The sequence below is a fragment of the Psammomys obesus genome, unplaced genomic scaffold (genome assembly GCF_907164565.1).
Source record: "Psammomys obesus unplaced genomic scaffold, mPsaObe1.curated_primary_1811, whole genome shotgun sequence".
NCBI lineage: Eukaryota > Metazoa > Chordata > Mammalia > Rodentia > Muridae > Psammomys > Psammomys obesus.
In genome coordinates, this window is record NW_026586550.1 from 4,112,484 (window position 1) to 4,184,572 (window position 72,089).

Here is a 72,089-nt window from a genome sequence, read left to right on the forward strand (position 1 = left end):
AAAACACTTGAAGAAATGTTCAACATCCTTAGCTATTAGGGAAATGCAAACCAAAACGACCCTGAGATTTCACCTTACACCTATCAGAATGGCTATGATCAAAAACTCAAGTGACAACACACGCTGGAGAGGATGTGAAGAAAGGGAACCCTCCTCCATTGCTGGTGGCAATGTAAACTTGTACAACCACTTTGGAAAGCAATCTGGTGCTTTCTCAGAAAATTAGGAATAGTGCTTCCTCAAGATCCAGCCATACCACTCCTAGGCATATATCCAAAAGATGCTCAACTATACAACAAGGACATTTGCTCGACCATGTTCATAGCAGCTTTATTTGTAATAGCCAGAATTTGGAAACAACCCAGATGTCCCTCCACTAAGCAATGGATTCAGAAATTGTGGTATATTTACACAATGGAATACTACTCAGCAATTAAAAACAAGGAAATCATGAAATTTGCATGCAAATGGTGGAAACTGGAAAAGATCATCCTGGGTGAGGTATTCCAGAAGCAGAAAGACACATAAGGTATATACTCACTTATAAATGGATATTACACATATAATATAGGATAATCATACTAAAAATCTGTACACCTAAAGAAGCTAATCAAGAAGGAGGAGCCTGGGTAAGATGATCAATCCTCATTCAGAAAGGCAAACAGGATGGACATCAGAAGAGAGAGAAAACAGGGAACAAGACAGGAGCCTACCACAGAGGCCTCTGAAAGACTCTACCCTGCAGGGTATCAAAGCAGAGGCTGAGACTCATAGCCAAACTTTGGATAGAGTGCAGGGAATCTTATGAAAGAAGAGGGAGATAGAAAGACCTGGAGGTGACAGGAGCTCCATAATGAGAGCAACAGAACAAAAAAAAAAATCTGGTCACAGGGATCTTTTCTGAGACTGATACTCCAACCAAGGACTACTCATGGAGATAACCTAGAACCTCTGCACAGATGTAGCCCATGGCAGCCCAGTGTCCAAGTGGGTTCCCTAGTAATGGGAACAGGGACAGTCACTGACATGAACTCAGTGGCCTGCTCTTTGATAATTTCCCCCTGGTTGGGGAGCAGCTTTACTAGGCCACAGAGGAAGACAATGCAGCCAGTCCTGATGAGACCTGATAGACTAGGGTCAAATGGAAGGGAGGAGGACCTCCCCTATCAGTGGACTGGGGGAGGGGCATGGGTGGAGAAGACAGAGGGAGAGTGGGCTTGGGAGGGGACGAGGGAGGGGGCTACAGTTGGGACACAAAGTGAATAAACTGTAATTAATAAAAGAAATAAACAAATTTTAAAAATAAAAAAAAATAGAGTCCCTGATCCCAAGGGAAAACTTGTTAGCCATTTTAATTTCTCTGTTTTATGGACTCTGTTGCCTCTGACCTCGGGAACAATTAAATTGACCAGATATACTGCGCAAAAATTGTGCATCTGTCTGCCACTGTCTTCTGGAAATGCTCAATGGCCTGACCAAGAGTATGGCACAAGCTTTATCTTCCTTCCACTTATTCTGTGTTAGTTACAGCTTTTACTGGTCCTATCACTCTGGGGATAACTATGGTTTCGTCAGGAAGATGCCACCTATGCTGGCTAGTTTTCTGTCCACTTCACACAAGCTAGAGTCAGTGGAAAGGAGGGAGTCTCAATTGGGACATTGCCTCCATAAGATCAGGGTGTAGGCAATCCTGCAGGGCATTTTTAAAATTTGCGATTGATGTACATGAGCCTAGCCCATTGTGGGTCAGACCTAGAAACTTGCTCATAGGCATGCCCACACAGCTGCATCTTAGGAACTGTCAACTTTACAATCAATACAATAAATACAACAGCTTATGGCTCAGGAGGTAAAGCATCACACATGTAATATCTCCATCACAACCAATGAAACCCAGCTCCAACCGAGATGTAAAGTTTGACTGGTCTCCTGAACAGGTAGAATAAGACATGGTTTCCCTGAGACCATATGCAGATGTATTTATGTATAAATGGAAAGAATCTTGTTAACAAAATAAATGGGAAAAGATTGGGAGATAAGAAGTCCTTAGTGTGTCTGTTTGAGTGGGTCCTAGTGAGGAGAGACTGTAAACGGATCTAAAGGATTATTGTATTACATTGGGATAGGTGGTATTGTAGGGGAAGAAAATTGTGGTTATATACCTACAGGTTTATTTCTCCATTGGTGTTGGCCGCCTCCTTCTAAGGTTCTGACTTCTACAAGGTGACTTACGAAGGAGGACCATGCTCATCTTGCTATGCTCTGGAACATGGGCCATTCATCACCCTATGGGAAAGTAAAAAGGGCATAGGGAACTCAGGGGCCCTCCCTTTGGTCTGGAGCATAGTTTACTCCTTATCTGTGGACCAATGACCAGGAAAGTCACATGCTTCAGCTTAGTACAGTGTTGATGGACAGTTTTCCTATCTGCGGGACTGTGTCTGGGACTCAGCAGACATAGGATGTGGCCTGCCATTGAGTTAGTTCCATGGGGACACAAGCAGTGTTCCCTTAGGATTTGGCAGACAAGACAACACCATTGTAGGTCGAAGCTCTGGCTGAGAAAGGGTCTAGGCTAGTGGTTCAACCTTCCTAAGGCTGTGACTCTTTAGTATAGTTCCTCATGTTGGGGTGACCCCAACCATGAAATTATTTTTGTTGCTACTTCATAACTTCAATTTTGTAACTTTTATGAATATCTGTGCAATATAAATATCTGTGTTTTGTGATGGTCTTAGATGACCGCTGTGAAAAGGTCCTTCCCCTTGAGAACTGCTGGTCTAGATGCTAACTCTCTTTCCTTTTGCATGTCAAAACTTAATTTTGCTCTGTACATTGTAAATATTTAGTTATAACTTGAGCCTCCATTTGGAGTCAGGAAGACACAGTCTTGATCAGACTGCAACTACATGATGCTACCCTACAGGCTCACCTCTCAGAATTTCCACACCCGCTGCTGGAATGAAAATGAAGGTTCGCTTATTTCATGTAGGTGTCAGGAGAGCTGCACTTCATAAACACACGGGAGCACTTACCATGCTAAGTGCCAAGTCATCACCACCCTCTTGTTTTGAATTTAAATGTACATACATATGCATAAATCAGAAATGTGCAATAACTCACTTCACAAATTGAGTGTACTTTGAGAAGCCAGCATCTAGCTTAAGACAGAATATTTCTGGCATCCTAGAAGCCCCAGAGACCCCGTCTGGACACTATTGCCAACCCCTCCCAAAAGAGAAGCATTATCTTCAAACACCATAAATTAGTTAGCTTACCTTAAAATTTTATATAAATATAATCTACTGTGTATCCCTTTTATTTTTTTTTCACTCAGCCTCATGTTTATAACACCTGTAGCATCTTGTACTGTCTGCGCTCTGTCTCATGCTTTGTGCCCACACTATTTTCCCTGTAATATAATAAAGATAAGACTCTATGATGGTTAGTATAAACTCTGGTGCTGTCTCCATCTGTCTAAGTTTTTAACAAAGTGAAAATTGCAAATCTTCAGAGGACCACAGCTAGAAGCCCAAGTGACCATCCACTTGCTGAACTAATATCCTTGGCTATGAGATCTTGTACACAGATGCTATGGTTTGGATCTGTCCCCAGAATTTAACAAAGTTGTCCTCAGTACAACATGTAGAGGGTGGGACCTTTAAGAGGTGATTATATCACAAAGCCTATGCCTATATGAACAGATTACATCACTTCACAGAAGAGGATTGCTTATCATGAAGTGGATTCCTGGAGAAAAATAGGATGAATTTAGCTAACCCCACTTTTCATGTGCTTGTGGGCATTTGCACTTACTTCACTCTCCCTCTGTCTTCTGCCATGGAGAGACACAGTGATTTGCATACTCACCCTGTGCAATGATGCAACAATCTCCAGAATATAGGAAACAAATCTTTATAAATTATTGCATATCAGGTATTCTGTAACAGTAACACAATATGAACTGAAATAACAGGAAACCCAACCCCCAAGGACACCACCTTCGCTTCGTTCTTGGTGACTCCTTATTCCAAAAGGAAAACTGCCCGAAGGGGACTGTTTCAAAGCTGTGTCTCTCTTCTTAGCAAGACAGGAAGTGTTCCTCTCCAAAAGCCATGGGATAAATAATAGATAAAACCATTGCATTTGAATAGCTCAACTCATGGGATCTCAGAATATTTTACTGAGGCATTAAAAGAAGTTCTCTTCTCCATATCCTTTGGAGGGGAGTAGGGTGCAAAATACATCTCTGCTCTATCCTTTTCTGTTTGTGGAAAAGTGAGACCCAGGGATGCCCCAGGGTGCTTTGATTCATACTTAAAAGTTTAAACAAAAGCAAAGACTGAGTGGAGACCTATTCGATTTTCATTGGCTTTGTATCTTGCATCTCATCCATCCAACTCTGCCTCATAGTCAAAGGGAAAACGGCCCGCGGCTTTCATAGTTCCGGGAGCCAATGTCTAGCTCAATTGCCTTCAGAATCTCCCAGAGCCGACTCCTCCATGGCTGTGTGTGGGTGCAAATGCAGTTATATTGATTTTTAAGATAACAATGCAATGAAGGCCGTGATTTTAGAGACAAATGTCCTTCAAATAACACTGTCTATCTTTTGTTCTGCTAGCCTTCCATGTTGCACCCTTGAAAAAAGTTATTTAAAAGAGAAAAGCCTATCCTATTGTGGTTGGGATGAGAAATGGCTCCTACAGGCTCATGTAGACAAACACTTAGCCCCCAGCTGGTGGTTCTGCTTTATCGTGGAACCCTTAGGAAGTGTTGCCTTGTTGGAGAAAGTGGGTCACTGGGTCTGGTTGAGAGCTGGATCCCATTTCCTGTCCAGTGTCTGCTTCCCCACTGTGGATGCAATGAGAGCAGTTTGCCTCACATTCATGCCACTCTGCTTTCCCTGTCACGTTGCCCACCATAGTTTTTCAAACTATGAGCCAAATCAAATCCTTCCTTCTTTAAATTGCTTCTTGTCAGGTATTTGGCCACAGCAATGAGAAAAGTAACTAACACATCCTCCTTCCCCACATTGCTTCCAGGTGGCCTGTTCTCTTGCTGAGCAAGTTTTTGGGAAAGTTCTGTGACAAGTCAAAATTTTTCTCATTAATTTCCATCCATTTTCCTTAATGCTTCTCCCCTAGAGCCACCCAGATCTGTTCCAACTCACAGAGCAGGTCCTTAACTTTGAAAATAGCAATGTGGTATCCCAGCTTACTCGGTGGATTCCTGCTTTTGATGAGGGATGAATCCTTTCTTCTCAAAGTTGTACATTCCTAGTTTATAAAATATTTATTATGGAAAATAGTCTTTTTAGCTTTACTAAAAAGCTTTGTTAATAATGTTCTTGTTTAATGTCCTACATTGAAATATGTTATTAAGTTATGAAAATTAGAAGATTAGGGTTTTAATGGCACTTACAACAAACCAGTGGATTTAAAAAAAGTTCATATAATTGTACTGTGTGATAACATGTCTATATTGCATAATTTATCATAATTATAGAATCAGAAAGTTCAATGTAAAGCACATGTCTTAAAAGAAAATTTGATATGAATTTATGATCATATGAAATACTGACTTTTTAATATATCTCAGAAAGCAGCAACCATGAAGAAAATGTCTGATAAATTCAATTATATTTGTGTATTGTATATATGAAAATATCATCAAAAAATAAAGAGGCAAAGGATGAATTAAAAAGCATTTTTGTAATATTTGTACCAGAGAATAAATACACTAACCATACAAAGAGCTCTTAAAATTAATTTTTAAATAAAAGATGAATCATTGTAGTAGAAAAGGCAAGGGAAATAAACAGGTTGTTCCAGAAGAAATTTAATATCGGGTGTGTATAAAAAAATATCCTGCTCCTTAAGTAATGAAAGATATTCTCATTAAAACAAAATAATGTTATTCATCAATAAAGCTTTTAAAAGTACAAATATCCTCTTCTAACTGAAGGCAGAGAGACTGTTGCTATGAGCATGATCATCAGATTCTGCTATGTTGAAGGGAGACTGGAGCGGCTTTTCTGGAGAAATATTAGGTAATATTGAAAACAATGACTCAAGAACTTAAACAGGACTGTGTGCCATTTGATACAGCAATTCTATTTCTGAGTAATTCTCTTAAGTGAATAATGATTATTAATATTGTGCATATATACATACTGTGTGTCTATATACATATGCACACAAGTTTGAAAGTATTATTTCAACATTAAAAATATACTTGTAATTGCAAAATTAACTAAGTAAAATAGGGCATGCACTCCACTATATTTATATATTGTTTTAATATATTTTTACTTGTAACATCGTGATAATATAACATGACACAATATATATATAACAGGTAAATTAAAAGGTGAATTATATTGAAGTGAAAGGCCAAACTAATATACCCTTCTGCCTACAAGTGAAATGAATTTTCTTGTGCAATTCCTGAAGAAGGCCCTCCTAACTCTGGAGACTATAGATAGATCAGCATCCTGAAAATATTTTTTTGTGGGGAAATCTGGAGCCTTACTTTAACGAGATTGTCAATATGATAGATGCTGTATTGCATTTTAAAGCACATATTATTAAAGTATAAATTATAGTAAATTATAATATGCTATTTAATTAGAACTAGGACAGCCCATTATAAGAGGTCAAGTTCTATAGATATCAGTGATTTTCTTCTGTTGCTCAGTTCATAGAGTGTATAGGAGTCATTAAAGCCCCTCTATCCTATATTACAGAAATTTGACTCTTGTGGACCAAGTGCAAATGCTGACATTGTTACTGCTGCTTACTGTGGTGAACATGTGATTCTTGGATTAGCATCCAGGAGTTTGTGCCTTCTGCTACCACCCATGAAATTATGGCAGTCTAGCTTGTTACCTTGAAATAAGAAGGAATGTTATACCATTCTTGATTATTGATAACCACCTCCTCATTATTATTAGAAACAGAATCCAAATGGCTGTTTAAAAACTAGACACCAGATTAGTAGTCCCTTATGTTCTGGTAACCCCTCTTTCCCACTGCTCCCTATAGGCAAGTTCCATTTATTCCATTTCAGTTTCATCTCATACCTTAAGCCTTCCTCTATAGTTGTTATAGTGAGAATGTCTGTCCTTTTCAAAATTCACATTAAGATTTAGCTGCCACTGTAATGGGGTAAAGGGAGAGCCATACAAGGTGATTGAGCCGTGTGGGCTCTTTTCCATGAATAAGATTACTGCCATCATAAAAGAGTGGGATCCAACCAAGGACTATTCATGGAGATAACCTAGAACCCCTGCACAGATGTAGCCCATGGCAGTTCAGTTTCCAAGTGGGTTACATAGCAATGGGAAGAGGGACTGCCTCTGACATAATCTGATTGGCCTGCTCTTTGATCACCTCCCCTTGAGGGGGGGAGGAGTCTTACCAGGCCACAGAAGATGACAATGCAGCCACTTCTGATGAGAACTGATAGTCTAAGATCAGAAAGAAGGAGAGAAAGACCTCCCCTATCAGTGGACTTTGGGGAGGGGCATGATGCAGAAAAAGAAGGAAGGGTGGGATCGGGAGGGGAGGAGGGAGGGGCTTATGGGGGGTACAAAATGAATAAAGTGTAATTAATAATAATAATAAAATATTAAAAAAAGAGTGGTTTTCCCCCTTAGTCTCTTGTCTTTCTGTCTTCCACCATTAAACGGGGCAGGAAGAAGATCTGGACTTGGTGCTAGCCTTGATCCTGGATTTCTTAGACTCCAGAATTATGATGCAACCACTATCTATTCTCAATAGATTACCCAATCTTCAGTGTTTGTGATAACAGCATACGTAGACCATAGTCCTGTGTGGTCCCATACCTCACCTTGGAAAAAGTAGTTGTCTCTTTCCCTGTAGCTTATTTAAGAAGGACTAAACAGAGACTTTCCATGCTCAGTAACAATGACTTCAAAATCTACACATCCAGGAGAGGTAGATGTTAGATGAGGATGTGTTGGGGTCACAGCTAATTATTGATACCATCTTTGTTCTGGGGTAGTGGCCAGGATGGACACAACTAACAAGGCTGGGGGGCTTGAGAATATGTGCAACCAAGGGACCTAGATCCATATAGCTATCCCATGGGTAACTACTCGGTCTTCTCATTCATTAGCAGCATTTTTCATTCAGCAGCTGGAATTTTAACTACTGGACTCCAAGATGGGACAAAGCAGAGAGCAGCATTAGGCTCAGACCCAGGAGGAAGGGTAAACATCTCAGCTTGGGTTTAAATTGGAATGGGATTTAGCCAGGGTTACTGCCTCTTGCACTTCATTTCCATGACAGGGGGTCAGGACAGGAACAGACAGTGGGTGCTCTGAAGAAGGCAAGGAAGAAAAAAGATGAAGTAAGGCAGGAAAGAGGATTTCCAAGATTTGAGCCCAACTACAAAAAAAAAAAAAAAAAAAAACAAAAAAAAAAAAAAACAAAACAAAAGAGACATACCTCATTCATATTAAAAGTAAAACATTCTGGCACCTGGAAATTAAGATCTAGTGCCATCCAGAGTGACAGGTTACAGATTGTTTTTGTCTGAGACTAGCCACAGGACAGGGCTGTTGAAGGGAGAACAAAGGCAACGTGGTTGTGGGTTTGATGAGAAAGAAGGATAGACAAGCCCATTGCTCTGCTGATGACTAGCTCAAGTTTTCTCCGTGTGGTGTCTGAGGGGGCTCAGGAGAGTGACCACCAATGTAGCATATGGATCAGGTATGGTAGGAGTGATTGAGGCTAGAACATGGCTTCCATATGCTTGTAGCTCTATTTTAAGTGTCTTTTGATTTTAGCCTGTAGAGGTTTCTGAGGATCAGGTGGCATGTTGTGAGTGGCAGAAGGCCATGATTTTTTTCAGCTGAGAAAATCAGGATGCAAACTGAATACTTGCAGCTGCAAAAAATTTTTTTGCAGCTCAGAAAATCCCAATGGGCCACAGAACGAGGCTTTCTAGAGACCAGGTGATCAGAAGGAGAAAAGTTTGCTTTTGGTTTTGTTTTCAGAGATTCAGCAAACCTAGGTCCTAAATATTTCATATCCATCAGGGACTCTTTTCATCTTGCTTGTAATGTCAAGTGAGCCAACACATGTAGACTGCTCCCCTTCATTATTATCCTTCATTAGGATCAAGTTACCTACAACAATGTACAAAGGCCTTTCCTGCCCCTCACCCATACCCTTCCTCACAGGGAACTGAAGCAAAATGGAAGACAAAAAGGGAATTCTTCTGCTCACTGACTTTATTTTCTCACTTTTCCTTCAGCCACCCGAGTGGACTCCATTAACAATCTGGATCCCAAGCAAAGTTTCTTGTCATGGAAGTCTGCCATTGCCTTGCTGGCCAGACACATGCCATGTTTGGGACAGCCAGTACTGTGGTTTGGTTGTGAAATAGTTCATATAAGTTCACATGTGTGGACACTTGGTTCTTAGCTGTTTGGGAAGGTTACAGAACATGTATGGGTTGCAACTTGCTGGAGAAAGTACGTCACTGGGAGCAGGCTTTAGGTTTTATAATGAATTAGGCAGTTTTCAGCACCTACTGCTATGTTTTCCCTACCACGGAGGAACCGTAAGCCCATATAAGCCCTTTCTCCCCAAATTTGTCTTTGTCTGGGAATTATGCCATATTAACAGAAGAGAAGCTAACATAGCCAGCCTATTCTAAGCCATTTGGTTGAACTGACCAAAGCCTGAAGCAATGAAGTTTGCCTACAGGCTGCCCTCAGCCCACTAAACTCCCTACTCAAAGACCTGAGCTAAGAGAAGCACATGCATTTTCTAGTTGGTAGATGTTTGTGTGGGAAAAATATGAAAACCTAGAAATTGAGATAACCATGCTGAGACACAAGTTTATCATTGGTGGCAGCATAATGATAGACTTGTGTCTATTGTGTCTATCTTATGGCAAACTTTTAGTCTCTTGATCGTTCTTCTCTGAGCCCCTAAGACTTGTCCTTCTTAAAAGCTCTTTCTCTTTTATTGCTATTATTACATGTCATATAACACATTTTGAACCAATGCATTATATAAATAAATTAAAAATGTATTTACCCCCTCTTCAAACTTCTTTCATTACTATTCTTTTCACCCTTACAGCCCTTCCTACCCACCTTTGAGGTTTCTTCATTTTCCTCTTCTTTCCCATCAAGTCCAGTTTGTGTTGCCCAGCTATTCTTGGGAGGAGAGCCCTCCTTCTGTGTGGTCAGCTGGTCAGGGGGACACATCTCAGTAAAGGAAGTTGATTCTCCCTCTTCCAGCAATCGTCAAATAATATTAGCTCCTCTGCTAGTGGCAGGATTTTGTGTCCACCTTCTCTCTTCTATCCCGAGAAGCTACAATTGCTGAGTTTATATGTGCAGCTTTCCTGTTGTATCTGAAAAGCACCATTTCTTTGATGTTATAGACCACCTCTGACTCTTTTATAAAAATATCTGCTAGCTTTTTTTGTTTTGAAGATGTATTTAATTTAATTGTATATGTATGAGTCTTTTGTCTGCATGTACGTGTGCATCACAGGCATGTACTGCCTCCAGAGGGCAGAAGGGGGCATTGGATACCATGGAACTGGATTTTTTTTTAGCCACGATATGGGTGCTGGACTTTGAACCCAGGTCCTCTGGAAGACTAATCAGTGTTCTTAAACACTGAGTCACCTTTTCTGCCCTACATCTGGTTCTAACAATCTTTCTGTCCTCTCTTCCATGAAGATCCCAAGCCTTGAGGAAAGGAATGTGATATGAATGTCCAACTTAGGGCTGAGCACTCTTCAGTGTTCTATTTTATAAATGCTGACCAGTTGGAGGGTCTTCATGTTAATTTTCATCTATTGCAAGGAGATGCTTCTCTGATAAGGGTTGAGAGATTGTATCTTTTTCCTGTTTCTTCTTCTCCTGTGTCCTTACATATGAACAGCTGGCTATTTGCCCCCCACTAGAGAGCAAATGTATTTAATAAAAAAAATGTGCATCACCAATTTCCCTAGTACCCAGTGGATACTCAATAAATGTTGGTTGAAATGGTCTGGACATGTGTGAGCCAACCTTGTCCCTTTTTCTTTCTGTTTCTTCTAATTTGGGCTGAGAGCCACATAGGACATGGTGGAATATGTCAATCTTGGGCATGTCTATAGCCTGAAAGCAGCCCAATCATTTGTTCTGTTTTATTTTTTATTTTTTAAATTGTTTACAATTTTTTTTTACAATTTATTCATTTTATATCCCAATTGTAGCCCCCTCCCTCATCTCCTCCTGGTCCCACACTACTTTGCTCCTCCTCTCTATCCCCTCTCCCAGTCCACTGAAAGGGAGAGTCCTCCTCCCCTGCCATCTGACACTAGCTTATCAAGTCTCATCAGGACTACCTGGATCCTCTTCCTCTGTGGATTGGCTAGGTCACCCCACCAGGGAGACATGATAAAAAATCAGACAACAGAGTCCATGTCAAAGACAGTGCCTGCTCCCCTTACTAAGGAACCCACATGGAGACTCACCTGCCTATGGGCTACATGTGAGCAGGGGTCTAGGTCCTCTCCGTGCATGGTCTTTGGTTGAGGGACATCTAGGTTGTTTCCAGATTCTGGCTATTTTGAATAAAGCTGCCATAAACATAGTTCATGTTGTATGGTGGAGCATCGTTTATATATATATATATATATATATATGTATATCTATATCTATCTATCTCTATCTATATCATCTATATCATCTATATCTATATCTATATCTATATTTATATCTATATTTATATCTATAGCTATATCTCCAGGACTGGGATAGCTGGGTCTTGAGATAGTGCTATTAACAATTTTCTGAGAAAGCACCAGATTGATTTCCAAATCTGTTGTTCAAGTTTACATTCCCACCAGCAATGGAGGAAGGTTCCCCTTTCTCCACATCCTCTCCAGCATGTGCTGTCACTTGAGTTTCTGATTTTAGCCATTCTGATGGGTATAAGATGGAATCTCAGAGTTGTTTTGATTTGCATTTTCCTGATAACTAAGGACATTGAGCATTTCTTTAAATGTTTTTTCACAATTCGATATTATTCTGTTGAGAATTCTCTGTTTAGCTCTGTACACCATTTTTAACTGGATTTTTGGTTTGTTGATGTTTAATTTCTTTATATATTTTGGATATTAGCCCTCTGTCAGATATAGGGTTGATGAAAATCTTCTCCCAGTCTGTAGGCTGTTGTTTTGTTCTGTTGACAGTGTCCTTCGATTTACAGAAGCTTCTCAGTTTCATGAGGAGCCATTTATTAATTGTTGATCTTAGAGCCTGGGCTCTTGGTGTTCTGTTCAGGAAGTTGTCTCCTGTGCCAATGAAATCAAGGCTTTTCACCACTTTTTTTCTAACAGATTTAGTGTGTCTAGTTTTATGCTGAGGTCTTTGATCCACTTCAGCCCAATCATTTGAAACAACAACTTGAAGTCACTTTCTAGTTATTGCTCCCCATGAGAAAAGATGGGGGTCGATCTTGCTATGTCTATTTGAGCATTGTAAAATGGAGGTCTAGGTAATGTCACAGCAGCTCCTTAGTGTTATAGTTAGAGCACATCTCTGCTCTGGGTAGGAGAGGGGTATGATTTATTTTGGTAGATCGGTGCTCCCCAACATGAGCAAAGGACTGGGTGCAGCAGCGCAATGAGAGGGCACAGAGTTGGTGCAGCAGCCTCTTGACTTCTGTTCCTGATGACATCTTCCTTTCTTCTGCTGCCAAGAGAAGCTATGACCAGGTCCTCCAAAACTCAGCAGCAGCCAATTGCCTTCTTGAAAATGAATAATAAGGAAATCACCAGGCTGTTTAATGGGTGGCATCCATAGTCTCTACCCCTAGTCAGCGGGTTGCCTTGATTGCCTAGAACTGGGATCTTGCTAGAGATTAAAGTCAAACTAACTAGACACAAGCCAGGGTCTGCAGGGAAAGGAGAGGGATTCAAAGAGTAGATGGAGCATGAGAATGAAGGAGACCCAGAGGAGAAGAACTCTTAGAGTCTCACCTTTATAGTCTAAAACAAGAAGGGAAACTGACATTCTAGAGAAGGGGAAGTGAAGAGTTAAAGAAAAGAAGGGGGAAACTGGTAAATAAAAAAAGGAAAATGGGTAAACAGGTGACACAGGGAAGAGCAGGACTGGATGCAGAGAGGGTCTCAAAAGAAAAGGGGGGATTTGCTATGCCTGGGCATCTCACGAAAGACTTTGATTACACACAAACACACAAAAGCACTCACACACTCTCATGCTCATGCATGCATGCTTGCTCATGCATAATATTTGCATACATTTCCATGTGTTTATGGAATTTTTAAGACTTGCCCAGAGAACAGGGAGCCCAAGTTAAAACTACCAAAATATAAAGTACACAGTGGTGCGCTGAATAGTGAGGAGTACCTGGAGTGATGTGTTGGTCAGACTTTATATCACTGTGACAAAGTATGACATAATCAACTTCATGGGTTGTGGTGGCAGGGTAAAGACTCATCCAGGCTCAAGAACTACTTAGTTCGCAAGTCTTGTCTTTGTTGATTCTTGGCCCATGGGTAGAATATCCTGATGGCAGGAGCATGCGGCAGAGGCTATTCCACTTGTGGAAGGCAGGAAGAGTCTGGAAAGAAACAGGCTACATGAGACAAAACAAGTCTCCGTGTGACTATTTTCTCCAGGTAGGGAGTACTTCCTAAGGTTCATGCAATCTCCCCAGATCATCCCACCAGCCAGGGACCAACTGTTCAGCACATGAACCTCTGAGCCTTTTATATCTAAGCCATAAAATGTAGAGTGAGGATTCTGAGAAGAGAAGGAGTAAGCTGTTACTTCTTAGTTATTCCTCAAAGTGCCTGCTACAGAGAAGGAGCATGACAGAAAGTCTGAGTGTCTCAGCGTTCTGTAGGCTCCAGCTGCAGTGTCCACTGTCCATCCCTATGACAGCCCATAGGCAAGAGCCTTCATTCTTCCAACCAATATCCTTGTCTCCATGCATGGGAAAGAGCTAAAATGCACAACAAAACACAATTTTGACTGTAAAATGAGTCCTTCACCAGTAGAATGCTAGTTCCCAAATAATTTGTCAACATGCAGGTGACAAAGGCATTTCTGTGTGAGTGATGAGCACTGTCAGCAGAAGAGGTCCAACTGCAATTAGCATGGCTCAACGGTGTTCCAAAAGAGCATTTCCCTGTGTCATTTTGATTCCTAGCTTGCACTTTCACTTTTGCTTATTATATCATTTATTTTGCATGTATATGTGTGGAGTGTGTGTCTGTGTGTGCATTTGTGCATATTGTGCCCATGTACCCATGTGCACTGAAAGCCAGTGTCAATGTTGGCTGTGTCTTTCCTGTTAGCGCTTCACTCTTTTTCTTTTCTCTCTTTGGTTTTTTTGTTTGCTTGTTTGTTTTTCAGTCAGGATCTTTCACTGAACTTGGAGCTTACTGGGTGCTGGACTGGCTGCTTCATGAACTCTTGGGGATCTGATCTGATTCTCTCTGCCCCTCCCCCCCTCAGAGAGATGTTGCTGTAACAGATTTTTAATGGGTGCCAGTGATCCAAACTAAGTGTTCATTCTTGCACAGCTGGCACTGTACCCACTAAACCACCCCCGTAGCACCTGCTATAGCCTATTTAATATATACAGCTACTTCAATGTGAAGAAACAGTCCCCAAAATCAGCCATGAGCACTCTATCCTCACTTACACAACCTAGTGCCAGAGGTAGCTGAGTTCAAATCTCACTCTGCCAGCTACCATTGGTGTCACCTTGGAGACACTAATCGTCTTTCCTCTGAAACCCAGGTCTGCATCTGTGCAAAGGATACAGCAAAATGTTCAGGATTCTTGTGAAGGTCAAATGAAAAAACAGACACAAAGATCTTCCCTGGGGATTTTACCAGTCATATGGTAGGTTCTAGAATCACCAGTTTCCTCTTACATTAATCTGCACTGCTTCTATTTCAAATAGACTTTTAAAAATGGTGAGACCATGCGTGCACATTGCACAATCATGCAAAGTACAGAAAAGTATAAAGAACAATAGTTATCCCCATATATATATGTATATATATATGTTAACATATATGTACATATGTAACATATTTAATATATAATATATATGTTAACATACATATCATCCCATAGTCCTATAACCTGAAGTCAACCTCTGTGCACATTCTGGTATATCTCCTTATGTGCTATTTTTAAAACTTCTGGGGCTCCCAACCAGCCTGTAGATCCCATGTTTAGCCACTGAGACTCCTGTGCTAACATTTCAATGGGCATGCTCTGAGCTGTGTGGGCATCTATCCAGGAAGGGAGTTCACAGTGATTATCCTCTATTGTCTTCACTTCTGTGAGGGGGGTGAGTTTGGGAAGGGGGATGAGCGCTTCCACTGAATGGAAGCTTTTCTCTTTTGAAAGGAAATAAACACAGCTACCCTTGCTCAGAGATGGGTGACCACGTCCCTCAGCTTCCCCTCCCATGGACTCCCACTGGCTGCCTTCCCTTATTTCTTATCGCTGGATAGTTCTCTGGCTGAAATTACCAACCCTGTTGCTTAGCAGTTCATCTGCTCCCTCCTGTTCCCCTCCTGTCCCCAGGAACGGGGGCCATGTGTTCCTTGAACCCATATGCTGACAAACCTCTTCCCACTCAACCTGCCATAAACCCAGGCACCAGTCAGGGCCACCTGCTCAGTGTCTGCCTGGCCCTTTCTGACTTCTAAAGGCAAGGTTGAAGCTGAAGCAGAGCAGAGAGAGAAAGGGATGATTCCTTGGACAAAGGGACTCCAGGGCTTTCCACAGACCTCCTACGACCGGCCCTTCTGTGGTTCTCACCCCTGCTTTTAATTGATCTCTGCTTGGAGGAAGCTTTAGGGAACAAAAGTAGGAGGAATGGAGCTGGGGAAGGCAGGGCATAACCCCAGGAGGAGTCAGTTCCACCTAGCTCATTAGCCTTGGCTGAACAGGCAGGTTACGCTGAAGGCTGGGCTGGGAATGAGGTCTCAGGGTGGGACTCAGCACCACCTGGCTTCTCTCTTGAGTTAGTATGAGGGCCCATAGCCCTATCCTCTGCTGCTGGACTCTGTAGAAACACTTACCTAGTTTAATTCATTGCAGTGTTGGTTTTTTTTTTATATCAATAGCTGTGCGTGTGTGTATGAAACGCTGGCTTTCTTTACATACATCTATCTGAGTTACTTTCTAAATTGGGTGAGTGTATGGACGGGAGGAAGCCATCTATGTTTCTGAAGAACAAGTCTGAAAATGTCTCCTGTGACCCATGCAAGACTATCTTTGCTGAAATTGGAAAAGTTAATCTCTGAAAACTTTATTTCATTTTCTAAAGAAGCAGAGAGCCTTCAAGGAAGGAAGGAACCAATATTCCATCCATTGCTTGCTGAATTCAATGCTAGGGAGAGCTTCAGAGAGACACCCAATTAGTTCTGGAGTCAAGGGAAGACACTGAAGGTCCAGAATTAAATGTGAGGACAAGAATAATGTATATAAGTTAGAAAGGAAGAATTCAGAACGCTTGGGGTTTGTACAGTATGTGGCTGATACATCAGCCTTGCTAGACACTGCAGCCTGGCTCTACACTTGGGCACTGGGTGGTGTGAAGCAAGCATAGGTTTAACAGTGATAGGTTGTAACTAAAGAGAGTTTTCGGGTATGGATTGCCCTTGGGCCATCTGCCCTTGACAGCTACCATGGCAACAAGAGTCAAACAGGTATCATGACAAGGACCTAATGGACAGTTGTAAGCCCTCTGTCAGAGAGCCAATACTCAAGAGTATTTCTGAGTGGCAAGGATCCGTGGGTAGCTGTGGACTGCTCAGCAGAAACACAAACACATAAACTTGTGTGTGTGTGTGTGTGTGTGTGTGTGTGTGTGTACGTGTGTTTCTGTGTTCAGTGGCTCTTCTGCTCCTTCAGATGGAGCACACCCACAGGGGTTCAGGGAAAGAAGGAACTCATGGGTGCATTGCAGACTTTTACTGATTTGGCCCTTGAGTTTAATAAGTTTTCACTTACTTCAAGTGTTAGCAGAGTTGTGAGATGCTGAGACACAAGACAGGGACTTGGCTTCAGAATGTTCTGGACACAATCACATTAGTCTGTTTCTGTGCAAAAGAATCATGCACACTATTTTTTCTAACTTGTCTTTACACCCAAAATGATATTGACAGCATGTTCCCACTCTGTTTATAAGCTTCATAGCATTCCAACCCTGAAGTGGCTGCAGGTATTCTACTGCGTTGTTATGCTACAGTCTAGTGAACAGAACCCCCTACTATTAGCCCCTGAAACTAGGGAAACCATTTTTGCAAGAAATTGAATGCCAGCAGCAATGCTGACTAAACAGCAGTGAAACAGTAAGCCTTTGATGAGTCTAAATAAACAGCAACTTCAGCAATGTAAGTACATCAAAATGAAGAGGAAACTCAAATGTTGGATCCCCACAAGTGCTGTGGAAAATGGGAGTTGAGTGGGGAACCAAAGGATGGAAAATTTGTTTAACTTCTAACTATGTAAAGTCTAACATGGCGACTTAGGAGGTAACCACTAAGAACAGAGAAGTTGAATGCATTCATTTGGAAACAGCAGATATCCTCAGTGAAATAAATCTGACTTACTCTGAGAGAAGCATTTTATGGGAAATAGGGGGGAAAGAACCACTGCAGTTATGCCAGGTCTGTAAAGGATCCAGGAGACTAAGTTGGCTTCTTACTAGCTTCTGAATACTGTCAGAAAGCATGCAGCTCCGGAGTTTTATATGGCTTGGAGACAGAGCTCTGGTACTCACACCCGGCAACCAGCATGAGCATCATACTTGAGCTCATGTTCCCCTGGTGTCCCAAGTCCCAGGAGATGTCTATACTGATATAGTGAGTGCACTGGGCTTGTGTTGTGGCTTAGGAAAGCTAAGACTGAGGAATCTGCTTTTTGTTTTTTAAATAGCAAGCAGCAAGCTTACTAGGGGGTCCCAGAGGGAGAAATGGCCTAATTCTGTAAGATTTCTTGGTACAAATGCAAGCCTGACAAATGACCTAGGTCGTGTGCAGGCAGAGCCTTGTCTTCTTGGCATGCTCAGAAAAATCTACAGAAGCTTGAAAAGCCTGCTGAGGGCTTTCTTTCCAAGTAGCTGTAAACCACACAATAAATTCAAATAATCAAATCAAAACACACCAGGATTATTAGTGATAGACATCCACCAAACTTGACTTTCAAAAAAGACTGGAACTATAAGTTTGAATCTGAAAGAAACGATATACAATTCATGAGAACCATCTAAAGTGTAGTTTCTCCTTTGGCCTTACATGTGTGTGCCATGTTTTATGATGGTTGACTAAAGGATATGTGTGTGCGTGTGCATGTGTGTGTGTGTGTGTGTATGTGTGTGTGTGTGTAGATGTGTAGATGTATTCACGTGTTCATTCATGTGGTGGCTATGATGTGGCAGAAACACTGCAACTAATTTCTTTTTTCTTTCACTCCTGTGCTTTGTCAAGTCCATTTACAACTTTGCATTTAGATAAGAGGAAATGAAAGGAGGCATACTGTGCAAACACTCGCTCAAATAAAACTGATGCCTCAAAATAAATATAGGAAAAAAATATATTTCAGGCAGAATTTCCTCGAAGTCCGGGCTCTCCACTAACTTAGAATAAAGCACATCATTATTGTATAAACTAAGAAAGAAAGGAATATGAGTGTAGGCTTACATTTTTCACCAAACCTACTCTATTTAGGGTTCTTAAAATGCTTCCACCTCCCTTACACCCACTGAGCAGAGGTAAGAAAGACAGAAAATTAATAGGTAAACCGGATTGTAGGCATTTTTAGAAGTAGTTCTTTGGGATCAGTCCACTCTTCATTCAGCAGTTCAGTCCAAAGAATAGCACCAGACAGCAACATGAATCAGCACAATTCAGAAGATCTGGACAAGTCAGCAAAAGCCATAAGAGTCGGTTGGATTGCCCAAGAAGTTCTCTGGAACGTTCTTTCTGAGAAGTCAGGTAACTATTGAAACATGAAGATAAGCTCAGTGATGTCAATCCAAAAGCAATGTCTCACTGTCCACGGGCTTCTATATATCTCCTCTCCTCAGGGTCCACCCACAGATGTTCTCAGCTGGCCAATGTTATGCCCCTTGCATGAGAGAGCTCACAGCAAAACATCATGTGACCTCTCACAAGCCAGCCTCCAGCAAAACATCACATGATTCAACTGACTTTTCAAAGAAACCAGTTACTTCCACTTCATATGAGGAAGCATGTGTGGTCAATACTGTCATGGAGCAGTCAACATGAATGCCCAGTGAGAAGCCAAAAGCATAGGCTGTGTGTCCAGAAGTGGTAGGTAGTCTGGCTGAAGTTGATTCTGGCTGGGGAGTACCCTGCTTTTGGCGAACGGTGTGCGTGTGGCCCACAGCACGCAGCTAGTTTGTTGTAACTTGCTTGAGAAACAGAAATATGAATTTGGAAACCTTATTAACAAAGGGAGTTAGGAGGCAAATGCTGCATAGAAACCAGTAGCTAGGTGGCTCATCATCTCTTTTATGCAGATACAAACTTGCCTAAAAAGGGCCCAAGCTAAAGCTGAACTTTACTGAGCCTCCTGTGACTACATGGCCCTGCAATGATCTGGGTGTTAGTTATAGGTATTCTGAAAAGGCATTTTGCTCTTCTGGAAAACTGTGGATGACTGGCAGTGACAACAAAAGGATGTTTCTGTTCAGAGAATGAAGATCCTCACATTGGATCAGCAGGCTGGGACACAGCTGAGACCAGATCTGATATTTTTTTTCCCCATAGTAGGAGGTGTTAGCATGTTGGCTCTGGTCGGTGTTGGCTGATTCTGTGTGTGTGTGTGTGTGTGTGTGTGTGTGTGTGTGTGTGTGTGTGCCTGTATATGTTGTTGCTGTACTTGTGGGAGGGGCTGCCAGTGATGCTGGTTTCTCTCTTTCCCTCCTTTCTTCATCTTCTGTCAACCCATTCACACCTTCGCAAGACAGATGGGGAAAGACTGCTTCTGTGGAATATGGGATTTAACACCTGGCTCCCTGGACTTGGGGCCTGAAAGGGGTCTGATGCATATGTGTCAGGGGCTTTTGGAGAGGCTCCAGAGCCTCTGCCTGGGGACGCTGTGGACAAATGTCTGGAGATTTCCCCTCTAGAGGCTGAGGTGAGGTATCATACCATCTTCTGAGCTGAAAACCACTCACTCATCCTGGCCAGTGCTAATAAGCTGTTGGCAAAGGACTAGAGAAAGATTTTCAAAAACAACAGCAACAGAACTTGGACTGCAGACCCCTCCCTGCATCTCACTAGTGCCTGGAGGTAGAAGGAGGGCTGCTGGCTGGAGCTTCCTGGACCTGTCTATACCTAAGCCGTCTGAAAACCAATGCCAAACCCAGGGTTGGTTTGGGGGCAAGTAGAGGCTGCTCAGAGCTTGGGAAAGGCCTTTCAGATGCTATGCTTGTTGGTCTGTTCTCTTTGTGCAAGTTTCTATTAGACTCCCTCACAACTTAGAATCCCAGTACTCCGGAAGCTGAAGCAGGAAGATTGCTACACATTACAGCCAGCTGGGCCACACAGGGACTTCTGGAACATACTAAGTAAGCTATAGAGGGAGATGCTGTCTGTGTTAGCAAAACCAACAAACAACAATAATAATAAAAAAAACTATTAGATAATTAAATCCTTTTGTGTTGGACATTTTTTGTTTGTTTCTGCTTCTCCAAGTGATTGAAACTTACTCATTTATTTGAAACTCAAGCACTGGGAACAATTTCCATGAAGGTGAGTCTCCCTTCAGTCAACTGTTGACCTCACCTCACAGATGAGTTACAGCTTGTTGCAGGCTCTCACAGATTCCTCTCCATCCTGGCCCTGCCACTCACCATCAGAACCCCACCTCCACCCACTATCAGAGGGTAAATTCCTTTTTACTGGTTCAAAAGCAGACAAGGAAATCAACAACTTCCCTAAGTTTACCCCATATAGTCCTTATTCCTCCATGCTTGGAGTCTCATGTTCTAGCCTTCTCAGAGAGCTCCTTGTGGCCTGGAAATTGTGATGAGATATGCCTGACTATAGTCATTCTCTGTCATGTGACTCAAGAGAAGCCAGACCAGTAGAAGCAGGAGTCTCCTCCAACTCCAGGATTAGGGACTGTGCTTCCTGTCAGCATCCTCCTCTACACTAGGAGCCTGGACACAGAATATTAGTCTCTTTAAACCAAATAGCTACACATACAATGTCCTCTCTCCATAAAGTGGGAATGGGAAGTTGAGAATGACTGCTGTGAACAGGGGTGACAATTCATGAGGTGGAGCTGGAAAAGATTTGTCACTAAGATGCTCATTCCCCAACAAAGGCAACCAGAGAAGCTGACGTATGTGGCTGGATTCCAAGACACTGTGTGCCTCGCAAGGCAGGGCAAGCTGGGGACCAGCCATTTTGCTATAGAAAATAGTGGAGTCTTGTAATAAGCTTTGGATATTAGGTTCCTGGAAATGACAGTGGATCTTTGTACAGTTATCAAGCTACAATGGATTCTTGCCATTGGTTACCTTAGATGGGGAGTTATGGTTAACAATTGCTTGTAAGTGGGTTTGGGAAGACACTTGGGCAAATATTTTGCCAAAGCCCAGGGCAGTTGCAGAGAGAAACTGTGAACTCCCTATACCTGTGCCATAGGTCTAGAGTAAGGCCATAGGCTTTTTGCACTAGAATACACAGAGCATATTCCCTAGCATTAGCATTGTAGAACCCTTCATATGTGGGGCTGGAGCAAGAAAAAAAAGCCCAACTTCCTGGAGCTGTAGCCTGCCCAGTTAGATGAGGGCAAAAGCACTGGCTCCTCACCCTGACTCCCTTTGCCTGCACTCACTTTTGTCCAACTGTACAAATGGACAAAATGGTAGAAATGTCGAAGCAACACTATGAAAGCCAAATCCAAGCCAAATTCCCAGGGATTCTAAAGTAAGTCAAGCATGCTCTGAAGTGAGTGGTCAGGTTTGCTTATGGTTGGGAAACCAGAAAACTCAATGCTTTCTGATGCTGGCACAGGAATCATGGAGTCACTGAATTTTAGTGTGTTTAGGAGCAACCTGAGAAGAGAAGCCCACACATCATTCTGCCCCACCTGGCTCCTTTGTCATCTGGCACTTTGCTTTCCCATTGCTAGGCTCTCCCGAGGAGCCATGGAAACAGAAACAAAACTAGCAGACACTGTTGTTCATTCATATGCTCACGACTCATAGCAAGTGTGCAATGAGCCTTCAGGAAGCTTTCCGGCTGAGGTACTTTCTGTTTCCTTTCGTTTCTTCATCTTCAACTTCCCTTGTTCCCTCCAGCTTAGTCTATCACATTGAAAGAAGTAATGTAAGATGGATTGAGATATCTTTCTCTTTGACTTGTGCTGGGTGACAGGCTCCATAAAATCATGAGAATTAATATGCTGGACTCTGAAGACAAGGATTTGGGTCCTGGCTCTTAATGGCCACACAATATCTCTAAGTTTCCATTCCCTTGTTCTTAAAGTAGAGAGGTAAAGGGACAGACCTCTCATGATTACTGTGGGATAACTCTAGTAGCATGAGGCATGACTTAGCATAATCTGCAACATATCATTGCTTGCCACGAGCAAGCTGGATGTGATTGCCTCTAGTGTGGCACAAGCAGCCTCAGCAACAAAGAGATGCAAGAGGAGTAAACCAGTCCTTGGTGCCACGGAGAGAACACTGGCCACATCCCATGTTCCTTCACTCTGTCCTCCACGAGCAAATGCCTAACACCCCATAGCAGCAGCTTCGGGACAGATGCCTTTGTGTGGAGGAGCCAGATCTGGCAGCCAGGGACTCAGTCCCACGGGGCGGCACAATTGAATTTTTCCTTTCCATCTGACAGTTCAGGACTGGATGTTTCTTTCCAAATGAAGGCAGTTCTGGAAGGTCGTTGGGAACAGTGAATTGTGATTACGCTGGCACATTTTTAATTCTGTCTCATTACAGCTGCTGTTAAGGCTGCATTATAATAATTGCTTTAGTTCTGCTTTAGTATTTTCAGGCTCCTTTAATGTAGCTGTAATCTATGTGTATATTAAAGTAAGCAGAGCCAAAGAGCAGGGCAGCCTTGTTAGACCAGAGAAAGGAATGTTAGGAGGTGGGATGGGGAGGAGGCAGGCTGGGGAATCTCAGGACAGCAGGGGGAGCAGAGGGTCTGGCCCCAGGCCTAACACACATTCATGCTGTGACTTTGAACCAGTCCAAGCTGCCTGTCTCAGTTTTCCCATCCATTAGATAAGTTGCAAAGCATGCCCTGTAAAGGTCTGAGGAGAAAGCTTAAGGCTGGCAAGGAGCCCAGAGAGTGTCAGCACTGGGCCCTCTGGAGTAGCCAGAGCAGAGCCCCAGAAAGAGCCTGCCTCTTTCTTTCCAGCAGCTCCAGAAGGAGGGCAAGGACAGAAGTCACAGGAGTAGCATGCAGACATTCTCATTTCCAGGAACAATTTTGCTCTGATCACCTTCATTCCCTGATCTTGTGTGTGTGCACGTGTGTGCGTGTGTATGTGAGCGTGTGTGAAGAAACAACCTTGGTCCAGGCATGTTAACCACTTGATGGAGGCCTATTTAGAGTCCTTGATCATTATGGCTTCTCCTTTTCATCCCTCTTTTACAGTTTCTTGTAGAATGTTTCCCACAGGATCATGTGTTTGGGTCCCAGCTGATGGTGCTCTTTGGGGAGATTGTGGGGAGTGTAGGAGGTGGAGCCTTGCTGGAGGAAGTAGGTTCATAATTTTGTGTTGGGTCTTAAGGTTTATAGCTGGGCTTCCTATTGCATGGAGATGAGAACTCCTAGTGCCACTTTTCTCACCAAGATAGAGCTGCCCATTGCCATACCTTCTCTGCTGTGACAGACTGACTCCCTCTAAACTGTGAGCCAAAACAAACACTTTCTCCTTTAAGATGATTTCTTTCAGGTGTTGGGTCACAGTGATAAGAAAGGTAATCTACACATCCCCTCGAGAGAGTAGCAGTGTCATCTTGGAGGGCACAGTGTCAAGTGTCATTTGGGACTGTGCCCCCTTACATAGCACTATGTGCCATAGTCTCTTCTAGGCATTTACTCAGCATAGGAGTTTCTTCCTATGAGTCCTATGAGCAAAGTATCAGAGTGATCAGTTTAGATGAGAAAATGGGGTTGGGGTCATGCTCAACTAGTGAGTGCTACAAATTTGCCTACATGATAGAGAACAACAGATACAGGATTGGGACCCTGGTTCTCAGCACCACCTCTTATATACAGCACTCTAAGTGTTCCCATCTTCAATGCCATTTAGAGCTCAGGCCTGGGATTCAAACTTCTAAGTGGGAGAATGGGGAGTTCGCTTGGGATTCAGTGCACACAGGACTATGTAGCTGAGGAAAGGGACTAGCCAGGGGTGTGGCTAAGCACACACTAAAAGCAGTTGAGCAAGACTGTTAGGCTCTGTGTTCTCTCCCACCACTGCCTTTGCTCTACTAGGGATATTGTGAAGGAAGTGACATAGATCATAATAGTTCTTGATGTTCCTATGTACTCTACCTCCCTCACCTTGTACTTGGGTTAGGCAACACTCAGCTATTCATGAAAGACTCTTGTTCCTCCTGCTCCATATTTAACCACCTCCACATGGAGTGAAAACATGTGCAGGCTTTTCCAGTGCCTTGCCCAGTTACAGCCCCAGGTGAGATCTGTAATCCTGTCTTTGGTGCAAACATTGGAAGCGTAACAAATTGTTGTTTGGAGTCTATAGACCTGGAATATCTGAATGCAGGGATCTGAAGTGTACTGCCTCTCAGCTTCTCTGATGCCTCATAGGCTTGGCTCTGACCCTTAGGCGAAAAAGTGCCTCACTACCTCTCATGGCAACAGATAGCCTGTTTTTATCCCTCAAACAGCCATCACTTAAAACATCTTCATTATTATGGATCAAAGTCTTCCTAGTTATCCTGTTTTGGAGTCTAGGAATTAACCCATCCTGTCTTAGCTACTTTTCTATTGTTGTGACAAGACACCATGACCAATGCAACTTATAGAAAACAGATTTTGTTTGGAGATTACAGTTTCCATGACCACCATGGTAGGAAGCATGGCAGCAGGCTGCAGGCAGGCAGGCAGGCTCTGGAGCAGCAGCTGAGAGCTAACATTGTGATCCACAAGTACAAGACAGAGAGAGCTAACCAGGAATTGTGTGGGCTTTGAAACCCTCAAAGTCCACCTCCAATGATACACTCCACCCAACAAGGCCACACCTCGTAAACCATTCCAGGGAGTTTCAACAACTAGGGGCCCAGCATTCAAACACATAAGCGTTCTCTTTCAGAGCATCATCACCACTGCTTTTATGTGATACTACTTTGAATCTATGAAAGTACCTAGAACTCCTGAGCCTTCCTCTGATACAAGATCCTTGCATTCTTTTTTCTGTTACTTCTGTTCAGATGTTCTTCAAAGAAAAAAAAATCAAAATGTCTCCAGGTTAAACAGACACCTGTAAACAGCTTTTTCTTCTTCCTATGCCACATTCTAGCAAAAATGTGGTGGTAACTACCAGTACAATACATTGTACTGAGAATTGGAGAACATTAACAAGTCGTGACTTGTTCTTTGCCTTTGATGAATTGACAGTAACATCCACAGTCACTAAGTACCAATAATGGCCATACTACCTCCTCTTTCCTCTTTTTCTAAAACTGGTGTGGTAAGTACATTTACATTTAGGAATACACGCTGTCACACTATGACCATCAGGACCATGACCCAGGAATTTAGCTCAGCACTAGTCAACTCCTCCCACATCATCTCCTGGGCCGTCCATTCTCATGTGTTTCATCTCTCTATTTTTCTCCATCAGCCCATCAGGCTGCACTGTTTAGTCCTCCCATTCTTCTTTCTCCTAGGAACAGGGCATTCCCCCTAAACACTGTCCTTAATTAGTTAATATAATTTCCCTCCATGACACAGTCTGCTCTCCCCAGAAAAGCCAGTGACAGATATGAGCACCATTTGGTCTAATTAGTTCTGATATTTCACACAACACATTTGTGAAGCATTTTGGGGGGGGGTGAGGCAGGGAAAATGCTTCTATTAAAAGAACAGCAAGGAAGCTTGGATGCCCAGAAAGGAAGAGTTGGGGTTTTGTCAGTTTAGAGAGCTTTGTGAACTCAGAACCACCTGCCCGGAAACACTTGCCCCTCTGTTTCTCTTTGCACCTCTTCCCTCATTGCCTGACCTGCACAGGGCTGAGATTCATGCCTTTCCTTACTCCAAGACATGAAGTTTCTGATTGAGGGTGTCAATCTGATTCTGGTGTCAGAAATCTATACAGGATGATGAGGTAATGTCAGAAGAGGCTTAGCTATGAAGTCCCAGAGAGCTGGGGCACAGTGTTCTGGGTCCTTGCTGTGTCTTACACTTTGATTTTGGAATGATTATTGGATTCTTCCAGGCCACTTAGCAGTCTGAGGGCTGTGTGTCAGAGCAGAGAAAGGGAAATGGGATACAGGCACACCTTGAGCTGCTACAATAGATGTCTTTTGAGATACAGAATATTGGCTATTATAAAGTGTGTAAATTAAGAGTTGCTCTTGACATGGGAAATCAATTGTTTATTTCTCTGTCACAGTTGCTCTTATCTGCTTATAATCTACAAGTTTTAAGAGCTGGATTGACCACTCCACCATGCTGAACTGAATGTGCTCTTCTGTCATCTTCCAACATGGCTCCAATTCTGTGAGCCACCTTGTAAGTCCAGAACTGAGTGTGGACATTAGCTCTATTTTCATGGTACCAAACCAGAGTATAGGCTCCATAAATCCTGGTAGAATCAGAAACAGAGCAGAAAATCAAGCTTCACCAGAGTTCATGGAAGGAGCCCTGGGATAGGACTCAGAACCCTTGGGATCCTGATAAATCTACCCCTACTTGGTCTTTGGGTGATGATAGCCCCTCTCCAGACTCACTCATTTATCTCCAAGATGGAGTGGCATTAACTCTGAGTGTCACTGTAGTTCTAATGTCCACACCAAGCATGGGGTGGGGTGACGGGTTATTTTAGTAAACATTATTGTGAGGAATGGGTAAAGCCCAGCGATTTCTACAAACTTTTACCCATGAGTCTACCTCTTCATGATTCGCTTGGGAACCAGTGCCTCACCCTTTCCTGCCTCCCCGGCTACTACAAATCACCACTGTGGTTATTTGGATACCTGGATAACCTGTTCTGTCCATGTTTATCTTGCTCTTGGCCCTCTCCAGCTGAACCCTACCTGTAGTGGCTGGCCATCATGGCCACCTTTAAGCAGGATGTGGCTGTCCTTTATGAAGCAGGAAGCCCATGAGTAAAATCTCCTACTTCTAGTGGGTGCTTCAGAGTGTAGGCTGGGAAGTTACCCTACATGCCGATTCCAGCTCTGAATCATCAGACACCATCTTAGTATTCTTCAGTGTCAGTTTTTTCATCTAGAATATTATGGTAGGATTAAGAAGGAAAATGCAGTCTAATTCTTAGCACCATGCCTGACTCCAATAAGCACTCAATGGATGATATTGTCATGTTAATGATACTTGTGGTAAATCACTATGACCCCTTCCTTCCAATCAGAAGTGTTCTGTCAGCCTACGTCAATACTATTGGTGTTCCCTTAAAAAAAGTCATTTAATTATATCCCTGCCTCTATGAATTCTTAATCCTTTTAAAAAAAGCAAGAAGTCAAATAGAGATTTTTAAAATTAGCTTCATTGCTGGCAAAGCTGAATTAGAAAAAGAAGATTTAACTCAAAGGTCTTCTTTTTAAATTCTTTCCTCTGGTTCCAGATCTGGGATAATTCTAGAGGAGAGCTGAGTGAGAAAATGCAAAGGGCCTGGAGAGAGAAGTTAGGAGTGTGACCCCTTAACAGTGCTAGAAGCCACCTCACCCAACTCTTGAACAGTCTACTCTCCCAGTGAGAGGGAGGTGTTGGGGCGCATGCAACGAAATGTCAGAATCTTCCCTTCCAGTGCTTCAGCAAAGTTGGAGCAAGAGTGAGGGAGAAAGACAGTAAAGTTTCTCACTACAACTTCCCACTCCACTGGAAACTACTCCAGTAGTGTGAGGTCATCAGAAATCTTCCAGGTACTTCCGGAAGTTATTTTCAAATATCCTAGATGTCTTCCCATAAAACTTTCTAATATTCACATTTATTATACGTTATTACCATAAAATGGAAGCACAAAAGCAATAGTGATACTGAAGGCCACCACTGAGGAATATAGTCCTGTGATAGGGGGTTGGCCAACATGCATGAGGGCCTAGGTTTAATCTCTGCTCTTTGAAAAAGAAAGAAAGAAAAAAAAAAAAAAACAAGAACAACATCCTTTTAACAATGGTGTTGAGGGTACATTGGTAATAAAGAAGGAATCTTGTAGGAATAAGTATTTCATCATTTTCTACCAGTCCATGGAGAGTTGGATGCTCATAGGATATTTTAATACAATTTCTGGAAGTATGATTTATGGATCAAGGGCTAAACTTATTGTGTCTCATACTCTAGTGCTATAGAAGAATTTGTTTCCCAATGCTCTGAGAGTCAGACCCTTCATGTCTAAAGCGGGTCCTGGAAGTTGAGCGTGCCTTCTTGTTTCCTCCTTGCAGTATCAAGGACTCTCACCTCCCGCTGGCTTTCTGCATATTTCTTATTGTGGATGCAGATGTGCAGCCCATCACAGGATGGGTGTAGTCCTCTACAGGAATCTGGCAATAGGGTCATACTCACGTTTTCAATCAAATCTCTCTCCCCTCTGGTTCCAGTTCTATTCAGAAGCTGCCTGAGTTCAGCCTGAGGCGTGGATGAAGAGTTCTCACCCCTTCTCATGAGTGTGAGGTATGTGACACCACCATTCTGCTGCTAGGTGGGTTAGATGTCATCCCTTGGAGAAAGTAAGATGTTAGGGTTTTGTTTGTTTGTTTGTTTTACTGATGGCCCATTCTGTGATCTTTCCTCCAGTTTCCTGTGCCCAGACTTTTTCCTTTTGCCCTTGTTTTCCTCCTTTCCCTTCATAGCAAGAGCTGGGCCTTACCTTGAGCCCTAGGCCCTTGGTCTATTTCACTTTCTGGGATCAGATTCTCTTTCTTGAATCCCTGCATATCAGCCTAGGAAGTAGCCTGAATGTCTACTGGATATCAATGCCATCATTCTCAGAAAGCTCACCTTACTGTTCATGCTCTCCCTACTTGAGCAGCCTCTGACTCATTGCTACCAGGCAGGAGAGACTTTGATCTAGCCACTCCCTGACATTGCTATCTGGCCCTTTGACACACAACTGGACAGATTAATATTCTGCACTGGACGTATAACCGCCCCCCCCCCACACACAATCCTTCCTGTCTTGCCCAGGTTCCAGCATGAGCAACATGGATCCTGTGCAATTGAGGCCATGTCATTGGTGACATGTCTCCTGACACTGCTTTTTCTCATGAAGTGTTTAACTGTCACTCAAATACCAGGCAATCTTATTAATTTATAGATGGAGGAACCATAGGGCATAAAGACAGTATGTCCCCGTGTGTGTAGTAGCTGACCCTTTGATCCCACCTGAGTTCATCTACAGAGATATACCTGTTTGGAGAATATCTCTACTATTGACAGTTTAGATTAGAACAATTTCTTTCACTGTAGTGTTGACCAGGCCCTGTTATAAATTTACAAGCATGAATCTATTTACTCCCCAGGCAGCTCTATGATGGACACTTTTACTCTCCACTCTACAGAAGTGAAAACAAGGAGGCTTTGGAGCCTGCTGAAGGTCATGACACATGTAGGAAGCAGCAGAGCAAACTTGAAAAGCCAGCACCTGGTGGAGAAACTATACCCTCTTCTCCTGGTTGCCACCCAGGCATGGCTATCACTTGCACCACTATTTTGATGAACTGTGTGGAGGGATAAATTGTGGCAAGGGTGGGGTACCGTTGGCAGGCCTTGCAAATGTGTATTCCTAAGAAAATATACCACACAACACATCTAGTGTAAGAGGTTTATTGGGGGGATAGGAGAGTGAAAGGCAGTCTTGAAATGGGGACATGAGGGAAAGACAGAGGCAGACTGATAGACAGGCAGACAGACAGGGAGACAAGGAGACAGAGATAGAGACAAAGAAGGAATGAGAGAGGAAGAAAGACATGAGACAGAATGAGGAAACAGACATGAGAGAGGACAGAGAGATAAGAGAGAGAGGACAAGGAGAGTGAGATCTGGAGGCCCATTTATGCTCATACTCCTGGGGCCCCTGGCCGTGGCAGGTGATGACTTAAGCTGCTGCTAGGTCCCTGAGCGCAGGCCAGTGGGACTGCCTGCTTGTTAACACTGGAGAGCTTTCACTCGTAGACTCTGTCCCTTACTTCACTCTCCCTCCATGGTGCATGGTACAGGGACTTGACACACAGCATCTCTGCTGCCTGACAGGGAGCAGGATTCATGCCTGCCATCTGCTTTCTTCACCTGCAAGGCTTGATTCTGTGATGCAGTCTCTTGTTTGTCCTCAGATGAGCTTGTAACAAAATCCCCATTGTGCCAGTCTGCTTGGCAGAATTTCCAGTCTGGTCAAAGACCTCCATCGACAGTTCTATTCATCTTGTCCTTGATGGACCTCATGGCTGCTTGTGGTTATCACATCCAGAAAGCCATCTTGTCAATCTGTCCAGCCCCTTTAACATCTAATGATATTCATGCTCTTCGCCTTTAGACACTAAGAATTCTTACACTATGTTAGTGCTCACAGTTTGCACCCTTATTCCTCCATTGTATGGTACCAAGGAACTGTGTAATATGAAAAGGAAAAAATAATGAAGCAGTGGGGCAGAAAGCTTTGACTGGAATGTACTTCATATCGAATATCCAGAGTCCATCTTCGGCTGCTTCTAACATCTAAGCTAATATCTAAGTGGCTGGTTTCAGACTTAAGAGTCTTGTAAGTGCCCCTGCCACCTGCATGTGAGTTAGCTTCTTAACTAAGAAAATATCTAAGGGGCATATGGCTGTTAACAATCTAGTGGCTCCCTTGGGTTTTCAAAAGGAAACAGCATAATGACTGGGTTTGGGAATCAGGAAAACAGAATTTCAGTGCTGGGCCTCAGTTATCTTGTCCCAGTAACAAGAGTCTCTGGGCACACTTCAGGATTTGTTCTCAGACTTCTGAGACTGGAGGCTAATAAGGGCCAGGATTCAGTATTACCCCACGGAGGCCAGGAAGGTTCCCGACCTGTGCAGTCAGACAGCATGGGGCTGTCAGTGAGGGCGGGCCAGACACCACTGAGGCCTCCTTTCTGCAGAGGCAGGGGAAGGAGACAAGCGGACAATTAAAGTTCAAACTGGCATTTCAGGGGGGTGGCCCTGGCATTCATTAGCAAGGCTCTGATTAACAGCATCCATTCAAATGACATTTGCACACTTCCCTCCCACCTGCTGCTCCTGCCACTACCTGCTCAGATGTCATTGTGTCTCTTGAAACAGTGCTCCAACTAAAATTCAGGCTGGGGGGAAGCCTTGAAAGGCAAAGAAGAAAGGAACTGATTAGTGGTGGATAATTGTCATCTGTGGGTCCCAGGACAGAAGCCCTTCATTGAAACTCAATGGCTAAGTTGGGGAGTAACAGACCTGCTCATCGCCAGAAAAAGAAAAAAAGAATGGAGATGGGGGAATGCCTACAGTTTTATCTTTTTTCCTAAAAAGACAACACAAGTGATAGGGATTCCCTAGACCCTTTGATGAAAAACTGAGTGACCTGGAAAGAATGTGGAAGGTGGGTCCCCATTTTTCCAACATCTGTTCCTTCTATTTCTTCTCTCTTCCCTAGCCCCCCTCCCCCCTTTCCTGAGCTAGCCACTGTCAGGCTCTCTACCCATGATGGATTTTTCAGTCTTCATTTAGTGACATGACCATCCCAGCGAAACATACAAATGGTCCAACTATGGATCCTAATATGCAGTAAACGGCTTTTTACCTCCTATCATTTTTTTATAGGAAGAAATTGGCTTATGCTCCGCCTGTGCCCCTTCCCATTTGCAGGTGGACTATTGCAGGGGGAGGAGCCCCCTCTACTCGTTCATCTGTGAGGCTGTCAGCTCTGTTCCAAACACCACTCACTCACTGGTAGTGGAGGGGGCAGCTCAGCTTGATTAACTGTCCTGTGATGTTAATTTCTAAGGCTGTCTTGGCTGTCTCTGCGGGAGGACAGCCATTGGTTGAGAGTGCAGGTATCTCAATGTGCTTCAGTTCTTTAGTTACTTGTCTTTTGGATTCAAGAAGATTCTGTGTTCATCTCTTCCTCTCTGTCTCTGTCTCCCTCTCGGTCTCTCTTTCTTTGTCCCTGTCTGTCTCTGTCTCTCTTGTCTCTGTCTCTGTCTCTCTCTGCATCCTGCATCTTTTTCAGGTACCCTTGGCTCTCTGTTGTTTTTTCCTAGCTTCTCCCATCTATGCAGAGGAGGCTCAAAGGCTCTGTGGCCTTGTTATGTTAAAAGATTGAAGGAAAACCTCTGAGCAATCCAGTTTAAGAAACGAAGCAACATCAGAAAGAAGGACCTGGTAGTGCCAAGCTCAGCATCTTTCACTCTAAACTAGCTCAGGGTCCTGACTAGGTTATGAACTCACCCCTCTGGGCTGTCTCCATGTTTCCCCTCTGCCCTAAAACTAGTCCTACCCAGACTCCTCCAGCGGCTTCATTTCTCCTCCTTCAGGCAGACCTTGAGGCCTCAGGCCTCCACTGTCTGGGCCATCTGTTCTTTTCTATAAGTGGAACTGTCTAGCAACACATTTGAGGAATGGCTATTGTGGGGGGGGGGACATTTGCTGAAGGAGTTGGGTGATGACTAGATAGCCCTTCCATAATTCTGGACCCATTCTGTCTGCTCAGCAAGCAAATTCCTACCCTCTCTGCATTTTTCTCTATGCTGTTTCCTGTCAGCTGCCCTTTGCATGCCCTGGAAGGTGAGGAGTAGCAGAGTGCTATACTGCAGTAGCTTGCTTCCTTTTAGGCCTGCCACTATAGGTGTTTCCATGGCTGAAGAGGAAGCTTTTTAATGCTGTGCTACTGGCAGAGTTGGAGGTGGGGGGAGGAAAGAAAGAGTGTGTGTTGTAGGTCGTAGTACTGCCATAGTACTCAGGACTGGGAGGAGCCTCCTTGGTGGGACTGACTGTCCACCTCACTACTTGGCCAACTGAGAGACAGATGTCACTGCAAACCTTATAAAGATGCATGCCTGTGTGTGTGCCCTAGCTTGTACCCGTGCATGCACATACTCATTTAGGAGCAGTGCCTGAGTGTTTAGCTCACAGGCTCAGAACAATGCCTGGAATTTAAAAGATATTCTCTTGTCAGGAAGCTGTTTGGAGAGGATAGATGATTGTGCCTGGACAAAGGGAAAGTCCTTTGAGAATATTAAGAAGTTCTATAGAAAGAAGGGCTGCAAATGATGATGACTATTCTCCTAAGACACTTACAAGGCATCAGACCACACCTCCATTTGTGGTGATCCTCAGAAAGGAATAAAAGGAGAAGATCAGTGGGGACTTCCAGCCTGCATGGACCCAGGACCTGGCCAGCATGGAGGGGAGATAGTCACTGAAAGGGTTGTCCACGAAAACTATTTAGTTTAGCCTTAGTAGGACATGGTGTCTGCCTACCAAGAACTGAAGTGTTCTCATGGGGAAAAGCAAGCAGTTGGCTCCATGTTGTGTCAGAGGACAAAGCTGGGACAGTCGTGTCCTAAGATTAGAAGGTACATTTTCTTGCTTGCTTTCATTTTGCAGTGTTGGAACTCAAGCCTAGGTCCTTGTGTGGCTTTAATATTGAGACACACTTACAATCTACATGCACAGAAATTATTTTAAAATTAATTTTTTAAATTGTTTGTGTGTGTGTGTATACAAGTGTGCAGGTTTCTGGAGCGTCAGGCCTCCCTGGGGCTAGAGTTATAGGTACTTGCGAGCAGCCCAATTTTGGTGATGGGTACTGAACCCTGTTCCTCTGTAAGAGTAATGTTCACTCTTAGCCACTGAACAATCTCTCCAGTACCCCCATGTAGGTCAATATTTTTCTTACATTTTGTCCTTCTTCATAGTCTAAAGTCATAAGACTTCACCTTGTCTCTTCATATCAAAAGGGCTATGCAGTGATTTGGGTCAGATGTCAACAATTTTATTAGTCCATTTTTCATTACTGTAATGAAACAGTTGAGACACCGTATTTATAAAGATAACAAATTTAATGAGTTCACAGTTTAGAAGGCTAGAAGTCCAAACAGTAGAGTACTAACCCCTAAAAGGCCTAGCTTTGCTGACTCACATCATGGCAGACGGTACCACACTGACAACAGTACATATGAGGGGAGAGATCACTTGGAAGAGCACAAAGCTCGAGTGAGAGCAAGTGGTTAGTTTTATAATCTCCTGTTGTCCCTTGCTTCTTAAGTGCTCTAACCACTCAACAGTACTACACTGGGAGTCAAACTCTCAAACATGAACCCAGGGATCCCATATCTGAACTACATCATCAACATTGAAAGGTTCTTGCTCTGGGGAAAAACTGAGTGAGATCACACATAAGGTCTCTACCTTTGGGGGCTTCGAATTCTAACCGTTTTCTTCCTATAATGAAATTTGAATTCAGTGCCGCAGAAATAAGAGGTGCTCATCTAGATTCAAAAACTTGATCCTCTCTCAGGCCTGTATGGCCTTGAGGCCCTGTGATCTGCTGCCACCACCATCCTCCTCCTCAAAAAAATAAAGTCATTGTATGTCTTCCCTGCAGGGACAGTCCTTCGAGATGATGGTATGTTGGAGATTTGGGTTCTAAACATAGAAAAAGAAAACAGGATGAAGTGGATGGAAGGTGGCCCTCGGATGAGCTTCTGGGGCTCAGCAGAGTGAAGCCAGGTCCTTTGTATCACCCTACCCCATGCTATATGCTGGCTTTCTCTGCCATGCGGTAGCTTTGCTGTCTTCCGGTCTGAGAGGGCAGGACTAAGAAGCAGGCAAGGCACGAAGGAGGTGTGCCAGGACAGCTAAATCCCAGACTCGGGAGACAAAGTCATGGCAGTAAAAACAAATCTACGCTGAAGCTTCCAGCAGATTTTAGACACCTTGATTAATCATAACTTGCTGCACATTATTTCCCTATAAACAAACTACAATGTTACTCATATAAACAGCTTTATCTTGACAGCTGCAAAATGTCAGGATTTAATGTAGAATGAGCAGAGACACGCCATATGTTCCCACTCTAGGCCTGGAACACACCAACTCACAGCATACCGCCTCACTCTAAAGATGTGCTTACAAAAAAGGCCTGGGCTTCTGCCGTGCCATGGCTGCCCCACTGCTTCTTAGTCCCCAGCCCCTGATTTCCTGAATATAATGGCTCAAAAACAACTCAGAGGGAGGCTCTGTTCTGAAGCTGTGGAGAAGTGAGCCAAATGGCAGCTTGGCAAGTGTGGCTGCAGTTAAGTTGTTGTATTTTTTTTTTTAAATAACCTACTCAATAAATACAGGTGTACCACATGGGGAAATCCACGGTGATGGTGTAATTAAGAGAAAAAAGGCAATGTATTCTTCATATCCTGCTAAGTAGGATGGTTTCTACCTTTGCCAATGCAAAGCTTAGGGAATATGTGAAACAAATGAAGGCCACCGTGTAAATGAACAATTAAGGAACAGATTAAACAAAGAAGAAAATAGAACTTAATGCCTTGAAGCAAAAGTGAAAAGAGGGTCTGTACCTTGAGGTGGTAGGTTGCTCAGACTTCTCATTGCTCTGACGAAATGCCTGAGAAAGGTTGCATAAGAAGAAAGATTTATTTTGACACATAGTTTCGTAACTTTCATTCCATGGTCAGTTGGCTCCATTGTTACTTGGCTGTGGTGACAGAGCATCATGGCAGGAGACAGTAATAGAGCATGGCTACTCAGTTCAGGAAGCAGCAAGATAGGAAGGGGCTAGAGATGATGCTTTTTTCCCCCAGGTGATCTGTCTAGTGACATACTTCCTCCAACCAGGCCATATCTCCCATGCCATCATATTATGGATCCATCAAAAGACTGATATTGATTAGGCCATAGCCCAGCATCGAATAATTCCCTGCTAAATCCTATTATTTGCAACACACACCCCAATATGTGATCTCCTAAATACCTCAGCTTCAAACCAGAACAATTGTTTTCTCTTCCCAGAAAGAAGGAAACAGAGTACAGCCCACATACAAAGGTACACTTAGGTAAATTGTAAGTTATGCTTTCATAGACAGAACTGTTTCTTACTTGGTTTCTCTACCCTCATATATAATATTTATGCTAAGTGGTCTGTAAACCAGGAGTCAATCATGCCCCTTTCCTGCTTAATTAATAAAGTTGTATTGGAATCATGCCATGCCAATTGGTGTCTTCTCTTGCACTATGACCACAGAATGGAGACACTACCTCAATATGAAGATTAATTTTGATTGCCAACGTGGTTACACTAAGAAATACTTAGGACATGGTCAAAGCATACCTCTGGGTATGTTTGGGAGGGTGTTTCCGGAGATGACTAGATCATACCTGTTCTGACATCATGAATACATGACTCCACTGATGGAGACCTAATATGAAGCATTATTCTGAATTGATGAAAAAGAACCATAAATAGAGACCAGAAAGCTGGTTTCTAAAGCCATATCCATAGGGCTTTCTTGCCCTGGCCATCACTTATAATCCCTTACTCTGATTTCTACCCACTATGATATGAATTGCTTTGTTCTGTTATACCTCTCTCTGCCACAATGATCCAATATCTCTGAAACTGTGGGCGAAAATGTCCCTCCACCACTAAGTTGTTTCTCTCAACTAAAGTAGAAAATTGGTATTGAGGAGTTGGCGTCATTGCTATCTGACTATGTGGTTCTTAAGTATTTTAAGGTGGTGCATAGGAGGAATTTGCAAAAGTCTTGAGAAACTTGGTAGATAAAGCATGGAATGTTGTGAACAGAGCTCAGTAGATAATTCTGGTGGGAGCTCAGAAGATAAGGTTGCTTTCAGCAATGTGGACAATGAATACCAAGCTCCTGAAGTTTCAGATGGGAATAAATGTTCCACTGAGAGTTGGGCTGGAGGCCATGTATGTTACACTGTGTTATCTATGTCCTGAGATTGAAGGTCGGATGAATGGATTATCTTATCTAGAAGTGGGAATTTTAAGAAAGTCTTAGATGTTTTTGGCAAGGTTAATAATGAGAATCAGGAACAAAAGGCAGAACAGAACACTTCAAAGATAAATTATTTGAACAGAAAAGAAGTGTATTTAAAGTCGTGGAGAAGTAGAGCATTATTGTCAAAGAAATTAATGTTGCTATAATGAACCCAAGCACTTCCCCCTTGGACAGTAGGAAGATGACTTAAGGGACACCTCATGGCCTGGGCTGATGCTATAGGATTGGCTTTCTGCATAGTCTTATTTTTCTCCTGTTTCTCTTTTCTATTTGTCTTAGTTCTACTTCTGTGGTTGTTATAAAATACCCCCAACAAAAGCAATTAAATTTATGGCAGAAAAAAGGGTTAATTTAGCTCACAGTTCCAAGGTTATAGTCTATAATCAGGGGGAAGTCACAATGGCAAAGACAACTAATCACATTGCATCCTTAGTGACAAATCAGAAAGGAATGAATCAGTTCATGCATGCTTCTGCTCTGCTTGTTTTCCCTGCTCTTATGTACTTCAGTATCTCCTATGTAGGAAATCGTGACACCACAGTGGGCAACTCTTCTTATATCAATTAATGTAATCAAGATAGCTAACTTTAAGACAATATTCACAGACCAATGTGATATAGATAGTTGCCTCAGGTGATTCAAATTATGTCAGGTTGATAATTAAAACTATCTATTGCAATGACCCCATTCCCCTCTTTTGGAATAATGCTATTTATTTTGTAGCATTGTTCATTTGAAGTATGTAACTTGCTTTTGATTTTATAGATGCTCTCACCTAAGAACTTTGAGACTCAGTGGATTTTGAACTTAGCTTTGGAACAGTGATGAACTATGGGAACTCTAGGTGTTGAATGTAATTAATTTTTATTATGTTTATAAGATAAACATAAGCCTTTTGATGGATGGGATGGAATTTATTATTTAAGATGTGTTTGAGTATCAGTTTAACACATATGACTAATTTTGTCATCTACTTGTTTGTATTAAATATCTAGAATATCACTAAAGCACACCGTGGGCATGTCTGTGACACACATCTTCAGATGTCTGTGACACATATCTTCAGATGTCTGTGACACACATCTTCAGATGTCTGTGACACATATCTCCAGATGTCTGTGACACACATCTTCAGATGGCTGTGAGCATGTTCCTAGAGAAATTTAACAGAAAAGGGAAGGCCCATCCTGAATGTAGGTATCACTATCCCAGTATGGGCAATAGTAAAGGAAGAAATCAGGTTGAGCATGAACATTCTCTCTCTCTCTCTCTCTCTCTCTCTCTCTCTCTCTCTCTCTCTCTCCTTCCTGACTATGGATGCAGTGTGGCCAGTGGCCTCACACTCTTGCCACCATGCCTTATTATCTATGTATGCTTAAGCATGAGCCAAGGTGAGCCTTTTCCCTCTTAAGTTGTTTCTTGTCAGATATTTGATCACAGAAAATAAAAACTAATATAGACAGCATCTCAGGACACGATCAGATCATGAATTCTCTGACCTAGGAAACTGATTAGTCCCTTGATAGGGTTACAATAATACAGTAGAGTTACTGTAAATTAATAAAGTTAGGAGATGTGCCCTAGTTTTAGAAAGCAGGTCATTGGAAACACATCCTTAGGGCTGTATCTTACCTTAGCCTCTTACTGCCTTTCACATCTCTGCTTTCTGGCTATCATGATGTAAACTTTTCTCTGCCATGCTTCTTCATGACACAAAGGATTGACACCTCCAAAACTGTGAACCCAGATAAGTCATACTCCTTGAGTTGTTTCTCTCAGGGGTATTTGGGCACAGTGAAGATAAAATTAACATCCTCACAGACCACAGGACCACAAAAATGAAGTATGTATTATCTGACCCTTGACTAAACAAGCTGATTCCTACTCAACTTAGACACAAGACATGGGTAAGGATTTTTGACAGCCAAAGAGTTAATCCCACTTCTTTTAGCTCTATACTTCTGATGAACCTTTAGGGGAATACTATCCATACCTTACTGAGTTGCTGAGACTACTAATCCAGAGAGGGGCGTTTGGGCTCAAGTTACTGTCAGGCTTATGCCTATGACTTGCTGCTGGAGAGGACAGAATTGATTTGTCCTGGGTAGTTGCTCTTTGGAGAAACCATCTCTCTCTTCAGAGAGAACAGATGTAACTATCAGTCACTTTTCTAGACTCCTAGCTATGCTATGAGCCCCTGCCCCAAGTTGACTAAGTAAGTGCTTGTCTGTGTTGTTTGTGACCAGAGAACTCTAACCAATGTCAGCAGATTCCTCTTGGCCCCCGGCTTCCTGAGAGTCAAGGGAAGACTCAGAACCACTTTAGAGATATTTCTCAGCTTGGTCCTGGCTCACCTACATTTGTGCCCAGCAACCATACCCAACTCCCAAGCCTTGCTACCACCCCACCAAGTTCTTTTCCAGGGTCCTGACATGAACTTTAGGTTTAATTAGTGAGGTTCATGACTTGGGGCTTATGGAGTTAATTTTGATAGTTAAAGGGAATAACAAAATTGTCTTTCATTAGCTATGAACCCCCTCCCTGCAATGAGGATTGCTAAATTCCATAGCACTTGTGACTCTGTGCATTGCAGGCCTGCTTTCTTTTTTAGTTTGCCATGCACTTGTTGCTAGAAGACTATTTTTACTTCTGATATCTCAGACTATATCAAGGCCATTGAGTGCTTGAATGAACCCCTTATTTTGCTATTGGTGTTACCTTGACTGCTAAGTTATAATCTTGGCCCTGTGCCTACAGAAAGCCCTCACCCTCAGAATCAAGCAGTCCTTCCCGCTGATGTTCTGAGCATAAACCCTGGTTTCTTGGTTCCTGGTCTTGGTTCACTCAGGCTCAGGTCTTGGCTCCTGCTCGCTCCCACAGGTTGTTTCAGCCCTCTTTCTCCCCTCAGCCTGGTCCTATTTTTGTCACCAAGGTCCTTACGTGTTATTCTGTTTGGCCCCCACCTCTCTTGGCTAGATAGAACCTTGTTGTCTGACACCAGATAGGACAAACTCCAATCCCAAAGCCCTCAAAGGAGACAAATCTTTAAGATTGCTTCCGTCTCTTTCTTAGATATTCCTTTCCTTCCTTCTTACCCTACCTCTCCTCTCTCTTCTCGTCTCCTTCTTTAAGAGTCTACAACACAACACAACTTTGTCTTGAATTCCCATTCCTCCCGTTTCTGTCTCCTCGTGTTGGAATTACTGTGTGCCAGCATACCCAGACTGGATTTATACAGTATACACTTTCTATAGCCAGATCTAGGGTATCTTGCTCTGGCTTATCCCACAGTTTCTGGTCCAGTAGCTGGGTAGTTTGCCATGAGTTCTCCAGGGAATGCCTGACTTACAAGGTTTTTCAGGGCAGTTAAAGCTCAAATCCCAGGACTCCTGGCCCAGCTTCTCCTGGAATCCAGAACTGTTGGTGCTTCAGGACCACTGAGGAGATATAGCATTATGAAGCTTTGCAGGCTTGCCTGGGAAGAAGATAAACCATTCTCTGTCCCACTTCTGCTCACTGCCCACATTCATGGTGGGCCAGTGCCTTTTGAGTGTAAGATCCTGTTTGGATGTCAGAGTCTGTCTTAAGGGTAAACTCTGTGTCTTCAGTTTTCTTATGCCAGGAGGACTTTGAGAGTATGCAAAACATCCCATATCCTAATCCCACTGTCTGGGTCAAGAAGGGATCTTGGTTCCTTTCCAGTTGGTGGAGTCTTCCAAAGAGCAGATTGTTCTAACCCAGCTCCACAAGCCCAAATAAGTCTTCATCCTCAAGATAAAGATGTCCTTATGCACTTCTGAACTCACATCTCACGGTGATTGACAGATGTGGGTCTCTGATGCCAGCAACTTCTCCAGGATTCATGCAGTCAAAACATATCTGGTGGGTGAAAGGGAATTCTGGAAAGAATTTGTAAACATGTTGAAGTGGTCAGGACAGGCATACCCTGTTAAACAGATTGGGTCGTTTCTACAAGCCTTCAGAATGTCTCTGAAGATCTGAAAATTCTGTTCCAGAAGCGACCTCTCCAAGCTTGCCTCTCATGCCCAGAATATGTGAAATATGTGTCTGAAATATGTGGCTTTGTATCTGTGTCAGATCCTGGTTTTTCTGATGGAGTAAAACAAAATGTGGCCTCAGGCCACCACCCTGTCCTCAAACAGTGCAGTCTGCCTGAGGTTGGCAGCTCAACTCACTATCTCTAGGAAGTTTCCATTATACTGTGGAACAAGCAGCCAATGAAGTAGATACCATCTATGATCCAATCCCTCTTCCATCTCTGCTCTCCCAGGGTGCTAGGACACAGAGATCATCTTTTTAGTCACCAGTCTTTTTTGTTACTTTGTTTTAACGGCTTGATTCTAGAACTCAAAATACTTTTGGTACTTGAAATAGAAATACATGAAGTAGCCAAAAGCATTCTCTTTTCTTTCCTTTGTTTTTCCCCCCCGAGACAGGGTTTCTCTGTGCAGCCCTGGCTGTCCCAGAACTCACCCTGTAGACCAGGCTGGCCTTGAAATAACAGAAATCTGCCTGCTTCTGTCTCTGTAGGTGCTGTGATTACACACTTGTGCCACCGCACCTGGCTCTCCCGTCATGTCATTTCAAGCAGAGGCTCCGCGTTTCTGCAGAACCAGAGACCAGGGTTGCTGTGAGATATGGCTTTGTATTGAAGAAGGCAATGGAATCATTCAGTCCATGTCTCAAGAATGTCGCTTTACTATATTCACACCAACATGTGCATACATCTGTGGGCATATGGTTATCAGGAGAGTACAGTGTGAGTCCTAGTGATGCTGATGACCCGATGGGGACCCTTATCTCTCATCTTCCTCTCTAAGTTAATACGCAACCAACGACAGGTTGATCTAGTTCCATGGGGGAATGCTTGCTCTTAGGTATCTGCTAGAAATTCTCAAAGTGTTCTCAAGGACATTGAGCCTTTCCTGATGCTGACATGGTTTATGGGACAAAGAGCCCTAAGCAATGGCATGGCTAACCCAAGTCAAGGGTTCTTCATTATCTTTGTTTTAAAAGTATACAGTTCTCTGTTTTCTTCTTCTTCTGATGTCCATCTTCTTTGCCTTTCAGGATGGGGATTGAGCATTTTAGTTAGGGTCCTCTCTTTTGCTTAGTTTGTTTAGATGTACAGATTTTAGTGGGTTTATCCTATGTTGTATGTTTATATGAGTGAGTATATACCGTGTGTGTCTTTTTGCTTCTGGGACAACTCACTCAGGATGATCCTTTCCAGGTCCCACCATTTACCTGCAAATTTCATGATTTTCTTATTTTTCATTGCTGAGTAATATTCCATTGTAGAGATGTACCACAATTTCTGCATCCATTCTTCAGTTGAGGGGCATCTGGGCTGTTTCCAGCTTCTGGCTATTACAAATAAAGCTGCTACAAACATAGTTGAGCAAATGTCCTTTTTGTGTACTTGAGCCTCTTTTGGATATATGCCTAGGACTGGTATGGATCTTGGGGAAGCGCTATTCCTAGTTGTCTGAGAAAGCGCCAGAATGATTTCCAGAGTAGTTGTACAAGTTTGCATTCCCACCAGCAGTGGAGAAGGGTTCCCCTTTCTCCACAACCTCTCCAGCATGTGTTGTCCTTAGCCATTCTGATGGGTGTAAGGTGAAATCTCAGGGTTGTTTTGATTTGCATTTCCCTAATGGCTAATGAGGTTGAGCATTTCTTTAAGTGCTTCTCTGCCATTCGATATTCCTCTACAGAGAATTCTCTGTTTAGCTCTGTTCCCCATTTTTTAAGTGGATTACTTGGTTTGCTGCTTTTCAGCTTCTTTAGTTCTTTATATATACTGGTTGTGAGTCCTCTGTCAGATAAAGGGTTGGTGAAGATTGTTTCCCAATCTGTAGGCAGTCGCTTTGTTTTGATGACGGTGTCCTTTGCTTTGCAGAAGCTTTTCAGTTTCATGAGGTCCCATTTATTGATTGTTGCTCTTAGAGCCTGTGCTGTTGGTGTTCTGTTCAGGAACCTGCTACAGAGGGCCTCTGAAAGCCAGAAGAAGAAAACGGGAAACAACCTAGGAACTTGCCACAGAAGGCCTCTGAAAGCCTCTGCCCTGCAGACTATCAAAGCAGATGCTGAGCCTGATGGCCAACTGTTGGGCAGAGTGAATGGAATTTTATGTAAGAAGTGGGAAATAGTAAGAGCTGGAGAGGACAGGGTCTCCACAAGGAGAGCAACAGAACAAGAAAATTTGAACACAGGGAACTTTCCAGAGACTCACACTCCAACCAAGGACTATTCATGGAGATAACCTAGAACTCCTGCACAGATGTAGCCCATGGCAGTTCAGTGTCCAAGTGGATTACATAGTAATGGGAAGAGGGACTGCCTCTGACAGAATCTGATTGGCCTGCTCTTTGATCACCTCCCCCTTAGGGGGGAGCAGCCTTACCAGGCCACAGTAGAGGACAATGCAGCCACTTTTGATGAGAACTAATAGACTAAGACCAGAAAGGAGAGGAGAACCTTCCCTATCAGTGGACTTGGGGAGTGGCATGCATGCAGAAAGGGGAGGGAGGATGGGATCAGGAGGGGAGGAGGGAGGGGCTTATGGGGGGATACAAAATGAATAAAGTGTAATTAATAAAAAATTTAAAAATGGCAGAGAAAAAAAAGTGTACAGTTCTCAAAAACAAGGAAATCATGAAATTTGCAGATAAATGGTGGGATCTGGAAAGGATCATCCTGAGTGAGCTATCCCACAAGCAGAAAGACACACACGGTATATACTCACTCATATAGACATATAGTATAGAATAAACCTACTAAAATCTGTATACCTAAAGAAACTAATCAAGAGGGAAGACTCTGGCTAAAATGCTCAATCCCCAATCCGAAAGGCAAAAAGGATGGACACCAGAAGAAGAAGAAAACAGGAAACAAGTTAGGAGCCTCCCACAGAGGGCCTCTGAAAGGCTCTGCCCTCCAGACCATCAAAGCAGATGTTGAGACTTATGGCCAAACTTTGGGCAGAATGCAGGGAATCTTATGAAAGAAGTGGGAAATAATAGTAAGATCTGGAGAGGACAGGAGGTCTACAAGGAGAGCAACAGAACCAAAAAATCTGAGCACAGGGGTCTTTCCTGAGACTCATACTCATACTCCAACCAAGCATGGAGATAACTTAGAACCCCTGCACAGATGTAGCCCATGGCAGTTCAGTGTCCAAGTGGGTTCCGTAGTAATAGGAACAGGGACTGCTTCTGACATGAAGTGATTGGCCTGCTTTTTGATAACCTCCCCCTGAGGGGGAAGCAGCCTTACCAGGCCACAGAAGAAGACAATGCAGCCGCTCCTGATGAGACCTGATAGACTAGGATCAGAAGGAAGAAAAAGAAACCCTCCCCTACCAGTGGACTTGGGGAGAGGAGTATGTGGAGAAGGGGAAGGAAGGGAGGGATTGGGAGGGGAGGAGGGAGGGAACTAGAGGGGGGATACAAAGTAAATAAAGTATAATTTAAAAAAAAGTGTACAGTTCTCAATCCTGGGAGTTGACTGGCCTTTCTAATCATGTTTCTTTAGACTGATGTAGAAACCAGAATTCGATCTCAGTGAAAAATGAGACCAGCTATTAATACACTATAAATGTACTTTATAAGACATAAAGATTCTGAAAAATGGAAGAGGTCAAATGAAAGAAAAAAAGAGAAAGAGCAGGAGCCTATTCTTTGCCTCTGGTTGTTTTCCTCTTGTTATGACTCGTGAAGTGAAACGTGGAGTTGGGCCACATGACCTAAGCTTTCTACAAGGAAAAGATCCTAACTCTATAATGTGTGTGCATTTGTGTATGTGTGCATATGTGCACATGTGTGTGCTCATGTGTGTATGCATGTGCACACAACAAAGATCACCTTGGCCTAGCACAGCATGTAGAATGCTGTAACATTTCAAACCTTTCCTGGGACCTCTCAGGTTCCCTTTATTCCTGGTATTTCTCACCACCTTCTGCTAATTTTAATACTTTTTTTCTAAATGGTTAATAACCACATTGCATACGAAATTCAAAATAGAGAACTTGTTGAAAGCTCAGTGATTCAGTCCTCCCTGTTTTTCCACCCTCGTTTCTTTTCAGGTGGCCGTAGTGACTACTGTAGCAATTCCTAGACTGTTCTGAAGCACAGCTCTCCTAGCAGCCCCTTCAGAGCCAGCTGTTCTGTTTTGTCCTTAAGGACTGATATTGTCACTTGTTCCTTTCATGTCTAAACAACATCTTTTAGCAGATCTATCTTTCTGGGCCCATGTTCTCTAAGAAAAGGCACGTCCTTCATTGCTTTAAGCCTCCCCAACTACTGATGTTCACTTTCCCCTGTCCACTTCTCCATTCCTGTTCTCCAATTTGTGTTAAAGGACTCCAAAGACCCTCTCCTTCTCTGTCCCCTCTGGTCTCACAGTAATGCAGTGTCTGGCAATTTGGTCTCACTCTTCTCTCTGACATGCCTAAATCATCCTAGGCTCTGATGCCTCTGCCTGAGGATGCTGCTTTTCCTCCTTGAGCAACTGTCTCCTGCCTCCACTGATTGGCTCCCTGCTTCCATGCGTGGTCAGTCATAGAGAACGAGTTCATTTCTCTTCTGCTCTTTGCTCTTGGCCATTTCCTTCCATCTTTTCCATAGCATAGCTCTGCAACTTTGCTCTCGTCCCTTCTCTGAACTCTAGCCTTTACTACCAACTCTCCTGGATACATACATCATGTCACCCCCTAGTGAGCTGAAATTCAAGGGTTCTCATTTTGGCTGTGCTCTTCTTTTGACACTACCCTCTCCCCTAGCCTTTGGCATGTGTGTGTGTATGCATGTGCCTGTTACATGTACATGTATGGGTGCATATGAATGTCTGTGAGCATGCTTGTGGAAGCCAGGAGTCAGCTTTTACTGTCATTCTTTATGTACTGTCAACCTTGCCTTTGGGGACTGGCCTGAAGAACACCAAGAAGACTAGGCTGGCTGGCCAGTGAGTCCTATATAGGCTCCTGTCCCTTCTTTCCCCAAAGATGGAATTATAAGCACATACATACCACATCTGGCTTTTTTATTGGGGATCTGGGTATTGAACTCAGAACCTCACACTGCCATAGCAAACACTTTGCTGGCTGAGCTAGCACCCTGGCCCTATCTTCTAGCTTGTTAAAAATGAGTCCCACCATTCTTCAACTACCCTTAAGTCCTCTGCGCTATCCTGTCCCTTTCATATCACTCACATTTTCAGCAAGTGAGTTCCATACACTTCTACTTATGTGGCTTCCACGGCATGTCCAACCTTTGTGCACTTGTCAGAGTGCTGTCAGCTTCCTCCTGGCTGGATCGGCCCTTCTTTCCTGGTGCAACCTTCCAGCATGACAGTCCCAAGTAGAATTTTTATCCTAAAGGTAGGGCTTTGAGGGTTTGTTATGAAGCAGACAAGAGTCTGTAGATCTGCCCCTATCTTTTTCCTTGTTCTCAACAACCAGGTAAAGACGAGTATACATTTTTTCTTAAAAACTATAAAGCAAAAAGAAAGTAATTTTTACTCTGACATCAAGTTAATTTCACAAGCCCTCAATTTCCATTTTCATATATCTGTTATGCATGACCTGAGACCAAGGAACCTTGGCTAACTCTTCCTGCAATCCCAGAATTGGGCCTGTGTGTGTGCATCTGTGTGTGTGTGTGTGTGTGTGTGTGTGTGTGCATGTGTGTGTGTACATGTGCATGACTGATATGAAGTTCATGCAAACGTTAAAGAACAGCTTTGTGGAATCTGTTCTCTCCCTGAAGCTTTAAGTGGGTTCTGGGAATCAAATTTAGATCTCTAGGCTCTCACGATCAATTCCTTTACCAGCTGAGCCAACCTTGGAGAAGCTTTATCTCTCCTTCCAACTTTGAGTCCAGATGCTCATAAATAGCCCATTTTGTGAACTAAATGAAATAATACATTTAGAAAGCTTAGCAATTGCATGATGTATAATATTTCGTCTTGTATTTCCCGATATGAATTCTATTCTTAAGAGAAACAAGCATGACACGCCTATTTGAAATAAGTCTTGTCTGTTCCCTCATCTGGGGGTTGGAGTTTGAGTTTAGATACATCTGAATATCCCCCCGGTATTTGTCTCCTTCTCCAAAGCTTTTCCATGATTACCACTTCCAAAGAACACTTAGGAACTGTAATGTTAATATGGCCATTATGCATTTCTCTCATTTATAGAAAGTGTGATACAAAAGTGGACCCTAACACTAGCTGTGGACTCTAGTTCCTAATACTACTGACCTTCATCCCTTTTGAGGAACAGTGAAGAAGCCTGGGGTTCTTGGAGCACAAGCCACAGGATTGCTGGCACATATGATCCTTTCTATGATTTGCAGTCATCTCTGCAGAAAGTCCTGGAATCCTGCAAAGGAGAAGGAAGGAACAAGAGGACAGAGAGATGAGAGTCAGCACAGAAGAATCCCATTTCAGTTGTGTGTGGCTCAGGCGTGACTTTTCCTCACACGCTTCCAGCATAGTCTTATCTCCTACTGAGAAAAGACAGCATCCTCCTGAGGACCACAGACTGCTAAGCTGCTCTGTGGCCAGCAGCCTCCCTTCCCAAGAACGGCTGTTACCACACAAGTTAACACTCCATGGAGTGATTTGCTATGGCCTCGCAAAAACATGTCCAGTGTGGCCACTTACTGACTTTACCTCCCTAGCCTCAAGGTTTGGGCTGACAGGCCAAAGGCTAGCCCTCTCAGACATTGGGTGGAAGGGAGTCTTAACCACACCCTGCTAGCCAAATTAAAGCTATCTTTTGTGCCTGAACCCAGGGAGACCCTCTCTTTCTCACCTGTTCTCTCTTCACCACATACCTACTGCTGAAAGAGAGAGAAGGTAATTACCTTTCCTTTTATTGGTTAAGTGATGTCTGAGATGGGGGCCAGGAATTCAAAAGTGGGCCAAGGATGACTTAGAAATGTGAGTTATGGTTTTCCTTGGAGCTTTGTTTTCCTTCTTTGTCTTTCAAGTCCCCACCTCTCAGAATCTCCTCAGTCATCCCCCAAGGAGCCCCAAGAGCTAGTGTTCCCCTCACTCTGGAAACTCCTAAAGAAGGCTGCTGCAGAGAAGGAATCATTCAGGGTAGTCACAGGATAGGATTTAGCTCCCTAGGTGCCATGGTCGGCTATAGACAAAGTTATCTAAACATGCATGAGACTGTATGCTCATATATGAACATTTGTGTATGCCCACTCATCATGATCAGCCTTATTTTATCCATTCTTGTGTTTACAAGTATAGTATCTCTGTGAATTTACATATCTGATGCTTGATTTGTAGTATTGTATTTCTCAAATATAATGTTTTTATCTAGTCTTTGAGAATTTCATAGTGCAAACAGCACATTTTGATCATGCTCACCCCACTTTTTCCAATAACTCCTCCCAGATCCCACCCCCACCTGCCTAAACCCCTTTCCAGTTTCATGTCTCCTTTTTTTATTTTTAAGAAAAAATATCATATTTTTATTAATTACTAGATAATTTAATAAAATGTATCTTGATCATATTTACTCTCATGGCCCCCAATTCCTCTCTGACTCACACCCCAACTTCATGTTGTCCTTTTCTTTTAAATAGGAGTCTATTCTGAAGCAGGATGTTTTGGCCCTCTGGCTCTTACAATCTTTATGCCACCTCTTCTGCAATGTTCCCTGAGCCTTAAGTATTGGGGTTGTGTTATAAGTGATTTAACTGGAACTTCCTTGATGAGGTGAAGAGCTACACTAACCTGTGGATATAAGAGTATTTAGAAGCACTTAGAGAACTATCAGTCATAGGTTCTCCTCTAGCCTCCCCAACCACAGGTACCTGGCTAAATTTATAGTTTCAGCCTAATTCACTCTGACTGAGTGGGCCTTAAGTTCAGTCAGGTGACTGGTGGTTACCTCTAGGATGTTAAGTGCCATTATTGTACCTTGTACGATATCTTGCCATGCTGGTCATTGTTATTGTTTGTTGGCATGACTACAGGATACGACTATTGCTTTTTTCTCTCGGCAGCTTGTATGGCCTCTCCCAAAATATGTGATTTCTTTCTGTCTTCCCACCACCACCTGTCCTTTAGCCATGACATTTTCTTTCTCTTTGTATCTTTTTTTTTTGAAACCACGGTCAATTTCAGAGCAAAGGGGAAAAAATCAGGAAGCTAATTATCATAAAGCAGTTTAAGATGAAAAATAAAAGAAGAAACAAAGACATTAAGAGCTGACTAAAAATAAATTAATGTAAAGGGCAAAATCCCATTGGTATTACCTTAACAAATGTACTATGCTAATGCGATATACTAGTGAATGAGAAAAGGGGATAGAAGGAAATTTTGTGTTTTTCAATGATTTTTTTGTGTAAAACTACAAATAATCTAAACAAGTAAAATGTGTTAAAATGTAAACCCTTAAACCCAAAAAGGCAAGATAAGCCTGAGTGTCTTCAAGGCAGGGATTCTCCTCTGCTCATTTCTCTATCCCCAGCCTAGGCTCTGGCCATCCACATCATGATGTGAATGCTGCTCTATTTAAATGTGACCCTTTTCACCCTTCACAATTGCCCTCTCTGTTTACACAACAGACGGAGAGAGACACACACACACAAATGTAGATTTCACATATGAAAGAAAATGTGATGTTTGTCTTCCTGGATCTGGTCTATTTTTTCCTTAGGTGATGATCTCCACTTTTATTCATTTATCTACAAATGACATATTTTTTGTTCTTCATTATGGGCCAAATAAAACTTTATTGGGTTTATACACCATGTTTTCTTTACTGATTCATCTGTTGATGGCCATCTAGGCTAGTTCCACCACTTTGTTGTTGTGAATAATGCTGTTCTAAACATGGATGTGCAAATGTCTCTCTGCTAGGCTGAGAAGGTTAAGAGTCTTTAGGGATGAGGACAGGTAGAGAGAGTGTGTCCTCACACACAGCATTGTCTGTAACACGGAGAAGGCTCAACAAATGTTAGTTGACAGTGAAGTGCTGGTGCATAACTGTTTGTGAGTTATTAGTACTCTGCTCTGCAAGGTTGTCCAGGCCATACAACACCAGAAGGCCTGCCTCCTAAGTCACTGTGTTAGGGAATCAGGCTTCCAAGCGGCTTAATCACCTCCACATAAATCCTACTGGTAAAATTTATTCATATGGCCCCATATTTTTTGCAAGGGACCCTGAGAGAATGGTTTTCCTCTGTGCTTACACAGAAGAAAGAAAAGGATACAGAGCCCAGTCACTACACAGCCATCTTAACAAAAGGCTGAGGTTTCAAAGGACATTTTTTCCCCAATGCCATCCAATTCTGTGCTCGTGAAAGTGAAATTGCCTAAGTGCTTTTGTTTGAAAATAAAATATTGATCATTTCAAATAGTAGCTGGATTGAAAGACTAAGAAGAGAGAGGGTGATCTGACAGTAATTGAAAGAGAGAAGAGCAGTTTCTTCTGTAATAAATTATTTGAAGTAGAGTTTCAACATTTTAATGATGATAAAGAAAACCATCTCATTCACTCTGGCCAGTCCCCATAGAAAATGTTCTTGTCTCAAACTATAGATAAAAGTTCCCAAAGTGAAAATCTATTTCTGTCTGCCAGTGAAAAGTAGAGAATGGGTAATTTTGCCAAAGGACGAAAGCCTGGAGTCCCCTTGAAAGACAAAATCATCCATAGCTTCCCCACCTACACGACATACCACGTTGTACATGCAGATTCAGTTCACTCCTGGGGAGAATTTCATCAGAACAATCGGATTGACAGGCAGATGACCAGAGAGGATGTTTTCATCTCCAGCCCACATAAACTAAAACAAATGCCTTGAAGGAACAGAAACATCTTGAAGAACAAGTGGGCTGCAGTTGCTGCTACAGCAGAAGTTCAATTACCCTTATTATTTGTTTCATTAAGCAAAGGTGGCCTAATCTAATTTGTAATATTTAATGATAGTACTGTTTTGAGTTAGATAATAATCTTGTTGCTCATTAGGTGATTTCCATAACAAATATGCCATCACATATGCTGAATCACAGCCCAGTCTCAGATGTACAGAGGTGGCCAAATCTGCTTAATTGTTGTGCCCTTCTCTCCCCAGCTTGCAGAGTCTGGGCACAGGAATGGGTCTTCCTGACACACTGTCCTTGTGCAGTTTCTCCTTGTAACCACTTGTTGTCTCCCTCCTTACGCTTACAATTAAAACAGAATCACAGTGTCCTCAAATTACAAATTGTCCAGAGTTATGAGGACCCTAAACTATTCCCACATGGTATCTGTCTTGTGACCTTTAGTACACATCCACATGGTGTCTGTCTGTTTTGTGAGTTTATGGAAAATGTTTTTCCTTCCTCTCATTTTTTTTCTTGTCATGTCATAGGTTGGCCAAGGTGTCCCCAATGCCAATACTAAGCCTTGCAGATCCATCAAAGAAAAACTCAGGAAGTAAAGTCCTCACATAGTGGCTCTCATGGGCCAAGGTCACATCTGTTTCAGCATTCCCCTTTATCCTCCCAAAGAACCAGAGAGAGAAGGTATTACTTTCCTTTTCCAGATGAAAAAGATAGTGTTTAAAGAGTTTGGAACATTGCTCAAGGCCACACAGCTGGCAGGAGTGGAGTTGGGGTTAGAACTAACACTAGATCTTTCTGCGTGCTGCCTATATCCTCTGAAGGCAGGAGAAATTTTGGTCCTCCTCTCAAGGGTCCAGCCCGTGGGTGAGGATGGGGGTCCAAGCCAAGGTGGTGAGAGGCACGGAGTCATCACACAGACACTGGGAATTGGGTGAATGCAATCCAAGGGTTGTTTGTCTCTGGGCAGGCTCTCCAACATCAGGAAGTAGTCTCCACCCAACTATTTCCATAGTCACATCAGTGGAAGCTGTCCTAGGCCATGAGCCCTAATGGCCCTTTCTTGGCGATGCTCATAGAGGAGAAGCAGACAAAAGGATGCAAAGATGCAGACACACTACTGTGGCCATCACCATGATAATGAAGCCCTGAAGGAGGGAGACATCCAGACAAAAGATTGTAGGAACCTATACTTCCTCAGCCTCACCAGTCTCTGCCTCCTAGCCTTGAACTCCTACCTGTTCTTCTTGCCTGGGAGACCCTGGAGTGGGGGCCCGAGGGCAACTGTACCTATGGGATGGGATACCTGTTGCTCACTGGTTGAACCCCCTCCACAATGAGAGTTCTCATTGTGCTCTCCTCCAACCTCATGCTCACTCAGCCCCATTGACTTCCCTTCTGTTCTTGTGTGGAAGACTGAAAGAGATTGTAGCAGCAAATTAGAGGAATTCATTCATAGCAATCCTTGGAGGGGAGGGAAGTTTGGGTCCTGTCAATCTTTTCTGTTCTCTTTTGAAGTATGGCTTGCATTCTGCTATGTAAACCATTTATTATCTTTTTAAAAATTTAGTTTTGTTCATTATTTGTGTGTTTGAGAAAGAGAGAAAGAGGGAGGGAAGAAAAAAAAGGAGAGAGGAAGGGAAAAAGAAAGGGAAAGAGGCAGGAAGGGAGAAAGGATGAGGGAAAGAGAGAGAAGCCATCTCATGGGTTTTTCCTTCCACTGGGAGATCTGGAGATTCAACACAGGTTGGCATTTTATTGGGGCTAGACTATGTCACAGTGGCATCTCAGCATGGTAGAAAGGACACCAGTGGATCTCACAGGCCACGGCCAATCCTACCCGTGCTCTTATAGACTCCAGGAGCTATGTCAAATACTAGCCTTGCTAGGTTGGTGCCCTCACCTATATACCAAGTAGCCAGAGGAGCTCATTTCTCAAGTGCCCTCAGGGTCATCTGCCCCAACTTTGCTTACCCCAAAGTTTGTTACATCTCATGTTGGGGCAGTACTCTGTCTCCTGGCCTGCTTATGTGTCACTGGCTCCCTCTTCTCTGTGTGACAGCCTTCTCTGGCTTCACATCAGAGGTGCGATGCCATCAGGCTGTAGAGGTGCCCTGGAAAATGGCTCTCTCTGGTTTCTCCTCATCACAGCATGGCTTCCTTCCCTCTTCCTCTCCTCCCCATATACCTGTACACAGGTATTTCTTCCCCCACAATTGCATCCCAAGAGCTACTGTGAAGCTATCAGGAAAATGAAGCTATTTTTATACTAAAGTAAAAGTACCCATCACAAAATCCAATTAGTGGTGTCTGGGGACACTAGAATAATTGCAAGTTGCTCAAACAGGCACCGTGCTCCCTGATGCAAAGCACTGCCAGGTGCTTTAGAGGGTGAGACAGATGACCCTGCAGAGCAGAGCACAAAACAGACAGAAGTTCCAGATCAGTTCTTTTGCAGTTTTTTAACTGGGCAATGACTGTGTTGTGAACTGTCTCAGGTAGAGGTAGGATTGGCTGGTAGAAGCCAGTGTGTGTGTGTGTGTGTGTGTGTGTGTGTGTGTGTGTGTAATATGTGATGTGTATGGTGTGTGTGTGTAATATGTGGTGTGTAAGGTGTGTGTGTATGTATGAGGTGTGTATGTTTTGTGGTATATGTGTGTATATGATGTATGTGGTATATGTGATGTGCAGTGTGTGTGTGTTATGTTTGATGTGTGTATGTGTTATGTGTTTGGTGTATATGTGTCGTTTGTCATATATGTGTGAGTATAGGGTGTGTGGATATGTGAATGTGTGTGTATGTGTTCCTGCCCAAATGTGTGAAGCTTTTTCCAATGACTTTGCTTCTGAGTTGCAGTTTGCAATGATGGTCCAGGTCTCTTGCTAGAGTGGGCAGTTGTCTGGGGTTAGGATGGGTTGGCAGGAAGCCATGAAATGCCCCATAGGAAAAGAGCTTCTCAGTAGCACAAGCATGGAGATCTCACCGGTCTTCTTCCTGGCAAAGTGATAATCTTGGTAGAGGGTTCTGAGAAGGAAAAGAGCGCAAGGGTGGGCAACAGAGCCAGGATACATGGAGTGGGAGACTCAGGCTTGGATTTTTAAAATGATGTAAATTGGTGGGTGAGGGTGGGTCAGTCCACATGTCTTGGTCTTTTTTTCCTTTCTTTCTTTTTGTTATTTTGTTTTGTTTTGTTGCCCTAATAGAATACCTAAGTCTTACTAATTTACGAGGAATATAGCGTTTTATTCTGGTGCAGTCTAAAGGCTAGGGAGTTATGCCACTGGCATCTGCCCACCTTCTTGTAGAGCTTTGACTCAAAAAAGAAAGCAGAGGGAAGATGGGTGCATGTGGAAAAGAGAAAGAAGAGCTCAACTTCCATGGGTGGCCAACTCATTCTTGATGTAACACATTATGCTAGAACCCAAGACTCCTCCACAATGCTTTACCTGACTGACAACACTGCAAAACTAAGAAATTAAGTCTGAACGTAGTCAAACACCATGGGATGCTGAGATCTGCTTTTGGCTGTGACGTTTCTTTTTCCTTAGCTTTTAGAATAGCCCCCTTTTCCCCACCTCCTGGGCTGTCTGAAACATTTGCCTCATGTAGCTTTTTTTTTTTCACTCAAGGATAGTAATGGCATTTGGTATTTTATATTCCAACACACCTGACAAAAGCAACTTAAGGAAGGGAGCGTTTATCCTGGTTCACAGTAGGAGGACACAGTCCATTATGGTGGAGAGGTCATGGCAGGAGGCACTTGAAGTGGCTGGTCATGTTACTTCCACAGACAAGAAGCAGCAAGAGATGAATGCCCCTGCTCAACTCACTTTCCCCCTTTTCTTCAGTCCAGGGCCCTATCTCATGGGATGGTGTCACCCACAGCTTGAGTGGGTCTTTCCATCTCAGTTAACACTCTCATGTACATGCCCAGAGATTTGTCCCTTAGCTGATTTTTAGATCCTGTCAAGTGATGATCAACATTAATCATGACAGTGATTATGTGTCTTTCCATCATCACAGAGCTCAAAAGGCAGGACCTGTTCATTCTACATCACTTCTTGTCTTAGTTTCTAAATATGCTGCTTCCTTGCCTTTTTTTCCTTAGTGTCAAAAGAAAAGAAGGGAATAAAGTAGCTAAGTGGGAAGTAGAAAAAAGGAAATGGTTGCCCTTGAAGTAGATTGGGACGGGGGATTTGCTGAGAGAGTCCAAGGTCATTTTCTGCAGGAAGCATCCAAGGAGAACCAGGATCAAAATTTAGAGTTTACATCAGGAGAACATAGGAAAAACCTTTCCTGTTGTTTTATGTCTGGTGCTTTCTCAGCTGCCAGATGCTGTGAATTGCTTTCATGCTAGCTGCACCTGCAGGGCTCCAAGGCTCACCACTCTATCAAGAGGACCTGGGGATTGCACAATTTGGCTTTTGTCTCCAGGATACATGGTCCTCAGCTCTAATGTGTACTAACCCATGACACCCCTCAGTTCATCCCTGGTAATCAATCGGTCTTTAATCATCTCCATTAGCATTCTTATTAGCTCCAAAGCAGAGGCTTGGAATGTGTAGACTTTTCCCTTTAGCAATCTCTGCACCTGCGACCCTATCAGGGCTAGATCTGAGCCTTAATATGTATAAACATTTAGTGAATTTCAATTAGCCATAAAGGGAGGGGGAGTTCCATCCAGCTCCTCTTCTGCCTCTTTCCTTTTCTTGATCCATCTCTCCCTCTTTTAAACAGCCCTTTAAATCCCTGAGATAGGGACTAAAGTTTCAGAAGAATCTCAACTATACAACTGATTGAGACCCGGCATGGGCTGGTGGAGTTCAACATGAGCAGCACACCTTCATTTTGTGCCCTTTCAGATCTTTAGACTACATGTCAATCACTGCTTACAACAAAGCAAGTGATTCATAAATGCAGCTGATCCTGACTTAGGATGTTCTGATGGAGAATGTCTCCTCTCCCTTCTTCAACACTACGATGGCTCTCATTGATTAGGTCCTTCTGCCCAGTTGCACCACTATCTTGCTGCAAAAACATCCAGGGACAGATTGAGTTGATGAGCACATCTTTGAATCTGGTCTGTTTACTTTCTTCAGCTTGCTGGTTTGTGCTGGTGGGTGGGCTTCCACCACAGGCAAAGCAGACAGTTCCTTCCTCCATCTGATCCCTCCTGCAGAACTCACAAGGAAAGCAAGGCTGTTCTCACCTGGCACAAATTCTGCAGAATTTTGCCATGATGGGATATCACATCCCTCCACATCATACAAATAGATTGGGTGAGACCTGGTGGGTGGAGGAGGGTCTGAAAGGACAAATGGACTGGACACCTGTCACCTTGCTTCCTGACCTTGAGCACATCAGCCTAACAGATCCTCACATTCTGGAAGATTAAGGTGCTAATGGAGTTTCCCACAAAATAAGGGAAGGCTGCAGGAGTGCATGAAGGGACCCATTCCACCTACACATGTCCGGGACAGTCCCACTAACCCACTTCAATCTTCAGGGAGTGCCCAGTGAGCTTGGAAAATGAATGACTGGATCACCCATCTTGATGACAAATGAGCAAACCCTGTTTTCCCAAGCCATACAAGAGAAGATGCGCACATATTCCTTACCCTAAAAGGATCCAGAGGCTGGCTGTTTACATTAAAAATGGCACAGTTTCCAGGTATAAGTGAAGTCCTGGGTTTGATGTAGACCGCTAAAAGAAAATGAAAGTCTCAAATAGAGTAACTGCATGGTTCCATCCTTACAGATAATCTAGAACTGATATAATCTACAGAAAAAGTTAGGAAGCATAGCTTTGAGGAGTGGAGGTGAGAGGATTGCTGAGAAGAGGAATTTTCTGGGGTGGTGGCAAAGTGACATGAACATGAGATACGGGAGGTGATTGTTTGCCAGCGCTTACCAAATGTGCACTAAGGTGTATTTCATGGTGTGTAAGCTGTACTTCAAAATAAAGGAAATTTGTAATGAATCTTGGTGATGACCTCTGGGTGAAGGATTTAGGGACAAGTGTGCTGACTTAAAATAAATTGAAAAGAAGATGGGTGATGGAGGAATAGAGGCTAAAGACCTGACAAGGAAAGTCTAGAAACGTGCAGAGAGAGAGAGAAAGAGAGCATTGTGCTGCTTATTGATTTTACATCATGTGTGGCATTTTTTATAATACAATGTTGGAACAAAATAGATGCGACACTTTGTGGCAAAAGAAGCCTTTGTTGGAGGATGAGGATCTGAGTTCCATCACTAGAACCTGTTGGTGGTGGCAGTGGTGGGGTGTTTTGTTTTGTTTTGTTTTTGTTTTGTAAGTAGGGCTGAGGAGTCAGAGACAGGAAAATCCCTCAGCTTACTGACCCACTAGCCTAGCCTGCTTGGTGAATCTCAGGCCAGTGAGGAACCCTGTCTAAAAAAGAAAAGAGAAAAAAAAAAAAAAAAGAAAAACAAAGTAGAGGCCAGTTGAGAAATTACACCTGAGATTGACTTCTGGTCTCCATACTCATGTCTTTATATATACATACACACATGCTCACCCAGACACATATACTCACATACACTGACACACTCATACAAACACACATGCTCACATACACACACTCACACACACACATCCTTATTTTTTTTAATCTTAGTATGTCACTCTTTAAACTTTTAAAAATTCATAATTTTTCCTAGACTAATTAAGTTTAAAAGGTCAGATGCCATAATTTAAATTTAAAACATCAAGTAGTAACAATAGACTCTCAGGACAAAGCCACCTCTTCATCTCATCACGGGGTAAATGTATCTGTAATCAAAATAAATCCCAATGCCCCTTGTGGCTCATTTAGAGCAGCCTCAAAGCTGAAGAAATGGAGATGACGCTGGGAAGACAGCATTACCATTTACAGGAGAGTGCATGGCTTGCAACGAAATGTTCCAGGTATCATTATGAGAGATCACCGAATCAAAATACTTAAAAAAAAAAATCTTCATGAAGCTAACACATTCATTTTCATCCCAACCTCAGTAAAATCGACTTTCCTAAGAAACTGGAATCCTTTCTCGACAGTGAGAAAATGTCAACATCTGACCTGCTTAGATTTGTTCAAGGTACTGGCTCTGTCCCTCAGCTGGTCCCTGCCTCACCTATGTCCCTTGACAGACATGATCCTAACACTGTACAGTCATGGCAAAGCTGTGCTCTTTGCTCATGATGAAGGCTAGGTTGGAGTTTGAAGTTTTCATATGCAATTTGTACCTGTGGCTCAAATCACTTCTGATATCTCCTTGCTGAAAAGCTCTGCAGCCTCACAGCTGCATCTTGGTAGAGAAGTGCATTTAAGGAGGAACAGACAGACATTGGCCAAATGGCAAGCACAAAAAACGAACCCCAACTTCACTTGCACATAAATAAAATCCTAAGCCCACAGCAAGCATGGACAGGTCTTCTTACCCTGCCCAGGTCTCTTTCATACCCCAAAGGCTCTTCTTTTAGGTTTTCTTACTATCCCTGGCTGTCTCCTCTTTTTTAGTTATTGCTATTGTGTACAGGATTTTAGTCTTCCTGGCTAATTTCTGTTCAGTCACACACCCCTACCTGTAATCTCTGCCGTGGTACCAATGTACTCTCTTGACAAAAATCCCCTGAGAACCCAGCTGGGAATCTCTCTCTTAGTATTTCTGTGTGTTGTGAGATCATGGAAGAGCAAGCTACATAAAACAAGTCATGACCATATGGTTGATGGACAAGAGGGGTGACAAATTATAGGGCAATCAATTTTATTCATGCCTTGTATGTAAAGTGCCTTTTGCAGCACCACACACGTGATTAAGGCTCATGTAGTGCTTTTCCCCAGATCCTTCCTCTGCCTTTTTTTAATTTAAATGTGATCATCTCCTAGATAGTATTAATTGTTCAGTTTCCAGAGATGTTTTCACCCAATGGGTTTCCCGAGACTAGATCCATATAATTCTTAAAGCAAAAATGACCACTAGCGGGGTCTTTTTACTTCTTTTTTTTTAAAGAAACTGAACTAAGGGCATGGAGGTGGGCTTAGGAGCAAAGGAATCCTCTCCAGTAGCTGGGAGCTGATCAGAGGGAAAGCAGAAGTGGTTGTCAAAAAGGAAGAATTGATTTGGCTGTCAAATGGAGAGAAAGATAAAAAAACTACTTACTTGAGAGCACCACATTCTTTATCGGGGTTGAAATTCCCTCCACGGCCCCTCACACCCAGACTCTATGTTCAACATCTTATGGCTGATGAAGGGGAAAGGAGCTGGTGCTGGGCAGTGGGCATAACCCTGCTATGTTTGCACTGAGTCCAGCTGAGGGCTTGAGCTGAGTGGCAGCTTCTAACTTTTTGGTGTGAAACTGAAACCCCCTGGAAGCCTGAAGAAGACAAGGAGTTCAGTGGGAATAACAGGTGACCTGAACTCACAACACCACACTTGATTTTCTCTTTGTACCAGCCTCCATTGTGCAGGTGTAGCTCAGAGCCATTTTCTTCTCTTTACAGCAGAGAGAGTTTGCAACTGTCTGCTACACGAACATAGCTTGATGAACTGGGCCTGTGGTACAAGCCTGTAATCCCAGCTGCTAAGGATGATGGTACAAGACTCCTCCTTAAGAGAAGGACTGCAAGTTCAAGGCTTGTAGGAGTAAGTTCAAGGGCTGATGATATAGCTCAGTGATGAGTAGAGAACTGTCTACCATGTATGAGGCCAGAGTATCAATCCTTAGTACCTGGGGAACATAAATAGACAGACAGACAGTGTTCTTTGTGCTGTAGTATATGCCAACAAACCAACAGTTCTGGCCCAGCTTCTACCCATACATGTGTGATATGGATATCCATATTTTACTGTCATCACAAGATTTGTATTCCTGTGTCTGTCTCTAATTCCTGTTATACTGCCCACACCTGTAGCAAAGGTAAAAACAAAACAAAAAAACATTTTTTTTTCAGTGAAAAAGCAGACCTTTCTATCTAGATACCAGGACTGCCTCACCCTGCTGTCAATTATTCTTTTCTCATGTGCTTGATCCAAAACAATGACTCCTCTGCATTGTGCCCATAGGATTTCTCTGACTTAGCTTGACTTGCTGCCCTCCACATGCCCTGAAAGTACCACACCTTCCCTTAAAAAGAAATCTTGTAGTTTCAGTGCCCGGCATGGAAGCACCGCTTGGGAAGGGTTGTACCCCTGACTTCTCTTCTGACTGGGATTTGTTTTTAGCAAAATCTCAGACGTTCAATTTTACCAATAAAGATTCAGGAGCCAGATGCCCTAGCATCTGAAAGACTGCTAGCTCAGAGTGGCCGAAAAAGCACCCAGCTGACCCTCCTACTCAGCCAATGTCCCAAAAGGAGGGCTGCTCCTTCTCTACACCATCCCCAAAGACCCTCAAACTGACTGTTCCTCTTCTCTACTTCCTGTGTGTCTCTCTATCTGTCTTCCTGTCTCTCCCTGTCAACTGGTTGCTTGCTCTACCTCTTGACCTATGGCTGGCTTTATTCAGTCAGAAAGCTCTCGGATTAAAGGTGTGTGCTAGGGCTGAACCAAACCACAACTAAAAAAAGATTTCCCAGTAAACAACACAATTTGGGGTTTCACAGTGTGAGCAAACCCTGCAACAATTGGGTTTATAAATCACAAAAACCTCTGTGGTAACAGCAGGGCATGCCTAGTCCCCCAAGACTAGGATATCCTCTCTGATGACTTCAGCATAATACAGGTCAGATGTACTACCCAAGTCCCATACTTCAGCTTGAGATCTTACTTGGAGTTGTGGCAGAAATTGGTGTAAGTTTTATTTTTCTTTATAAAGATTCAGTTTGCCTTTAGTACCTTTCCCTTTCTCTTCTTGGATCTTGTCACCTGCCTTCTCCCTCTCCTATGCCTTCTACCTCTCCTTGGAGGGGTTTTCTTCTTCTACCAGTCCTCCTTGGGTGTCGTGTTCCCACAAATAGGAGAGTGTTTGTCCCATTGCTGAGAAGCAAGGTGGGCAGCTCTGACATTGCTCCTGTCCTGCCTGTCTCCTTGGCTGTGGAACAGGGTGTCTTCCCACACACCTCCAGCAGGGTTGCCCTGGGAGACGAAAGAAAGGGCCATGCAGCCACACGACAGTGGCACTTGGACTTGGCGGCGCTTGGTTCTTCAATATTTATAAGTGACAATTCTAATGGAGAGAGGGGAGGAAACATTAGCAGCAATTTGCTTCTCTCTCTCTCTCCCTCCTTCTGGATGTGAGGGGGCACATCAACAAAAAAAAAACAGCAGAGAGGATTTGTATTAGCTGCAGACAAATGAGACAAAGGGGATGGCAGGAGGCCCCAGAAGGAGGCAGACATCCTCGTGCTGAGATATGATGATGTGCTTACCTCCTATCGCTGCCAGGTAGGGGCCAGGTGACAGACCATCATGAGGCAAATGGGAAAGAAAAGGGCTCCACAGGGCAGAATTGGGGCTGACCCAGAAATCCAAGAGTTTGAATAGCAGCCCTGCCCTGTTAATGTGTTTGCTGGGGTTGCCACTGCTGTGATAGACAGCACGAGCAAGAGCATCCTAGGGAGGGAATGGGTTTTTATCTTACACTTCTGGTTAGCAGTCACTGGCTGAAATCAAGGCAGGAACTCAACCAGGGCAGGAACCTAGAGTCAAGAACAAGGGAAGCAGAGGTCTTGGTGGGGCATGGTGCTTACTGCCTTGCTTAGCCTGCTTTTATATTCCACTCAGGACCAAATTTGCAGGGGTGATGCCACCCATAGTAAGTTGGGCCCTCCCACATCAATAATCAATCAAGAAAATGCTCCATAGGCTTGCCCACAGGACAATCTGCTGGGGAGATTGTTTTGTTTTTGGTTGAGGTTCCATCTTCTCAAACAACTCTGGCTTGTGTTATATTAACACAAACCATCCAGTCTTATTAATTTGGGTTATTGTCCAATTCTCTTGCCTGTCTGTGGCTAGGCAGGGATGTTCTTAGAGCCCCAGGGTGACTACTGATTGTTCCTGATGTGGATCAGTCACCTATTTTTATTTGCAACTTTCCTGCCCTCTAATATAGCTTCTCCAATGAGCCTTTGTTGGGTGCTTTCTAGGGCACTCCTAGGAAGCAGTGTCATTCTGTCTACTTATTTAACATTTGTCATCAAATTGTGCTGTGACACTTTTTTTTTGTCCACTGGCAAAGGTTGGCTGAATCATCTATGTAACTCTCACCTTGTTGTGGCCTAGTTAGTTACACCGTAGTCTTTGAAAGCAAAGCCAGTGTCTCCAATGAATCAGCGTTCCGCTCCATGCCCAGAACAGCGAAGATATCATTTTTAAAGGAAACAGAAGTATTCTGTTCTAGAGGAAAACCTGATCAAGTTGGAGATTGGAATCAGGAAATCAAGCGCATTGATTTCCTGTTGACTGGGATCAGAATTGGGGTTGTGCTCATCTTTCAGGAGGGTCTCTACACTTGCTCTTAGCCAAAAGGCTGAGAAACGATTCATGAGTGTCTCTAATATCACAGCCTCAATGAAAGGAGTATCTTACACAGGGCGCAGGGGCGGGACTGCCCAAATGAGCCGTGGTGCACACTGCTTGTGTCCTGACTTGTAGTCACATGTTTCTACTGTCCGGGGATGAGCAGGAGTTCCTCCACAGCCCATGTCCCCAAATGTCCTTGATTTCATAGGTCCACGATTGGACAGATGGTTTCATTGTCTATCTCCTCCTATCCTCTACCTGCCTATGCACTCTTGTTATCTTTGTCCCAGAACATTGGGTTAGAGTCTTGAAAATGCATGGAGAAAAACTCCAGTTAATTGAATTCTTGTGTTTAAAAGAAGAAAAAGTTCCCAGCAGTTCCAAACTTTCACTGCACACATGAGGAAGCTCCTAACAGAGGCTGGAGAAATGGAGTAAAAGAGGTACATGTCTGAGCCCATGAAAAGATGGGATCTACATATCACCAGCCAAATGCATCCTGATCCCAAAAGCCAGCCGTGCGCCCGCAGTCTGGAACCTGGGCTTGGCGGAAAGCTTGGAAGAAAAACCCTCTTTCTGTCTCTGTCCACTCTGTTGTCACATCTCTCTTTCTTTCCCTAGAGCATGCCATTCCTTTCTTTCTTCAAAGGCCTTACACGTCTACATGTGCTCATGATGCTCGTGTGTGTGTGTGTGTGTGTGCACATGCAAGCACATGGGCACATGTGCTGCCTCATATTATATATGTGTGTGTGTGTATTTAAAAAGAAAGAAGACACTGTTCAACTCCCAAATAGATAAATGAACAAAAGTCCTGCTTCAGTCCTGCATTAGGTTGTTAAGTTGTTAGGTTGTTAAGTTCAACCTAGGTTGTTAACTCATGGAGTTCAAACTTGTGTTTTCTACAAACATACAACTGGATAACTAATGGTATCATGTGGCATCCTTGGGCAGTCTTTGTAAAGAGACAAGCTAGACTATCCGGTGTAAGAAAACAGGTGGCTTGGTTATAGGTAGAATAGACACTCCATTTTGAATTGGATACCATGAATATGTACTACCTATTAAACCAACACAGTGAGTATGGACCAATTGCATCACTCATTATACAAATTACATAATGTAGAAAAAGTCGTGGGCTGAGGAAGGTCTGGTCTTCACATGCAAGGAGGAATGGTGCTTGTTTGGTCACCTCCCTCCCTCCAGCTCTGTTATACCCAACGTCAACTCCACCACAGTGAATCACCAGATACGTTCAAGGAAGATTTATATCTGCCTTAATCGTACAATCAGGAGCCTCTCTTTTCTCTTTGTTGAGATACTTGGAGTGCAAGCAGGCAGCATTCTATTTGTGAAAACAGGAAAATTTACAGTGATAATATAGCAGGTCCCAATTATCTTGAGAAAGATGAGAAAGAAGAAATGCCTAGTCATCTTTCTCTGCCTTTCCCCCTTGCTCTCTCGCCCTCCTTCGTTTCATGTTGTATTTGGCATGTTTTTGTTGCTGCTGCTGTCTGGGGTGGAGGATGTGAACCACGTGGGGACTTCCAGGAATGCCTGGATGTACAGTGAGCATTGCATGGCTCTGAAGCTACTTGGGCACTCAGTAGTCTCATTGGTGGAGGTATCAAGCTCATCTCCTGATTGTGGCTGTGTTAGTTTAGAAAGAACCCATCAAATGGCTGTGAACATAGCTCAGTAGGAGATCATTCGCCTCATACCTAGAAGAACCTGGGTTTCATTCCCATCACTTAAAACAACCCCTCCCCATACAAACAGGTGAGAAGATTTAGAGAAAAACAATTCTAAGAAGGAATAGCCTTTAGGAGAACCCTGTAGAACATTGGTTACATCGTGTAGAGCTTAAGATAGACACAGTGCTATTGCGCACACCACTGCAGGATGTTTATTTAAAAATGGATATCTTGCCAGGTGGTGGTGGTGGCATACACCATCAATCCCAGCACTCACGAGACAGAGGCGAGTGGATCTCTGGTTTGAGGCCAGCCTGGCCTACAAAATGAGTTCCAAGACAGCCTGGGCTACACAGTGAAGCCCTGTCTTCAAAAGCAAAACAAAAACAAAGATTTCTTAAGACTAACAGTAGGACTCAAAGCATATTCTTTTTTCTCTAATAAGTGGGATTTTTTACTAATTGTACATCTTAAGCTACCATGAATAAGGAAAATCAAATTTTATAATGTTGCCTCTTTCTTTGAACCAAGGAGAAGAAAGGGAGAGCTATCATCCAGAGATGTATAAAGGTTGGCAGGTCTTACTTCCAAGGTGGGGCTTCAAGTTGTGGGGCTTTCTGTGATAAAACCAGGAAAGTCGTGCATGTACTGGGATGGTCTTTCCTAGGCAGCAGTAGGTGGTACTGTGGTCAAGGAAGATCCTGCTGGTAATCCAAGCTTCTGCTTAATGGGATCAGCAGAGAAGTAGTTCTTCTACAGGGTATGTGGCAGATGCATCAAAGCAGTCTAGACCAGCTGTGTACTGCTGTGTCTCCAGGCTGCATGGAAGAAGTAAACCACTAGGGCATCTGTATGTCTAGAGGTGTGATGGTCAGCTTCAATGTATCAACTTGAATGAGTCAGGGTGCCCAAACATTTTGCCATTAACTTTTCTGAGAATGTCTGTTCAAGGAGATAACTGAATGAAATGAACATTTGGATCTGTAGGCTGATTAAGGTAGATTGTTTGCACATTGTTTGTGAATGTGGTCCAGCCCCATGCAATCAGCCAAAGACTGGAAGGAAAGAAAGAATAGAATAAAAAGGTTAAGTAAGGAAACCCTCCCTGTCTCATTCTTCCTCCTTAGAGACTTGAAATGAAGCCTCTTCTCTTTTTCGGTCCCATGGCTTCTGACTTTGGGACTAGAACTACATATTCATCAGCTCTTCTGAGAGGGAGATCTTGACACATCTTGGTCTTCATTGTCATGGGAGTCATAGCATCTAGAACTAAGTAGACAACATCCTGATGGAAGCAGCCAGCAGTTACCACCATATTGGTAGAAGCCTAGTATTAAAGGGTCAGGCATAAGACTCTCTCTGAGCTTTTAAGAATATATTAGTAATACTATTGATGAAAGTCATTCCTGATCTTTCATTTCAAATACAGTCATTGTATTTAAATTCTAATGGCCAGATTATAATCAGCTATTCTCTCAGGACCAACTTTTAGAAAATTGAAGGACAGCCCAGATTCCCCCAATCCCAAGTGATCTGATGCTCTGGAGAAATCTTCCACAAGAGATGTTGCTGGTGTGATTGTCCTGAACATTCTCTGTGTTAAGGAATTTAATGGACAACTCTAATTCTGAAATATATTTGAAGCCTTAAGGTTTTTTTTCAGGGACTCAGACAATATTTTTCATTCATCTCCATAACGCATATGATTGTTTCACCATAAAATATTATTTATCAGTAAATTAATCAATCTTCTTCAAAGCACTTTTATGTAAAATCCATGCTAAAGATATTTCATAGTACCCTAAGGCCTAACTATCTTGGAGTCACAGCTTCTAATTCTTGTTGGGTCCAGTGTGAATAACAGTAAGGATGCCACAATGCACATTTGGCCTTGGCTGGGATGATATTAGGTAGTCAGTAAATGTTTGTTGGCTGAATTTGGTGATAGAGTATTATGTTTCATAATATTTTGGGTATGGAAATAAGCTTCCCCAATTAGAGACTGTTAAAGTTTTTAACTAGTGTGGAGCAAACTCATTTCTGTCTTCTTTAAAAAGAAGACTTGTTAGATAGATACTGGGTTGTTTACAGAGGAATCATGCCTCACTTTTCCGAGCAACACTGACAGCTTGCATTTTAGACTTGATGCTAACTCTAGTGCTGTGAGCAAATTCTGCATCAAATTCTAAGTTTTTTGTTTGTTTGTTTGTTTTGCACTGTTGGATTCTGATTCGAGGTATAGGAAGTATGTGTCTGATTGGCTAACCCTGAGTCACATGATCCAGTGTATGCCTCTCATTTTCATCCTTCTTTTCACCCTCACTCATTCCTCCATCCTTTTCTTGTTTGTTTGTTTTAGCACATCAGAGCCTAATCCCCCAGGACTGCTCTCCTGAGGCTCTCTTTCCTTCTGGTTTCCATTGATTAGACCAATGGAAGGTTCCAGTAGGAGAAAAGAACATGAGGAGAGAAAGAAGCCAGGTTATTTCTGCTCCTACTTACTTGAGTACAGGAATAGTAGAGTAATTTTATTTCCTCAAGACATCAGCTTCGCATGGTGAGCCTCTTCCAGGGATCCAGATGCCCCACACCAAGAAGGTTTCCCCTCACTTGCTCTCTCTAGTTCTGAGCATGGAAATAGTTTCCTAATGTTGGTAATCTCTGAATGCTTCCACATTGCTTGTTTGTTCTCTAGAGCCACCCACATCATTATAGAGTCCCTTCATCAAGTCTTTTCAGAGCCTATCTGGGAATGCCTTCTATTTTCCCTGGAGAGTCAGACTAAATCAATGCTCCAGCTGCAAAGGAAGCTGAGAAAATAAACACCAAAAATTTCAGCTTCAATTTGGGGTTCAGATACCCTTCCAGCCAGCCCATAAGGTAGAAGAGTTTTTAAACATGGAAGAGGATAAAGAGATGTAGTGTTACCATTCTCTTCAAGGGCATCGGAAGTCCTTGCAATTTCCATAAGGTGATAAAAAGAAATAAATGATGTAGACATTGGGTATAAACAGTAAAATACAATCATCTTTTACAGATATAAAAACTGTATTTGTAAACAACACAGTAGTATCTGTAACCTATTAAAATAACTGATTTTAGCAAATATCAATGTAGACAAAGTTGAGATATAATATAACAGTCATATTTATAGATACAAACAATTGGACAATGAGATGTTTAAAATGCTGTTTACAGGGAGTATACAATGGTGCTGCTGAAAACAAAACAAAACAAAGAAAACAATGTAGAGTTTCCTCAAAAAATTTAAAACAGAATTACTATATGGACCAAGAATCCAATTCTTACACACACACACACACACACACACACACACACACACACACACACAGTTTATGTATATAAATATATGTGTGTGTATATATATTCAAAAGAACTGATACTGTATATCATATTGCTCATAGCTAGGTAAGACCATTGGTGCTTTTTCTCTCCCAGTAGTTTGTGTAGCACCCTGTGGCACTATGCAAGCTAGGCAGCAGGTAGGCTCCAGTTCAGCTACAGCTTGATTTCTCTGTCTTGCAATCAAAATCATTACATCTTCTGATGGGCCACCAGAGACATAGCAAGAACCAGTATTGTTTTGGAGGCTTCAGGGACCTCCTTGATCAACAACTTATACAGAAGTATCCCACTGATATTTCTATTTAATAGACTAGGGCTCCTAAGATGTCTTGTATTTGGCCACACAGGATATCCCTTTTCTATTTTTTAATTATATATTTTAATTGAGCTATACTATGGTTGCTGTCCATATTGCTTTAAAAAAATTTTTTTTGGTTAACCATCCATACCTGCTCTCCCATCTCCCTCATGCCCCTCTCCCTATTCTGATTAACCCTTTTCCACCGCAACTATTCCCCTTCTTAATCTTCATTTTACTGTTTTACTACTTTCCTTTTCTCAAGGCACCCAGGCTGTCATTCCCTTACCCAGCTGTGAGACCTACAGACTCTAGAACCAGCCTGATGGCAAGATTAGTCTATTTGTATGATAGTTGTATGCCTGTTTTGAGGGTAACAAAACTGATCAGACTTGAGGTCTTCCTTCAGAGGAGGGAATCCATGTCCAGTACCATAACCTACTCAAAATTAGGTGCCAGGGAACTCAAAGGTCCTAGAGGGAACTTACTGCTGTTCTTTAGCTAAACTGACACAGTGTCAAAATGTCTTCTAAATATCTATGCTTATACCTATACCTGAATTGTAATCCTATCCTCAAGCAGTGAAGCCTCTACTTGTATGACCAGTGAATACAGCAACTCATGCCAGCTCAAAGTGTCACAAGTCTCCGCGTTCTTGTACTCAAATAAGTATTAGCCAAATGCTCAGTGCTAAATAAGACATTAACAGCTCCCCATCTAAGGCTCAAGGAACATCGAGAAGAGGAGGTGTAAAGAATGAAAGACCTGGAAGAGAGGTAGAAGGACCACAAAAAGCTCTGTCATCCTTTAAGCATGACAGAGCTACTGTAGCCATGAACTCAACAGCAGCTACTGATATAAGCAATGGGTCTGCACATTCTGTCATAGACTGTGGAGGGACCCAAAGGGCTCTACTCCTCCTGCTGAACTAGTTACTGATAGAAGATAGAGAGGCTCGGTGTTTTTAGTTTCATGCCCACTGGTGATCTCAGCCTATTCCAACAGTCACACAGAGAGGCATGGTGAGATTCCACGGCTTGCAACATTTTTTTAAAAAGCATGACGTGGGTAAAGGAATTGTTGGGGAGAGTGGGGATTACCAGGCATGAGAGAAGTCAAAATACATTATATTTCTGTATAAAATTGTCAAAAGATGAATTTATTTTTAAAAAGGAAAAAAAAAGGAGAAAAGAATTTAGCACAGGATCTCAAACAAATATTGCAGCATCATTTACAATAGCCAAGAAAAAGAATCAAAGAAAATTTAAAGAGTATTGATACATATATTCAGGCATACACACATGCATGCACAAACACACACTCACTCACACACACACACACACACACATACACACATCCCATGCACATCCACATGTGCATACATGCACACAGCTGTATGCTTGCATACCAGCATTATTTGGCCTTTAAAAGAAGAGAATCCTGTCTATGACACAATGCGGAGGAACAAAAAGGACAGCGTGCTTACGGAAATGAGCCAGTTAGCAGAACACACTCCCCGCCTTCGTTGACATGCATCATGTGTCTGAAGTAGTCAAAGCCAAAGAAAGAGAAATTAGAAACTGGTTACCAGGAGTAAAAGCAGCAGAAAAATGGAGTTATTGTTCAATGTAGATAGAATTTTAGTTTTGCAAAATGAAAAATATTTTTTTACGTAATATATGCACTCAGTTAACACTACCATACTTAAAAATAGATGAAATATACCATGTGTGTCTTTCTGCTTTTGGGATACCTCATTCAGGATGATCTTTTCTAGATCCCACCATTTGCCTGCAAATTTCATATATTTCCTCTTTTTTAATTGCTGAGTAGTATTCCATTTCTGTATTCATTCCTCAATTGAGAGACATCTGGGTTGTTTCCAGGTTCTAGTTATTATGAATAAAGCTGCTACAAACATGGTTGAGCAAATGTCCTTGTTGTGCACTTGAACATCTTTTGGATATATGCCTAGGAGTGGTATAGCTGGATCTTGAGGAATCACATGGTATATACTAACTTATGTAAACCTATAAGATAAGATAAATATACTGAAATCTATAAACCTAAAGAAGATAAACAAGGAAAAGGACCTGGGGTAAGATGATCAATCCTCACTTAGACAAATGGGATGGACATTGGAAGTAGGAGAAAAGAAATAACAGGACAGGAGCCTACCGCAGAAGGCCTCTGAGAGACTCTGCCTAGCAGTGCATCAAAGCAGATGTTGAGACTCATAACCAAACCTTCAGCAGAGTACAGGGAATCATATGAAAGAAGGAGGCATTAGTATGACCTGGAGAGGACAGGAGCTCCACAAGGACCAAATACATCAGGGCACAAGGGTCTTTCATGAGACTGTTTCTCCAACCAAGGACCATGTATGGATATAACCTAGAACCCCTGCCCAGATATAGCCCATGGTAGCTCAGTATCCAAGTGGGTTCTCTAGTAAGAGGAACAGGGACTATTTCTGACATGAACTCAATGGCGAGCTCTTTGACCCCCCGCCATCCCCCGTGGGAGGAGCAGCCTTGCTAGGCCACAGAAGAGGACATTGCAGCCAGTCCTGAAAAGACCTGATAAGCTAGGTTCAGACAGAAGGGGCAGAGGAGCTCCCCTAGCAGTGGACTTGGAAAGGGGCAGGGAGGAGATGAGGGAGGGAGGGTGGGATTGGGAAGGAATGAGAGAGAGGGCTATGGCTGGGATACAAAGTAAATAACCTGTGCTTAATATTAAATAAATAAATATTCAAATAAATAAATATGTGAATAAATAAATAAATAAATAGATAGATGAAATAAAGGCCTACAGTAATGGCTTAGGGGTTAACAGCATGGGCTGCTCTTCCAGAAGACCTAGATTCGATATCTAGTACTCATCCATGGGGCAGTCCACAACTGTATGTACCAAGAGATCCAACTCTTGGCCTCCATTGGCACCAGAATACACAGACATACGCGAAGGCAAAACACTCATACATCTAAAATAAAAGTTAAGAAAAATAATGGAGATAGTCAGTTTATTATTATGTGGTTTTTACCATGATAAAAATTTTATTGATAATGTCAATAGCTAAGAATAAAGTTAATAGAATTATAAGAACTCTACAGTGACTACTAAAAAACACTGGTAAATGAAATTATACAAAAGATTTTTATTGTTATTATAGGCTGTAGAATGAAGAGAGACAAACAGGAGACAAACAGGCCAGTCAGTGGCATGGAACAGATGATTTGGAGTCACACCTTCATGGTCATGAGATTCATACCTAACTCTGCTGCAGTTCTTTTGGGGAAAGAGTGGTCTTTTCATGAAGTGAAACAGAAGAAATTGACATCTACGTAGGGGGGAAAAAAGGAGCTTTGTCCTCTACCTCTAACTAAGTAATTTTATGTGGATCACAGATATGTGAAACACAAAAGAGAGGTCTAAAAGAAAACAAGAAAAATATCACTGTGACCTTGAAGACAGGCAACAATTTCCTAAGTCATACACAAAACTAATATTCATAAAGGACAGAGTGATCCACTGAGCCATGTGCATTGTAATCAGAGCTGTTTTTCTATGAAAAGATGTTATTTAGAATCTAAAAATCAGGAGCTAAAGGGATGGCTCAGTTGGTGGTTAAGTACTTGCTGCTCTTCCAGAGGACTCAGATTTGGTTCCTGGAACCCATGTGGTGGCTTGCAATTGTCTGTACCTCCAGTTCCAGGGCATCTAACTTTTCTGGCCTCCATGGCCATCAGACATATAAACAGCACACACACATTCATGCAGACAAATGACCTTACACCTAAATAAAAATAATGTTTTTGTAAAGAATGTAAGAGATCAGTCAAGCTGTAGGCTACAGGATGTTAATAGTGTATCTAATAAGAAATCTACCGATTTTAAGGGCTGAAGAGTTATATAGTGCTGTCAACCCAGTGGTTAATGCAGACAGTCTGGAAGGCCTGTAGGCAGAAGTGGGGAAGTCGGAGGGCGAAATGCCTCTGGATGACAGCTAGTCTGTTCCATTATGACCTATATAGATTCCTGGATGTTGGGGAGCATTTCCAAGTATGACAATAACCTGGTAGAGAATTCTGCACATATATGGTCATGGTCAAACACGGACCCTT